The 53,333-nt window shown below is 42.5% G+C and overlaps 1 protein-coding gene across 2 annotated transcripts; it reads right to left on the reverse strand.

Moving 5' to 3' along the window:
• Window positions 1-330: 330 nt before the first annotated feature.
• SLC22A16 (solute carrier family 22 member 16) lies at window positions 331-52,993 on the reverse strand. Of its 2 annotated transcripts, none has more exons than XM_038397707.2 (8): window positions 52,832-52,993; window positions 19,347-19,823; window positions 16,087-16,204; window positions 11,107-11,656; window positions 9,617-9,744; window positions 9,109-9,218; window positions 8,528-8,627; window positions 331-1,620 (listed from the first exon to the last, which is right to left on the reverse strand). In XM_038397707.2, the coding sequence occupies exons 1-8, from the start codon at window positions 52,879-52,881 to the stop codon at window positions 1,438-1,440; spliced, it is 1,716 nt and encodes a 571-aa protein (XP_038253635.1). In that variant the 5' UTR covers window positions 52,882-52,993; the 3' UTR covers window positions 331-1,437. The 2 variants fall into 2 exon arrangements, with proteins under 2 accessions (XP_038253635.1, XP_043366756.1); XM_043510821.1 differs by lacking the exon at window positions 331-1,620 and adding an exon at window positions 5,632-5,891.
• Between the last annotated feature and the right edge of the window lie 340 nt (window positions 52,994-53,333).

Consider the following 53,333-nt stretch of genomic DNA (forward strand, 5'->3'; position numbering starts at 1 on the left):
TGCTATTAGTGTTTTCTACAGTCACATGTGAACTCATGTGTATCAGCACGAGTGATATAACAGGGGGATATTTTCAGCGCCGGCACTAGGCATAAGCAGACTAAGCAATTGCATAGGGCCCCACGCAGCTCAAGGGGGGGCTCCCATTCACTTTTCATCATAAGAACTTGCCTGTTTCAGTGTTGGGGGGGGTGACAAAAATATTTCTGCTTAGGGCTAGTACCAGCTCTAGATGTTTCACAGGCATCTGCAGGAATTAGTGACTGTTGCATCCATTTCTAATGGTTGATAAGTTTCTTCCACCAAAAATAATTTTTTTTTTAGCATTTGGTTCTGTACAGTGTTGAATAAATGGAGCTACAAACCGATGGTTCATGAGAAAAATAACATTTTGATGCTAGCAGTTATACATCACTTATTCACTCAGGTCCAGCTCCTCAAAGGTATTTAGGCACCTAACTCCTATTGGAATCAGGCACCTAAATACTTTTGAGGATCTGAGCCTAAGCGCCCAGCCCTGCATAGGGCCTTTGCACTACTTAAGTTCTACTTAAATCCTATTTTGAGCACTAAAAAGATACATAAGCTTTGTGTGATTGCTTTGCACAGGGGTTGGTTTTACCCTAAGATGATATAAAGAAACTGATGATAGGTCTGAACGGAAATTAATGGGGAAAGGATCATTTAATGTAATAGTCTGGAATGAATAAGGTTTTCAAAAATACCAGATTTTATCTTTATACATAGACTTTACTGATACTGCAACAGAGTCCCAAAGCGTTTTTTTCTCTAAATCAACAACAAAAAATACATTTGACATTAAACAAAATGAATAGTATTCATACTATTTGAACATTCTGCAAATTGAGAATGATTTTTTTTGTCAGAAGCTGTTGCATAGAATATTTTCATTTTTTAGCAATGGCAGTCTCTCCAGAAGAAAGTTTGAAAAACGGAAATCTTTATTTCTGTTCAACCTTTCACAGTAATTAAGAGCCTTTTCTGTTGAATTAGTACTGTGTGCTTGAGCTTACCGTGTTAATAAATCAAAAGTCTGTGTCTGTCAGTTGTAATATGGCAGTTATTGACAGGGGATTTCATGATGAGATTACAAGCACAGCTGTAGAAAATCTAAAGCAGTGAAAGGAAATATTATGTGAATCTGGGAAAACCTGGTATTTTCCAAAAGGAAATGAAACAGATTTTTAAAAGTATGATTAAGTTTGTGAGTGGCTCTAAAATCCTTTCAAATTTTCGACCAGACATTTTTATATTTGCCTTCTAGAAAAGGCAAGATTGCATACAAATTAAAATATGCGTGCATTAAAAACATGATCAGGTTGCTCTAATAAAATGGTCTTATAGAATTAATGAGGATTAAAACTGGTGACAGCAATCTTGACGTTGCTTTATTCTTCAGCGCTGTGTGGCTTTTGGCTAAGCATCTATCTTTTCTAACACTATACCACTCTGTGCTGGGGGTGATTTTCCCAAACAGCTGTTCTTGTTTGTTCCCAGTTCTGCAGCTTCCGCCAAAGTATTAGTCAATGGTTTTCCAAGAGTTTCTGGGAGCATTAATGTTAGCATTCCACTCAGAAAGGCCATGATTCCAACAAGCAACTAGAAGAAATAAACAATTAATGTAAGGGATAAACATGTCTTTGGGTTCATGAAAAACATTGGTCTTGCTTGCAAAGATACTTTTAAAATTTGGGAGCACAGTGAACTTCAATGAAAACCAAAGATCAAAAGTCTTAAATGTTCCCTGCTGCAATTGCTAAAATAAAATAAAACAAAAATAAATACATAAATAAAATGAAAGATTGTCCAGCAAAGTTAACACAGACCAAGTAAAATGTTTTACACGAGCTAAATACAGCCCCAGTGTAATCAGGAACAACTTTGCAGAAGTGAACAGAATGCATGCAACTTCATTGAAAAATTATTCTCTTTAGCAGATAGTAATTTTAAAAGTAATTGTAAGATTGCTTAAATTAATTTTACATTTATTTTTATTGGACTACAGCTTCCCTGCTGTCACACAGAGGGCGGAAAAGAAGCTGTAAACCTGGCTCTTCGTCTACCTACTCTACCCATCATCATAGAATTTGAGCACCTTTCTCCAATGCAAGCTGTAGGTCAGGATTTCTTAACTTTGATCATAAAGATCCTGATTAAAGAAAGCACTTCAGCACATGTTTAAGTCCATTCCTATGCAGGAAGACGCTTAAGTACATACTTGCGTGCTGTTCTGAATAGGTATGATGTCCTGAGTCAGAGAGAGAAAGCTGATGGGGGCCCAGCTTCTAACTGACCCATGCATTGTGTCTATGATCTGGATATGTACACTGTGATTTCAGTGTGTTATAATAATAAATAATAATAATAATAATACTATTATTATTATTATTATTATTACTGTTTTATTTTATTCTGGTAGTAGCCAAATCAGGATCGGGATCCACTGTGCTAGGTGCACACACGCAGGAAGATGCTGTCCCAAAGAACAATAGATGATTTCCCATCAATTTGTTGCTCTGGACCAGTGGTTTTCAACCTTTTTTCATTTGCAGACCCCTAAAACATTCTAAATGGAGGGGTACCCCTATGGAAATTCAACCTGTGGCCTGTAGACCCCTACCATAGAAGTCTTAGACTGAAAACTGGCTGAACAGAATTCAACTATCAATGTTGCAGGTGCTCGGCATGGCATTTGATGCAGTCTGAGAAAGGGTGCTGAACTGTGGGCTTCTATGGTAACAACAATACTTCCAGGTTTTGATCTGTAGGTGGGGGAAATCACATATTGTACTTTTGATCGATCAGAAAAACGGAATTCCTTTTCTTGGATCTGAAACTTTATTTTCATAGTCACCTTTCACAGTCCCCTTAGACACAATCTGCAGACCCCCCAGGGGTCTGTAGACCACAGGTTGAAAACCACTGCTCTGGACAATCGGTACTTTTAAAAATTCTTCCTTGTTTTCTCTTTTCTTTAATTTTTATTGTTTGATAAGAATGATAATACTTAGCAATTAACATCTTCAAAGCATTGTACAGATATTAACACACTAATCTTCAATCTTATCCCATTATGCTCCCTATGCTCCGCTCTACTTCTCTGTAAATACATGTCTTTAATACACCATTTCTGGCAGGCTTCTTTTTCTGTTTTATAACTGTTATTCTGTGCATTTTGATACTGTGATGTCCTCAGCTTGCTCTGTACTGATCCCAAGCTCTGATCCATTTTGTTTAATACTTTCCTTCTAAACATGAGAGAGAACATATGAAATGGCTGTGGTTATGACTTTCATAACACAGCGCTTTCAGACAGATATGGGCACACTGGCAGGCAACCACCCCCTAATTCTAAATGAGAATAGCTCTTTGGAAGTAAGAAAGGAGATTTCAAATTTGAACTCTCAGCTGTAACTTGACAGAGTTATTTTCAGTTAGAAACACCAAGCTGTGTATGATCCCCCAGGGCCAGAGCCACCAATTGTATTAAGCAATCCTCTGCGAGAAGCAGAATTACCTCTGTTTCAAAGGTTTCAGAGTAGCAGCCATGTTCGTCTGTATCCGTAAAAAGAAAAGGATACTTGAGGAACCTTAGAGACTAACAAATTCTGTTACACTCATATTGAGTGCAGAAGCTAAAAGAGTAAAAAACTAAGCAAAATACTGTTGAATGCTACATACTACAATGAAAGTAAAACTGTTACATTCCTACAATGAAGAATTAGAAAAGAGGGCTATCATCATTACTACAGTAGGAATGAATGCCAGACTGGAGGAGGTCTCTGCAGGCAGGTATACAATTATAGGAGGGATTGTTTCAAGGGGAGACTTAATTGTATACACTAACTACTAGATCCCATCTTTAATATTTTTCAATATTTTCCTTGAAAAGAGCTGTCAACTCCCTCATTTTTTCAGCCATTATAATGTTACTGTTATATCACAAATTTTGAGAAAAATAACACGATCTTTAAAAGCATCCAATGGATGCTTTTGTAGTTGGAAATTGTTCACTTATCTGTAGTCAACTCTCCATAGTTAAGAGTCATTCTGACCTGTGCTGCCACATTGATTGTCTGGAAATCTCCCACACTGTCTCTTTTTAGATCTTGCCTTAAAACTGCTAGGTGGAATTTCCAAAAGCACTCAGGTTTGGCCTTTTCCTGGTCACACTGTCGTCAATGGTAAAATTTCTAGGGCCTGATTCTCATCTACACTAAGGCTTCTTTACACAGTGCAGGCTGAAAGTGGATGTAAATGAAATGTACTCCCACTTTAAAGCATCTTTATACTACCACTGTGAGGCAAAAGAGCCTTAGTATAAATGCGAATCAGGCTCCTATCATTTCAGTGGGAACAGGAGTAGGTCAGTGCTGAATGCTTTTGGAAATCCCACCAGTTAGACTAACCAGTTCCAGTTAGTCTCCAATGCATTCTGAATCATACTCACCCTTCCCCCCATTAAGCACATCTATCCAGAGGCAGATTAAGATTTATTGGGGCCCTGGGCACAAGGAACATTGCTCCCTACCCCCACATCCCACCATGGGGCCCCACCCCTGCTCCTCCTCTTTTCCCCCATGGCCCTGCCTCTTGGCCAGGCTGGAAATCAAGCCATGGTAAAAGCTGCCCAGGGAGCCTGGGCTTCTGTGGGAAGCCCTGGACCCTTCACCTGTCCTGGATGGCATGCCCTGGGGGGCAGGGACACAGGCTGTGTGCTGCTCTCGGGCACCCCAGCTCCTCATTGTCATCTTGTCAATAAATTGTTTGGTTTTGAATTAATAACCCCGCTGATACTTGAAACAGTAGTTTTGGAACCTGAGTTTCAGGTGAGTGAGTGCGGACAGCTGCATCTGTCTGCACACATAATACAGCATTATGCCAGAGAACTCTGCCTAAGTGCCAAATATTGTAATAGCTGAGACATGAGGTTTTCTATTAAAACAGTATTGTCTATTGGTAAGAGTTGGAGGCTGGATTTTTGAGTTCTCTAACTAGCAGTGATACTTAATTCACTTTGTGCTTGACTGTAGGCAATTCATTTAACCTGTGTTTCACTATACCCATGTGTAAAATGAGGGGAAGGAGAGTGGTTGTGGGGGACAGCTCCACACAGGAGGGAGGGGGGAAGGAGATGGGCGGGGGGGCAGCTCCACACGGGAGGGAGAGGGGCTGGAAGTGTGGGAGCAGCTCTGCGCAGGAGGGAGAGGGGGAAAGAGTGGGGCTGGGGGCAGGGCCAGCTCCAGGCACCAGCTTTCCAAGCAGGTGCTTGGGGTGACAATTAGAATGGGGTGGCAGTCTGTGTCCCATGGCGGCAATTCAGCAGCATCTCCGCCACTTTTCGCACTGCAGCGGCTTTTGGGCAGCAATTCAGTGGCAACTGCTTGGGGCGGCAAAATTGCTATACCCGCCCTTGGCTGGGGGTAGGCTCCACATGGAAGGGAGGGCTGGGGGGGGGAAGCTCAGCGTGGGGGGAGGGAACATGCTCATCCTAGAACTCCTTTGTCTGGCCTAGCCAGGGGACAGGGCCTCAGGAGGAAGAGGATGAGGAGGAACAGGGCAGTAGGGCCCTATGGGCAGAGAGGAAGAGCAGGGGATGGGGCCAAGTTCCAGCAATCCTGAGGGGGCACCCCAATTGGCCGGGGCCCCTGGACATGGGCCCATACGCTAATCTGCCCCTGCATCTATCTATTCCCCTCCTAACTGTAACTACTCCACAAGCATACTCACTTCCTCTTTACTGTCAGCTATTTACTCTATTCCATCCTCATGTGTCAGTTTCCCCTATTGATATGAGAGCTGCTGTACCCAGAGCTATAAAGCATTCTCTTCCTCTACCTCTCTCTATAAAGTATTTTTGAGAGATATTCCTAGAAAGGATAAAATAGAAAAATAAATTGGATGATACTGGATTAATGAATTGACTTTTAAAATGTCATCTAAATGGCAAGCTGTAGAATTTATTATTTAAACTAGTCAGATTGCATGGTGGGGGGAGATCATAATCTGGCCTTTTGTTATTCATAATAAATATTTTTAAACCTTTTTGCGTATTGTTATTATTCATATAACACAGGGATTGGTGATGTGTCTCATACATATTATATGCCTTAAATTTTTATAATAAATATGGAATAAAATCTATTAGTCATGTCCATAAACACTTTTGCTAACTAAATTCTCTTGATGTTCAAGGCACTAGAGCACATGCTTAAGTGCTTTACTGAACTGGGGCCTTAATTTAAACTTTAAAACCACAAATTCTCTAAAATGTGTGGCATGAACACAACAACTGCGGGTATTATTTCAAGATTTATTGGCATTCTTTGGGATGGTTTGTATTATTCTTGGGAGACAGAGCCACAAATGAGTTATGGTGAAAAGGAGTAGCAATAAAAACTTAACGGAATATAGGATGCGTGGCATAAATAATATACTGTATCAACATAACCTATGTCAGTCTATTTGAAAATATGAATCTATTTTGTTCATAGTTTACCCCAAAATGTGTATGTTAGCTGAGACCTTGCATGATAAGCTTCAGCCCAAGGCAAGTTTTTAGTGAACTTACAAATGCCTGATGGTAGAAGTTTATCATGAAAACACACATTAACAGTCACTATTGTAACAAAGTTTCACACTGCATGTGAGTGTTTTTAGTGTACTGAGAGTTGTCCATATTTGAAATATTTGCAGTGCCACTTGCAGTGTTCTCCAATGTTTAAACTTTCCCCCAGCTGTGTTTTAACTGCAGGAGTTCTGAACAGATAAACCTTATCACTGCTAGTGAAAAGCAAAACTCTGAAGGGAAGAAGAGTCAAAGGAGATTGTTCTCCCATGATTACTGTGCTCTTCAGATCTTGCTTTTCATGTGTTTTCTAGGTGCATTTCTTTGGTGCGATAAAAGTGCTTGCTAGGAACATTATTTATTTATTCCTACTCTGCTTCCCCACCATCATAAATGAATCCTAAAAAACTGGACATTAGTTACTTACATAATGGGCCAAGTTTTCAGACAGTCCCTCAAACCAGCATTCACAAATGTAGATTTTATATTTTTAAAAAATCAAATGGACACGACTCTACCTTTGTAGGAAAACCCAACAGTGTGTGTGCAAAAAGAGACACACAGGAAGAGAGGTTGGGTTGAAAATTCAGACCAATACGCTTTCATCTTCTTTACATCTGTAATTCACATACAAGCTGTGATATTAAAGGTGAGTTATAAAGTTTTTTCAAAGAAGTAAAAGTAAATTAAAAAAAAAAGTTAAATGGATAAAATAAGCTCATTATCAGTTTAACTCCTCAGTATAAGGTTTCTGACCATTTATGTATATGAACCTAAACTTATTCTTCTGAAAAAGCAAGATTGAGCAATTGTAGAATTTCTGAGCAGCACACACAATAGATTTCATAAAGACAATAGAGGATAACTTGTATGCACTGAATATAACTATACAGTTAAAAATATTTTGGACAAAACGAATTTCAAAATCCATGTAATGCTAAGGAAGTGCCCATTTTCTTCTACAAAGAAACTGCCCTATCTCATCTTCATGGGACAGTTAAAGTTACAGATGACTGTTGGATCACATGATGGAATGAGGTTGCAGCCACCCACAAATAAATTTGTTAGTCTCTAAGGTGCCACAAGGACTCCTCATTGTTTTTTCTACAAAAAGAAGATCTCTCTTAAATCCAAGGTTTGTTGACTGTTAGAGTCCTAATGAGCATCACAACAGCATCATTTTCTTCTGTAGTCACCTCTTGAGTTATTTCTCACCTGGTTATGCTCTTACTATCCCATCTATGCCACCTCCTCAACATCTCACTGCCCCACTATTTGGCTGCTTCTGTCCTTATTCTTTTTAGCACTCCATATCATCAGGATGTTTTGATCATAGTTAGGCTGGTGGTCCAATGAGAGCTTAGATTTGCTAGGCTTGTTCTCCATAGAGAGGGCTCCAGTTCATCTCTTGTGATCTAACACGGCATCTATGTTTCACTTGACTGATAGAGACGGAGGATCTTGTCATCATCATCAGGATTTAATGTTTGCTCCCTCCCCCATCATCTGTGTTAGGCTATTCTGTTTCTTCAAAAGGAGATTGATGGCAATGAGAAAAGACGGTTGCTCAATCAAGATCTTGACTAAATATAACACTTTCAATTTAGGAATGAGACACTTACTCCAAATTACAGGAATGATATAGTACAGCTTTGTACAAAAGATAGTTACTATTTTATACCAGTATTCAATGCATACAAGATATGTCTGTCGTCTTTAAAGTGTCTGTAATATCAACTGTTCAGAAGATTTCAGTGCCTGGAGGCTCACTCCTGAGTTCAGATTCATATTCTTAAAAATATACAGCTAAAAACCTGAGAATTTAAATTAAGAATGAGAATATTTAACACTCTTTCCTTTTGAACATATCTGCATTTCAACTTTAAATCTCAGTAAAACGGATAACAATTTTTTTTGACTATCAAAATGAACACGTACCTGTGGCATGAAGATCCAAACACTCGTCAGGTAAACACAAAAAGGAGCAACTATGCTCCCGACACGACACATCATGCTCCCACTTCCTACTGCAAGTGACCTGGAGATAAGACAAGACGACACAAGGCCCAATGAGAATGACATCAGATATAGCAATTAATTAGAAATGCAGAGATGCTTATAAAAATACTGTTATGTTAATCTAAATTTATCTTACTGTGAACTTGGCTGCTTCTATAAATAGAATAAAAAGTATACTCAGCATTCAGTATAAATCATATTCCTAATGACCATGAACATTCAGAAAGAGGGAACTGAATGCTAAGAATACTGAGCATTTTTCCAGTACCTCAGTGGGACCAGTCTACGTAGAAGGGAACAGAAAATAAATGCATTTACTTCAGAGCCAAAACCAGAGAATTCTATAACAAAAAAGAGACTGATCCTACACTAGTGAAGTCACTTGAAGCACTGCCATTGACTTCAGTGGGTGCAGGATTTGGCCCCAAAAGCATAACAAATGAAGGGAAGAAATAGCAAAATAATGAAAAACATATGGCAAATTATTTTAGAGTTCTTACCGTACAACTGTTGGATACAGTTCTGCTGTGTAAAGGTAAATGAGGCCAAATGCAACGCCAATTGCAAACTTTCCAGCCATATTTGCTAAGACAGATAATATACTGAAATCCTATTAAAAGAGAGTACAAATATATAAAGCACCAGAAAACTTCACCATTCCAAATTCAATGCCATTCATTTATTTTGAAAAATTTAGTCCGTAACTGTGATCTTTCTGTAAACAGAGAGCAATACTTATTCCACACTTTCCTGATTATTTCCACCAATAAATAATGGCTGTATGTGGCTTTGTTTACTAAACAGCTTATTTCAAACTCTTTGTTTAATTAAGAGCTAGGAATGCTAGATTCGGACCCCTTAACAGAAATATGGAAAATCTATTGTAAAGAACTCCAGCTTCATTTCTAAACTACATTTAATTAATCTCAGGCCTTAGAAAGAGATGTTGCATTAATATATCTCACATTCCCCACAATATAGGTATATTTTAAATGGTAAGTGACTAACCTGAGGGATCAGCATAATCAAAACACAGATCACTGCACTTGATATAAGAAATGGAGTCAATGTGTTTCTCCTTCCCAGTTTGTCCATCCCAATGCAAGCAACGACATATGCAGGAAGCTCCACGGCACCTGTCATTATGAATTTACCTGGTATTAAACCATGATAATATGACTGCAAATACCCTTTAAAATAATTCTGATTTGCTTTTATGAGCATTCATTTAGTCTAATGATTAAACTGGTTTTAAAAGATATAGGTGTTAGGTGAAAGATGTATTTCACCAACATTTTGGGATAAACCCACTGGTGGCAAAAATGTCAGTGGAGAGCTTACACTGGCACAAATATGGTTGTGGGGAATAAGAAATGCACCAGGGAAAGAGGCTATAAGGCACAAGGCAGCTGCAGCTGCCCTTATGATGAGGAGTTAGGCCTGTATGGATACGTCTACACTGCAATTAAAAACCCGCAGGCTGACTTGAGCTTGGGCTAAGGGGCTGTTTAACTGCAGTACAGATGTTCAGGCTCAGGCTGGAGCCCGGGCTCTTGGACCCTGTGAGGTGGGTCACAGAACACAAAGAAAATAGTATTGAAATTTGCTAACATAGTGATTTATTTACAGTACTGTATGATAACAACTTAGTTATTTTAGCAACATTAGCATCCTATTTTCAACACAACAGTCCAGTTACTAACATGTAATAATACATGGCAACTTAAAATTAATTCACTAGTATTCCAATCCTGCAAAGTGCTTAGAAGTACATGAATAGTCACATTGACTTTATTACTCATATGCTTAAAACTAGCACGTGCTTAAGTCCTTTACAGGACTGGAGCCTGATCCAGAGTCCACCAAACTCAATGGGAATCTTTCCAATGACCTTAAATAGACTTTAGATCAGGCCCTATATGTGCTGACCAATTTTATCATGTCAAGAGAAAATTTGCAACCACATTAAATTAAAGACTAAATTAAAGAAACATTGCCCCTTAGATTTAAAAAACACACTTTGAACAAACTTTAACATTATGAGCTTAATAGTGTTATCAGTATAATCTAATATTATTATGACTACAAAAATTAATGAAGAAAATCTCTATTTTTCTCAGTTTGTTTACTGGGATAGTATTTCATCCATGTAATTGTTTCCCCTGTACTGTTAGTCAATTTTCCCTGTTGTTTGTGTGGTTCTTTCACAGAACAACCGGGCAGAGAGAAACAATTTTAAAAATAGGAAAATGTGGTTTTACAAGCACAAAAATTGGCAGGAGAAGTCAAGGACAATATAGTACCTTAACATACTCTAAGCTTGCTTTTGTAAAATAACTACATTTCAAGTTGACAAGAATTAAATCTGTAATTTTAAATGGGGTTGGTGATGGTACAGGTAATTGGGGGTCAGGAGATTGACTGTCAGATCTTTAAACATTTATAAATTATAAGTTCTAGTTCAGTCATAAGCAGAATAAAATATATCAGATATTTACCTATGAGAAATAGATTTAAATATTCATTGCCTCCTAGATTGACGGAACTCAGGGAGAATACGTAGTATCCTAAACTCCCAGTGAACCAAATCATCCAGACTGTAATGGTCCTTCTTGCAATGTGCCAATTATAAAACAGATCTAAGATGCTGTGCTTCTTTGCTGTAGAAATGTCATTATCACCCGTTCTGCAACTGACTAGATCATCTTGTTGGACTGAACACAGTTCAGAAATTTTACAAGGAGTGCTTACTTTATTCCATCTCACCATTACATCAACTACTTTTTGTGCTTCTTCATATCTTCCCTCTGACAGTAGCCAGAAAGGTGTCTCTGGGAGCATCCAGCAGCACAAGACAAAGGGGAGAGTTGTTATGGAAAGAAATATTTGATAGATCCACCAGGTCCTCACCAAAAATCCCACCAGTGCCACAGCCATGATTCCCACAGCAAAAAAAGCATGGACATGCATGGATGCCCATGTTCGAGCTTTAATGCCAACATATTCTGTCACATAAACAAAAACCACAACCAGATAGCCACTTGAAACCTGAGGGGGAAAAAACAGAGAAAAAACTTATGTCTATTCCCTTTGTGTGACAATACCAAAAACAAATGGCCAATACTTTCATGTTTATTTATGTTGGAAGTCTTAAGAGCCCCCTAGCTTGCCCTGTATTGGAGTATGATACACTCAGAGAGAGCAACAGTAATCCTGAAAAAAACAATCAACATTAGGTAAAACTGATTTCAGACCTGTAAAATATCAGGTTGCAATTTTCAGAAATGGCTAGTGACTTTGAATACCACTATTTGTGGGTAATACCTTTTTAAAAAGCCTTTAAAAATCAGGCCCCTTGAAGGTGAAACAAGTTGGACACTCGAAAAATTGAAGCACCCAAAACCAACAGTCATTCTGAAAATCTTGGCCTTAGTTTTAAGCATAATAACCTGCATACTATAGAAATACATATTTCAAAATAATGATTTTCCACCCCCTGGTAGATTATCCTGTTAAATCATATTTTACGAAGTTGAAAGAAAATCTTCCTTACACTTCTATAGGCTCCCATAAGTTTTCTAACCATACTAATGTTCTGCATTAAAGTATTTATTTAGTGAATGTACTTATTTCTATTTATCTGGCACATATCTAGTGCTTTAGGCATCTGAAAACATTTCAAAACACACAATTAGAAAATCTAAAGATGTTTCCCATATAATATTTTGATTAATCAAATCTCCAGTTATAAAAACTCCAATTAATAAATTCCCATACAAAAGTGAAAAATATATATGCATTATACTCAACCATCTAAATCATCCTTTAAGATCTGATCCTGCACACAGTGGAGGTGATTGGAATGCCCCCATTGTTTTCAATGGTGTAAGATTAGGGTTTTTAAGCCCCAGTCCTGGAAGTGGATTCCTGTGGCCAGATACTTAGGCCTCTGAAGAGCTTCACTGAATTCAGTTTTCATAGTAGCAACCGTGTTAGTCTGTATTCGCAAAAAGAAAAGGAGTACTTGTGGCACCTTAGAGACTAACAAATTTATTAGAGCATAAGCTTTCGTGAGCTACAGCTCACTTCACTTCAAATGCATCCGATGAAGTGAGCTGTAGCTCACGAAAGCTTATGCTCTAATAAATTTGTTAGTCTCTTAAGGTGCCACAAGTACTCCTTTTCTTTTTACTGAATTCAGTGTGGCTCTGTGCCCATGCAGGGTCTACTTGTTTGAGCAGAGTCTTAATCTCCAGCACTTCCATTTATAAACTCCCTCAGCCTTGCTCAAACCTCATCCAATGCCCAATGAAGTCACTAGAGAGATTCCTATTGACATCACTGGCAGTGTTTAATTTGTAGTGAAAGAGTTGCCGGGGCTCAAACAATTTTTTTACATTCAGTAACTGACTAAGCAAGCCCAGAGGCACCAGAGCAATGAACTGCCAAGCCTGGAGGTGCCAGGGCTCAGACATGGCATACCCAGGCACACATTACACACTGATCACTGTGCACTGGACCAGGTTCTTAAGGCCTGCGAGAAAAGATAGGTTTTGCAGCATTCCTGGCAGTGAATAAATCGAAGCTCTGGCAGGCAAAGGAGGGAAGTGAATTCCAGAGTCAAGGACCCCTCTTGTTTTATGCTTTGCCAGCAACAAGTAAAGAGAATAATCTTTGATGCTTTATTCTTGAGTGAATTTTAGTTTCTGATTTCTAAACTATTTTAAATCACTTATTGCATTTTTCTCCCACCATCTTTCTCATTAGTCAAAGCATTCTAAAAGAAAAGCGCACAAAACGTATACCTTTGAATATAGGGTAGCAATTTGAAGTTGATTGCTAAAAAATTAAATATGCTGACATACATACAAGTACAGTAGAAGCTTTTAGAATGTTTACCAAACCTATCTATTTATACATATATCCAGCATTTTAGATGTAGTTTAAAAGACAGAAAAGATGCACATGAGAAAAAACAACAAGGAGTACTTGTGGCATCTTAGAGACTAACAAATTTATTTGAGCATAAGCTTTCGTGGGCTAAAACCCACTTCATCGGATGCATGCAGTGGAAAATACAGTAGGAAGATTATATATATATATATACACACGCTGAGAACATGAAAAAATGGGTGTTGCCATACCCACTATAACGAGAGTGATCAGTTAAGGTGAGCTATTATCAGCAGGAGAAAAAAAAACTTTTGTAGTGTTAATCAGGATGGCCCATTTCCAACAGTTGACAAGAAGGTGTGAGTAACAGTGAGGGAAAAAATAAGCATGGGGAAATAGTTTTACTTTGTGTAATGACACATCCACTCCCAGTCTTTATTCAACCCTAATTTAATGGTGTCCAGTTTGCAAATTAATTCCAATTCAGCAGTTTCACGCTGGAGTCTGTTTTTGAAGTTTTTTTGTTGTAGTATTGCCACTTTTAGGTCTGTAATCAAGTGACCAGGGAGACTGAAGTGTTTTCCGACTGGCTTTTGAATGAAATAATTCTTGACATCTGATTTGTATCCATTTATTCTTTTACGTAGAGAGTGTCCAGTTTGGCCAATGTACATAGCAGAGGGGCATTGCTGGCACATGATGGCATATATCACGTTGCAGGTGAACAAGCCTCTGATAGTGTGGCTGATGTGATTAGGTCTTATGATGGTGTCCCCTGAAGAGATATGTAGACAGAGTTGGCAACGGGCTTCGTTGCAAGGATAGGTTCCGGGTTAGTGTTTTTGTTGTGTGGTTGTGGTTGTTGGTGAGTATTTCCTTCAAGTTGAGGGGGCCTGTCTGTAAAAGGAGTGGCCTGTCTCCCAAGATCTGTGAGAGTGAGGGATCGTCCTTCAGGATAGGTTGTAGATCCTTGATGATGCGCTGGAGAGGTTTTAGTTGGGGGCTGAAGGTGATGGCTAGTGGCGTTCTGTTACTTTCTTTGTTAGACCTGTCCCGTAGTAGGTGACTTCTGGGTACTCTTCTGGCTCTGTCAATCTGTTTCTTCACTTCAGCAGGTGGGGATTGTAGTTGTAAGAATGCTTAATAGAGATCTTGTAGGCATTTGTCTCCGTCTGAGGGGTTGGAGCAAATACAGTTGTATCATAGAGCTTGCTGTAGACAATGGATTGTGTGGTGTGGTCTGGATGAAAGCTGGAGGCATGTAGGTAGGAATAGCAGTCAGTAGGTTTCTGGTATAGGGTGGTGTTTATGTGACCATCCCTTATTAGCACCATAGTGTCCAGGAAGTGGATCTCTTGTGTGGACTGGTCCAGGCTCAGGTTGATGATGGGATGGAAATTGTTGAAATCATTGTGGAATTCCTCAAGGGCTTCTTTTCCATGGGTCCAGATGATGAAGACGTCATCAATGTAGTGCAAGTAGAGTAGGGGCAGCAGGGGATGAGAACTGAGGAAGTATTGTTCTAAGTCAGCCATAAAAATGTTGGCATACTGTGGGGCCATGCGGGTACCCATAGTCGGAGAACACTTCAATCTGCCTGGTCACTCGATTACAGACCTAAAAGTGGCAATACTACAACAAAAAAACTTCAAAAACAGACTCCAGTGAGAAACTGCTGAATTGGAATTAATTTGCAAACTGGACACCATTAAATTAGGGTTGAATAAAGACTGGGAGTGGATGGGTCATTACACAAAGTAAAACTATTTCCCCATGCTTATTTTTCCCCCTACTGTTACTCACACCTTCTTGTCAACTGTTGGAAATGGGCCATTCTGATTATCACTACAAAAGTTTTTTTCCTCCTGCTGATAATAGCTCACCTTAACTGATCACTCTCATTATAGTGGGTATGGCAACACCCATTTTTTCATGTTCTCTGGGAAGTATATATATCTTCCTACTGTATTTTCCACTGCATGCATCCGATGAAGTGGGTTTTAGCCCACGAAAGCTTATGCTCAAATAAATTTGTTAGTCTCTGAGGTGCCACAAGTACTCCTCGTTCTTTTTGCTGATACAGAGTAAGACGGCTACCACTCTGAAACATGAGAAAAAAGGGCAACTATCCCCTATCAATGAACATAGCTGGGGTAAAACCATGACTACATTTTACGAAAAATAAAGTCTATTTCTAGTAATACACCATGAATAACAGTGCAATGCAAGCTGCAATGCAGGAACCAGAATTTGCTACTCAAACTTCGTCTCTCACCTAATTACCAGTCTAGCTGGTGTTGAGACTGTGCTAAAAGAAGCATTGTCAGCCCCTGATGAAGGAAGCACCAAATATTGCTTCATATGCACCCTTTCTGGTTAAAACAAAGAGAAAGGGCACTGAAAGGTGAAGAAAAAGCAGTGTTCGAATTCTCATTCCTTTGCTAAACAGTGTTGTGGCAACACATGGGGCTTTTAAAAACTGGAGAAGGGAAGGAATAGGGAGAAATTATGGAGGGCTTTCCTGAGCCCTGAGGAAGGTTAGGAAACTGCATTTAAAAAGAATTAGGATGAGCATCTATACTTACCATAGCAAGGAGAAAACGTATGATCACAAAGCTGTAGTAGTCAAATGAGAATGCCACTGCCACACCAAATAAAAACTGACCAGTACTTGTGAACCACATTATATACCGTCTTCCCACTCTGCACATTACAATAAAAACATCATCATTATTTATTATTGACCATGTTTATGATGAGAGTTCCTGAGGGCCAACCAAGAACACGGCCCCATTGTGCTAGGCACTGTACAAACACAGAGCTGTCTCTACCCCTAAGAGCTTATAATGGAGATAGATAAAACAGACACAAGGTGAGGGAAGGATAGAACAAACACACAGAGTGAACAATGGGGTGGCATGTGATAAATATTGTACTAAAAAACAACTGCAACTTTGGAAATCTTACCAATAAGAATTATAGTAAATATGAAAAGTATCACTAGTGCTGTATTTAGGGCACTGCACTACCACAGTAGCCCCAGGTTTGATCTTAGCTTTGATATATTGTTCTCTAGGTGAGGGAAAATCTTTTATTTTTTCTGTACCTATCACTGTGACCAGTATAAAAGTAGTACTGATGAAAGGGAGCCCCACCCAACTTTCCATGACTGGAAGGAAGGTCTCCATAGAAAAGGGCACTATGTATGTTCATATTGAGCTTTACGTTTAACTTCCACATCTGTAATCTGCCCTTTTACACAGATTCACTCCATTCTATTTCTCTCTTTCTTGGACATTTTATTTTAAGGAACAGCTACTTAATAAGTTCCAGCACAGGTTAGCATGCAATAACTCATGCTATCTCTTGCCATCTCAAAATATAACATGGATTCCAATGAAAGGTTTTTTACCTTAATTCCTCCCAATTACATTAAGATAAACTATCTAATAAATGGTAATCAGATACTTCCCCAGAGTTCTCTGATTTCACATGTGCACACACAAACTCATTACCAGGAATGCCCACATATGTTAAATGTCACAATACAATAAGTACATTAGCAGGGAAATAAAATTATGTGAAATTTTATCTTCTGATTATAAATATTACAAGTCAGGTCTTAAATTATGTGTCATTCCTCATTCTGAAACAGAGGTCTTTAACATAAAAGGAATCCTAAATTTGTTTGTACGGTTTCCATATCATCTCAGATAGGAAACATGAACATGCTGTATATAAACAAATAACCAGAAGTCAACACCAATAAATTCAACTGAAGAGAAAACAAACTCTAACAGAAATAAAATCTATTTATGAATTAACTCTGTCCTATTTTGTTTAGCAATGTTCATTAATACAGAGTATGTTTCAGGTGTCAACTAAATAATGAACAAGCCCTGTTTCATTTTTGTTCTCTGACGTAGAGATGTATTATTTCTATCTTCAGCAGTAGCAGCTTTTGGAGATTTGGGTTTGGGTTTGTACATGAATTTGGTACCACATTAAAATAATACTGGAATGTGAAGTCTTATAGAACAGATATAGCCCAGACAGCTGCACTGCAAATTTCCCTACAATGCCCTGCCAATGTGCTTCAATCCTGACCTAGGGCACGTCTACACAACAGACTTATGTTAGGTCAATTTAGAGCCACCACAGTAATTACTGCGGTGGTTCATGTCCACACTACCCTCCTTCTGGTGGTGGTGTGCGTCCTCACCAGTATCACTTCCACCGACTGAAGAGGGGCTGGGGTGGGGGGAGCCAGAGCTCTCAGCTCGGCTCATCTTCTCGCTCCCAGCCGGAGCGGGGGAGCCAGGAAAGCATAGCTCGGCTGCGACCAGGGAAACAGGCCTGGCTTTTTGGTCAATTTCAGGGCTCCAGCATGGAGCCATGAAATTGACAAGACAGCCAACAGCTGATGTAAGCATTGCAGTGTCTGCACAGACACCGAGTTTCCCAAACTACACCAACTTAAACCCTATGCCTCTCATGGAGCTGGCATTATGATGTCAATTAGTAGGGCACTTACATAGGTGGGACAAGACTATAATGTGCACACTGACATAATTAGGTCGATGTAAGCTGCCTTACATCCACCTAACTATGTTGTGTAGACCAGGCCTTGGAAGAATGGAGGAGGTAGTTGTCTTCATGCCCATACAATCCTTAATCTCTGCCAAGATTCTCAGCAGAGATGCTAATTAGTGCCAGCTGTGGTCATTCTTGTGCTGGGAACATCTGTTGACTGGAAATTGGACTGAAATTACCAACTTATTTCCCACCAATCAAAAGCTGTCAGATAGTAACTTTCAGATGTAAAACTTCTTGTTGTAACTCCATAAAATACAATGTTTATTCTCTTAAATGGATGTCTAGATCTTGAGCTAATCTAACTGAGAATTATGTGACTATAATGTCATTATCTGTGTCTGCATATTAACTGAAAATATTATAACTGTTTTAAAGAGACAGTGTCAGTTCAATTTATTTCAGTTCAATTCTAAATTCAGGTTTTGTATTAAAGAAAGTTTTACAAAACCTTAGATTAAGAGAACCAATTCCATACTTTTATAAAAATCCAACTGAAAAAATAAGATGTTCTTTATGCATTTACATAATGTGTTTACAACTGAAATATTTCAGCATTATATTACTGCTGGAGGAAGTGAAACTGACAGCAAACTACAGGGAAACTGATTGGTCTATTTTCTTTTCTTCATACAGACAAATGCAAAAAAAAGGTAAACCAATAATGGTGAAAAATACAGTAGATTTTTAGTTTTAGTAATACAGGACTGGATTCAAATCCCGAAGTCTTTGCATCAGTCCCATAAAGTAGTAGTAATGACAGAGGTCAGGAAATTTGTTTTTTAAAAAATATATTTTTTTAACCTTACAGCATAGCTTTAACTATTCATCATATCCATCATAAACATTTCTCTTTTTTATTGTAAGATGAGGAGAATGGGTAGGGGGAAGAGGGAACTATTACCAGGGAAACTCACTATGACCCTGATCCTGCAGAAAGTTCTGCTTAGGTACAAGGTTCCACATATAGGGGGTAGCTTGCAGGATCAAGGCCTACATTTGATATAAAGCAGGGCATTTTAAAAAAAATAAATTTTCTATCAACAGTTTTTTAAATTTTCTGATAGAAAAACACAAATCATCTGTATCAGAGAAAAATAAATGTAAGCTCTGTTGAAGAACACATTTGTTAATACAATGGCAATTAGATTAAACTTCTTTTAAATTAATATCTAATAGAAGAGCAAAGCATTTAGGCACATACAGAGTTATTGCACTCTTAAACTACAGTATTAAGAGGATGGCACTATACCTGTCAGCCATACCACCAAAAATCACTGCTCCAAACAGGACGCCAAACATGAATGTGGGCTGAGTTAATTTTGCAAGCCATTCCCGGTGACAGACCAAATCCCATTCTGTAACAATGGTGCTCTTCCATTTTGTGTGATCATAGATATATCCATCAGAACAAGAAGAAACAGACTTGTTGCCACTATATTCGTATGCAAGATACAAACTGTCCTCCCACTTGGACCTGCTGCACTGATCAAGTTCCCAAATTTCTCCATTTTCCAGCTGGACCACAATGTAATTATTTGTTGATGTCCACAGTGTCCAAATATCCTCTATTCTTGAACTAGAGGAATTGTTGAACAGTATACTAGTCACATTTCCAGGGACATTGCATACAAATTTAGGAGTAACAGCCATGAATACGGAAGCCAAGTAATGGATGCCACATGAGATAGATTGAAAGACAGATGCAAAATAGACACATGCTTGGAATCTGTAATGAGAAAAAAAAAGTTTATAGGGAAAAATACCTGAGATTTCCATAGACAAAAGAAAAGGATAACTAAATAATTTTGGTGGCTAATATGAATCTAGTAATTTTTAAAAAATTTGTAAAAGGGGTCATAATTAGCTATCTAGTGGTTTGTTTTGTAGCGGTTCTTCTAAATTAATTAAACCCTACAAGAGACCAAACACCAGCAGAGTGCCACACAAGTAATGTTCTCAGTTCCCAAGAAATATCAGAGTACACTTTTGTGATGGGTTCCCTCTGGGGTGCCACCTGAAACTGGGGTACCACTGATTCACCAGCCTGGGCTCCCTCTTACATGGTACTGCTGTGACAAGCTAACAAGCCCTCCAGGCTTCAGCCTGCACTTTCATCAGCATACATACAGGTAGGGACACACCCAGCTGCAGTTACATGCAGGCAGGCTATTTGACCGCCCCTGCATGGGATGGCTTCAGCTAGGGCACCTCCCAGCTCCTCAGGCACACCTCCCCTCTGGAGTATAAACCCAAAATTATACCGTCTTGAGCTGCACAGGGAACAGTACAGCTTAAGATCATAAAATTCGCTCCCTCCCCTCAATGTGGAGAGGAATATGCAACAGTTTCCTGCCCCTAGGTTATAATTTTCACACATTGGTTTAGATAAAGCAAAACAAATTTATTAACTACAAAAGCCACAGAGAGAGAGAGAGAGAGAGAGAGAGAGAGAGAGAGTCTGTCTCTCTCTCTTTCTCACACACACACACACACACACACACACACACACACACAGTCTCTTTCACACTCCCCTCCCAGCATATACTTGTATTATTGTTGTTGTTACTTCTTGGTATGTCCTGCAATGCACATATATTCTCTGTAATTTCTTTCTTTCAAAGTGTTATTTTAGTGTTTTGACTAGTCTACGCATTTCATAATTTTTATTTCTCTTACACTTAAATGTAATTCTCTGAGTAGTGAGTTCTAAAATGCTGAACCTGTCCTGGCTGGAGTAATTATCCCTATGGTAACTTTTAAAAAAATATATATTATATCTAGGTTTTTTGTCTCTATTCATGGCACACATAGGCACATACCTCAGTGCACATAACAAAATTTATTCCACACATGGATGGAAAAAATTAGAGGGAACATTGCCGATCACCTGCCCAGGATGGTGATAGTGACTGTGAAATGCTCAGGGAGATTAGAGAGGCTATAAAAATAAAAAACTCAATAAAATGGGGGATTTCAACCATCCCCATATTGACTGGGTATACATCACTTCAGGACGGGATGCAGAGATAAAGTTTCTTGATATCTTAAATGACTGCTTCTTAGAGAAGCTAGTCCTGGAACCCACAAGAGGAGAGGCAATTCTTGATTTAGGCCTAAGTGGAGCACAGGATCTGGTCCAAGAGGTGAATATAGTTGGATCGCTTGGTAATAGTGACCATAACATAATTAAATTTAACCTCCCTGTTGTGGGGAAAACACCACAGCAGCCCAACACTGTAGCATTTAATTTCAGAAAGGGGGACTACATAAAAATGAGGAAGTTAGTTAAACAAAAATTAAAAAGTACAGTGCCAAAAGTGAAATCCCTGCAAGCTGCATGGAAACTTTTTAAAAATACCACAATAGAGGTTCAACTTAAATTTACACCCCAAATTAAAAAACATAGAGAAATCAAAAAAGTGCCACTGTGGCTAAACAACAAATTAAAAAAGGCAAATTGAGACAAAAAGGCATCCTTTAAAAAGTGGAAGTTAAATTTGAGAGAGAAAATTAGAAATAAGCATAAATTCTGTAAGTGACTAAAAATATAATTAGGAAGGACAAAAAGGAATTTGAAGAAGAGCTAGACAAAGACGCAAAAAGTAATAGCAATTTTTTTTTAGTACATCAGAAGAAGGAAGCCTGCTAAACAATCAGTGGGGCCACTGGACAATTGAGATGCTAAAGGAGCACTCAAGGATGATAAGGCCATTGTGGAGAAACTACATGAATTCTTTTCATTGGTCTTCACAGCTGAGGACGTGAGGGAATTTCCCAAACCTGAGCCACTCTTTTTAGGTGACAAATCTGAAAAACTGTCACAGATTGAGGTGTCATTAGAGGAGGTTTGGGAAAAAATTGATAAACTAAACAGTAATAAGTCACCAGGACCAGATGGTATTCACCCAAGAGTTCTGAAGGAATTCCAATGTGAAATTGCAGAACTACTTACTGTAGTCTATAACCTATCATTTAAATCAACATCTGTACCAAATGACAGAGGATAGCTAATGTGACGCCAATTTTTGAAAAAGTCTCCAGAGGTGATCCCAGCAATTATAGGCCAGTAAGCCTGACTTCAGTACCAGGCAAACTGGTTGAAACTATAGTAAAGAACAAAATTGTCAGACACATAGGTGAATATAATTTGTTGGGGAAGAGTCAACATGGTTTCGTAAAGGGAAATCATGCCTTACCAATCTACTAGAATTCTTTGACGGGGTCAACAAGCATGTGGACAAGGGGAATTCAGTGGATATAGTGTACTTAGATTTTCAGAAAGCTTTTGATAAGATTCCTCACCAAAGGCTCTTAAACAAAGTAAGCTATCATGGAATAAGTGGGAAGGTCCTCTCATGGATTGATAACTGGATCGATAACTGGTTAAAAGATAGGAAACAATGGGTAAGAATAAATGGTCAGGTTTCAGAATTGAGAAAGGTAAATAGTGGTGTCCCCAGCAGTCTGTGCCGGGATCAGTCCTATTCAACATATTCATAAATGATCTGGAAAAAAGGGGTAAACAGTGAGGTGGCAAAATTTGCAGATGATACAAAACTACTCAAGATAGTTAAGTCCAAAGCAGACTGTGAAGAGCTACAAAAGGATCTCACAAAACTGGGTGACTGGGCAACAAAATGGCAGATGACATTCAATGCTGATAAATGCAAAGTAATGCACATTGGAAAACATAATCCCTATACATATAAAATGATGGGGTCTAAATTAGCTGTTACCACTCAAAAAAGAGATCTTGGAGTCATTGTGGATAGTTCTCTGAAAACATCCACTCAATGTGCAGCAGCAGTGAAAAAAGTTAATGGAATGTTGGGAATCATTAAGAAAGGGCTATATAATAAGACATATAATATAATATTGCCTCTATATAAATCCATGGCATGCGCACATCTTGAATACTGCATGCAAATGTGGTCACCCCATCTCAAAAAAGATATATTGGAATTGGAAACAGAAACTGGCAAGAAAAATGATTAGGAGGGTATGGAACAGCTTCCGTATGAGGAGAGATAAATAAGACTGGGATTTTTCAGCTTGGAAAAGAGATGACTAAGGGAGGATATGATAGAGGTCTATAAAATCATGACTGGTGTGGAGAAAGTTAATAAAATTGTTATTTACTCCTTCTCATAACACAAGAACTAGGGGTCACCAAATGAAATTAATAGGCAGCAGATTTAAAAGAAACAAGAGGAAGTATTTTTTCACACAACGCACAGTCAACTTGTGGAACTCCTTGCCAGAGGATGTTGTGAAGGCCAAGACTATAACAGGGTTCAAAAAAGAACTAGATAAGTTCATGGAGGATAGGTCCATCAATGGCTATTAGCCAAGATGAGCAGGGATAGTGTCTCTAGCCTCTCTTTGCCAGAAGCTGGGAATGGGTGACGCGGGATGGATTACTTGATGATTACCTGTTCTGTTCATTTCCCCTGGTCACCGTAGGGGAGAAGGAGCAGTGCAAGCTCAGATGAGAAATAATCACAGTAATAAAGATGTATATTTGGACATTGCAGAAGGCATGCAACAACTCATCGGGTATGACCCAGATAAGCAGCAAAGCAAAGTGAAGGGGAAGGAACTCTGGCAGCCCTTTCAAAAAATAAGGGAGGCCAATAGAAAATCTGGAGCTGCCCCCACACCTGCTGCTTTTATGTTGTACTGGATGCTGTATTTAGTGAGGATCCCACCACCATCCTGCACGTGAGAGTGGACACCTCATAAGACCCAGAGGAGGGAACCTGGCAGTAGTCACTGATTACCCAATAACAGCTTTTTAGGAAGTAATCCTGAAAGCTGCTGAGCTTCCCCAACTCTCACTGAGCATGACGGGGCCTTAATGCGTCACAGGAAGTACTTAGCATTTCACAGAATTGGGCCCTTAAATTGTATATCTTTAGTGTTAATTTCATAACATTGTATTGCAGCCATCAATGCCTCTTTGTCTTCACTGAAATAAAAGTTTCTTTTTACATTATAACTAGTAAAATTTTAGTGGAGACAAGACACAAGTAGTTTTCACCTCGATATAGCTAGTTGAGATCAACCCTGTTTCCTCTTCCTGGGGTTGACCTTGACTAGCTTGACATTAAAAACTGGAATGCCTTGTCTCCTCTAGAATTTTACACTGAGATAGTTATCTTGATGTAAAAACACCTTTTTTTGCCATGAAGACATAGCTTATCTACATTACATATACTTCCTTATGGTCTACATTTCATTTGACTTTTTGCTAAGACTGCCAAAAAGGTTGTAAAAATGTTGGTATTATTTTGTATTCTGGGCACTCGTGCATCAGGAAATACATTGGGGGCCACCAATTCTTACTATAAAGGCCTCTAAACCAATGGTTCTCAATCAGGGGTATGTGTACTCCTGGGTACACAGATCTTCCAGGGGGTAACTCATCTAGATATTTGCCTAGTTTTACAACAGGCTACATAAAAAGAACTAGCGAAGTCAGTACAAACTAAAATTTCATATAGATAATGACTTTAAAGTGCTCTATATACTATACATTGAAATATAAGTAAATTATTTATATGCCAATCAATTTATAATATGGTAAAAATGAGAAAGTAAGCAATTTTTCAATAATAATGTGCTGTAACACTTGTATTTCTATATCTGATTTTGTAAGCAAATAGTTCTTAAGTGAGGTGAAACCTGGGGGTATGCAAGAAAATTCAGACTCCTGAAAGGGGTACAGTAATTTGGAAAAGTTGAGAGCCACTTCTCTTAACAACCATTAGATGATAAAAATGTTGGTTGTTACCAATTTGGGATAAATATAGACCAGCTGCCCAAATCTTAAAGTCTCTGGATCCCAACCTTACCAATCTCCTGATCTATCCACTATCCTGACTATGCAGACTCCACATTTGGGTTCTGCAAATAGATGATGATGATGATGATGATTATAAAAAGGATATGATAGCAGAGTTGTTTTTATTAAAACTGAAGTGGCTTAGATAATACATTGTGAAAACTCCCTTTCCCTTACAAGAATCAGTTGTATCCAGTTCCAATTTAAACTCTCAAAAGATTGAGGGAATGAAAAATGACACAAATTTCTATTTCAAGTAAATTTTTTATTGCTTTTTAAAGAGATGGGTGCTGTTTTACAGGATAAAAAGAAGACTGTGGAAAGGTTAAGAAACTGTAATTTATACAGTTTAAAGAAATAAGCAGAGGGGGAAATTTAATAGCACCATACACGGAAATGATAGCGAGGGAAGATTTATTCAAGGTTGCCCAAGGATGTATTACAAGAAGTTAATGGCGTCAAACTAAAGAAGGGGACATAAAGATTCTATATAATAAATCATTTTTAACGAGCAAGTTGACATTGGAACGGTCTTTCAAGAAAGGTCATTGAAGTGCCATCACTGGAAATGTTCAGAATCTGATTAGATAACACTCTCAAAGGAATAGTTAGGGCAGAGATGAGTTATTGTTGGGATGATCTGGGGATGTGGGTGTGACAATGTATCTCTGTGTTCACTCCTTTTTTAAGACAATGATAAATTGTGTACAAAGTAGACCTTCTAAGGTATCATCTGAAAACTCATGATTTCCTGATATTTATTGTCCTGGTAAAATGTGTGTGGCAACATTGTATGTAAAGTTATAAGGTACTACTGCATGATGTTACTAAGACATAGTCCATATCTGGGGAAGCAGCCACAAACCATTTCCTCAGAGACAAAGGCAAACCTCAGCCAGGTGTCAACAAAATCAAAAGGACTATTACCTGTTTAAGTGGCCGTTCTTTGGCAAGAAAAAGGTGTGAGTGAGAAATTTACATCTTGGCAAAGAAACAGCTGGAGGTTCCCATCCCCACATACTTTCTGTGATGTCTCCTGAACCCCAGCTGGAGATGATTCTCAAAGAAGTAGAAAATGTATAAGAATGGGGAACGGATCAACCCCAAGATATCTCTCCCCTCATCTCTACCCACAGCACTTGAAGGAAAAAGGAAGCATCATTGGACTGGGGAGAGATCCTGGCAGAAAGGAATTCAGCCAGTAAGAACATGCTAGAACAGTGGTCTCCAACCTTTTTACGCCCAAGATCACTTTTTGAATCTAAGGGCAATCCAGGATCTAACTCACCCCTTCCTCGAGGCCCTGGCCCTTCCCCAAAGCTCCAACCACTCCATCCCCCACTCTCTCCGTCGCTTCCTCTCCCCCACCCTCACTCACTTTCACCAGGGTGGGCAGGGGTTTGGGGTTCAGTAGGGGGTGCGGGCTCTGGGCTGGGGCCAAGGGGTTTGCAGTGTGGGAAGGAGCCTGGTCTGAGCCTGGGGCAATGGGTCGGGATGCAGGAAGGGAAGAGGGGCGTAAGCTCTAGGAGAGACTTTGTGTGCAGGAGGGAGTTAAAGATGTTGGCTTTGGGGAGGTGGGTCAGGGCTGGGGCTTGGGGTGCAGGAGAAGGTTCAGGGTGTAAGAAGGGGCATGGGGTGCTGGCTCTTGGAGGGAGCTCAGGATGAGGTTTGGAGTGCAGAAGGGGGTATGGGGTGCTGGCTCTGGGAAGGGATCAGGGCTGAGGCAGGAGGTTGGGGTGCAGGAGGCAGTACAGGGTGCTCACTCTGAGAGGGGGCTCAGGGTGCAGGCTCTGGGAGAGGCCTCAGGCATGGGGGTTGGGGTGCGGCCTCCTGCCGAGCAGCACTTATGTCCAGTGGCTCCTGGTTGGCAGTGCAGCGAGACAAAGGCAGGCTCCCTGCCTACCCCAGCCCCACATGGCTCCCGGAAGGGGCCAACGCACCCCTGGGAGAGTCTGAGGTCTCTGTAAGCACCACTCCCACAGCTCTCCCGACCAATGGGAGCTGCGGGGGCGGTGCTTGTAGGCAGGAGCAGCACACGGAGGGAGACCCCTGCCCCCCCCGGCTGCGCTGGCCGCTTCTGGAGCAGCATGGGGCTGGGGTAGGCAGGGAGTCTGCCTTAGCAGCAGCCACACTTCACTGACAGAGATAGCAAACGATGGGGAGATCCTCTAGGATCGACCAGTCTATTGAGATCAACCAATTGGTGACCACTATGCTAGAACATGTGGTGAGAGAGGCTTTTGCTTTGAATTCACTTAGCTTGTTAAGTTAGGTATTAGCTGCATTTATTTTCTTTTAACCATTTCTGACTTTTATGCCTCATTACTTGTAATCACTTAAAATCTATCTTTCTGTAGTTAATAAACTTGTTTTATCTAAATTGGTGTGCTTGGAATGAAGTGTTTGAGAAACTCCTTTTGATATAAAAGGATTTGTGCATATCATAAGAACGGTCATACTGGGTCACACCAAATGTTCATCTAGGCCAGTATCTGTCTTCTGACAGTGGCCAATGCCAAAGGGAATGCCTGGGGTCAAACTTTCTACAGTAGACATTTTTGGGTCCATCCACCACTTTAATGACAACAGATGGAATGTGAACCAGCATACCCAGATGAGGTTTGCATGGCTGATGTAAAGGTTTCAAGGTTTCACCCTTTTCTCATGCAGCACAGGTGAAATCTGGCATGCTGAGTCATGAAGAGGTGAGATGCCTATGGCTCTGAAGTCTGAGACATGTTCTTTCCGATGTTCAGGCATAAGCCTGGAAATGGGTGTATAAGTTGAGTATGATTTGGAATCTTTCTGGAGGCAGATAAATCATCAGTGCTACAGAGTCCAGAATACCCAATGAATTCTATTTTTGTTGTTGTGGGATCAGTATTGGCATGTCCATGTTTACTTTAAGACCTAATTGGGTAAACAGAAATAGAATTTGCTGTATGAAGTCTGCTACTTGTTCACAGGTTTCAGAGTAGCAGCCATTTTAGTCTGTATTCACAAAAAGAAAAGGAGTACTTGTGGCACCTTAGAGACTAACAAATAAATTTATTTGTTAGTCTCTAAGGTGCCACAAGTACTCCTTTTCTTTTTACTTGTTCACAGAATTCCTACAATTCAGCCTAGCATGGCCGAATACAAAGCTACGGGGTTCAAGAAAGTTTGCATTCAGCATGGCTAAGCCATGCCACCACTACCCATCTTACCATGGCTATGCTTACTATTTCTAGCAATAGCTCTCATTGAGTCAGCATGAGTATGTGTACATGAGCTGGGAATCACACCCCTATTTCCTAGGTGTAGCCTAAATATCCAACTATCTGTTTAAACAAATATGAAAGTGACAGTAATTTCAAGCTCCAACTTACAGCAATGGATGGTGAGCAGGAACTGAGAGGGGCCACTGGAGTTGTCCCAACCTTTACGCTCTCAGTTAGAAGCACAAGGACACTCAGGATACAGCACTACCCCAATGGACACTGTTGCCAAAAGAATCTGTCTTGAATATACTGGGTACACGGGCACCAACAATGGAATATATATGTGGACAAGCACTTGAAGAATTTGATCTTTAACATCTAACTCAAGGTAGAAATAAGTCTCCAGGTAGCCAGGATTGTAGAAGTAGTCCACATCATAATGCTCTGCATCTAGGTTACTGTTTTTAAATGTTTGCATGACTCATTTGTCATGCACTTTGCAGACTCTCCAGAAAAAAGGCTAATGCAAGTAGTTGTGTGCAATCCTGGAGTCTTAAATGGGGGCTTCCTGCTCTGCAAGGTGAATTCCACTGAAAAACATTGAATTCCTGTAAAAATAATTCTGTCCCTTTCTACAGGAGAGGTGAAATTTTAAACTAATAGGACCATATGCATTTGTCCTTAAACCAATACATTAATGTTTTACATAAACATTTGCTTAATACTAGGAATAATTTAAATATATTTTAAAAATCAATGTTATCAAGAAATGTCCTGGCACAAACAAAACAGCCCTGCTCCAGAACGACTGACTACTTATTTTCTACCTGAGAAAGCCCAAAATTAGTCAGAGCTAATCAAAAATCCTTAAAAGGGCCCTGTATATGAGTCTGTATTAATGAAGATCTTTTCTTTGTATTGCCAAAGTGAAGTGCTAGGTGTCTAACTTTACACATCATGTACTTATCTCTACTGCGTCAATAGCAGCCTGTCCTACTGACTAGAGTGCTCTGTCAAAAGGTGATTTAAGATACACAATGTCCCAGTGAAATGTAACACCAAGGAAGTTAATGCTGGGTACACGTCCTTGGCTGAAAATCATGTATGTGTTGATGAAGTGGGTTGCAGATAAACTTAATAAAAAAAAAAAAACTTATCAAGACTGGGTAAAGAGTCAGCTACTGATGCTGTACTCATAGCTCATGAAACAACCTGGTATAAGTTTTGCGATAATAAGAAGCAAGCAAGTCAGTCAGCCTCTGATCATTAACTTGCTAACAGAATTCATTAGAACAGCTGAAGTTCTCACTCACAATGACCAACCATATTTCTGAGACAGATATGGCAATTTTCTGCAGTACCTTTAGGAGATGGTATTATATAAAGTTTACATATCATTGTGGGCCAAGCCCTCCAGGAATTAAGAACAATGGAGCGTGATTAGGCAAATTTATTCAGGTTGTGACTCCTCCAGAGAGGCTCACAAATACTAGTTCAAACTGGATTCTCCAGAGATCAACAGACAAAGAAAGGACTTCTGGAAAAACAGCCTCACTTTAAACTGATTCAGGGCCTTCCTTCTGATCCAGAAAACAGACAGGACATTCTGTCCAAGGGGGATCTCAATCCTTAAAAGTTTTGAAGGACTGATCCTCTACCAGAACCCCTTCTGGAGTTGAAGGGTTGGGGCGATCACTGGTAAGCTTATTAGCATGCATGTAGGTTCTTTTATTGTTTTTAAAATGTTTTCCCTGTAATGTTTTCACCTTAAGAATAAACATGCTTGTTTAGAAAGAGGTGAGTGGAAACTTGTAACTGGGGGCAATTACACAGTTTATAATCTCTTAAGAGAAAGCAAAGCAGGCTTGCTTAGGCAGTCTGACCTGCTAGGGAACTCACAGTATAGACAGGGAACTGTGCATCCTGGAAAAACCCAGGTCAGGAGGGAGAAAGAGTCAGGTCTCCACCCAAGAGAGGGGGTAGCTGAGGAACTGCAAGCCTAAAGTGGATGCCTTTGCTTGACCACAGGGTAGAAATACAGGTGCAGTTGCCCTGAACTGTGACACTATGTTGTCAATGTCCTAGGCAGCACCTGACCCCAAGTCAGCTTCCAGTCCTCACAATGGACTGGCCAGTCTTTGAAACAGAAAAGCAGATTAGCACTGATAAGGCCTCAACTGGAGTACTGTGTCCAGTTCTGGGTGCCACATTTCAGGAATGATGTGAACAAATTCGAGAAAGTCCAGAGGAGAGCAACAAAAATGATTAAAGATCTAGAAAATATGACCTAGGAGCAAAGATTGAAAAAAAACTGGGTTTGTTCAGTCTGGAGAAGAGAAGACTGAGACTGTGCCTACACTGCACTTTCGTCAGTAAAATTCTGTCAGTCAGGGGTGTGAAAAAACCCACACCCCGACCGACAAAAGTTTTACCAATGAAAAGTGCCAGTGTGGACAGTGCTTTGTCGGCGGGAGACGCTTTCCCGCCAACAAAGCTACCGCCCCTTGTTGACGGTGGTTTTATTTTGTTGGCAGAAGAGCTCTCTCCTGTTGACAAAGAGTGGCTACCCTGCTTACCTTACAGCTGCACTGCTGTGCCACTGTAAGATGCGCAGTGTAGACAAAGCTTTAGGGTGGACGTGATAACAGCTGACAGGCACAGAAAAGGTTGTTACAAGGAGGAGGGTGAAAAATTTGTTCTCCTTAACCTCTAAGGCAAGGACAAGAAGCAATGGGCTTAAATTGCAGCAAGCGAGGTTTAGGTTGGACATTATGAAAAACTTCCTACCAGTAACGGTAGTTAAGCACTGAAACAAATTGGCTAGGGAGACTGTAGGATCTCCATCTTTGGAGATTTTTAAGAACAGGTTAGACAAATTCCTGTCAGGGATGGTCTAGTTATTATTTAGTCCTGCCTTGAGTGCAGGAGACTGAACTAGAAGACCTACTGAAGGCCCCTTCCAGTCCTACACTTCTATGATTCATTGGTCATCAGACAGCTGCAGCGGCACAGGAGCTAGCAAACAGAGCTCTAAACTGGGGAGTTTGAGTGGGAGTTCTGTTGGAGGAGAAGGTAGTTGTACTTGGTTTTGTATTTTTAGTATTTGTGTGTGTGTGTAGGGGTTTTGTGCTGGGAGAGCAGCTGAGCCTGATTAGGGGGCGGGGCTTTGTGCTGGGAGAGCAGCTGAGCCCTGATTAGGGGGTGGGGCTTCTGACTAGGGGTCCTATAAAGGTAGCCAGCCAGTCAGGCAGCGGCACAGACAGCTGCAGCGGCACAGGAGCTAGCAAAGAGAGCTCTAAACAGGGGAGTTTGAGTGGGAGTTTGCAAGGGGAGTTTGGATTGTGGTGCTTGTTTGGGGTTTGCTTTTGCTGGGGGGGTGGTCTTTTTGGTGTGCCTTGTGTTTCCCAGATTAACAGGATTTAGGTGGGAAGGTGATGACAGATATGGAGGCAGCTGTGGGAGTGACTCCTGTAGTGGAAGACACATTGAGGATGACTGGATGTGGAAACTGTGGTATGTACGTGATCCTGGAGGGAGGAACCGGTAAGAGTTTTTTCTGCATGAAATGTCGTCTGATAGAGCTAATGGAGGAAAAGATCCGAGGTTTGGAGATACAGGTGGAAAGTCTGGTTGAGTTTAGGAAGGGGTTTGAGCAGATGATGGAGCAAAGATATGAGGTATCTGAAGGGAAAAGCTCAGACTCACGGATGGAAGCAGGGCTGGGGAATTTTGAGGGGAGACTTGGTGAGGAAAGTGGTCAGTGGAAACATGTGACTCAAAGAACCAGGCAGAGGAAAAGACGGGCTAGTGAAGGAGAAACAAAGCTTAGGAACAGGTTTGCAGAGTTGGAAAATGAAGAAGGGGCTCAGCAGGTACTTGAAGGTGGAAGGGTAAGAAAGAAGAGAAGAGAGGCTAGTCCTATAGAAAAGCGGAAGAGTCAAGGGAGACTACACCAAATATGAGCCCCAGGAGGATACAGGATGGGTTGAAGAAGATTATAAGGGAAAATAGGAATGGAAAGAACTTGCAGCCAGAGGGAACAGGGGAGAGACTGGAGAATAGCACCGTCACCAGGAAAAGGCAGGTCTATGTGATCGGGGACTCTTTATTGAGAAGACTAGACAGGCCTGTAACTAGAGCTGATCCAGAGAATAGAAGGGTGTGCTGTCTTCCGGGTGCTAAGATACGGGATGTAGACCTGAGGTTGAAAAGGATCCTAAAGGGAGCGGGAAAGAATCCCCTAATTATCCTTCATGTGGGAACAAATGATACGGCTAGATTCTCGCTGGAAAGTATTAAGGGAGACTATGCTAAGCTGGGGAAGACGCTTAAGGAAATTGAGGCTCAGGTGATCTTTAGCGGGATCCTTCCTGTTCCTAGAGAAGGGCAACAAAGGTGTGACAAGGTTATGACTGTCAACAGATGGCTTAGACAGTGGTGCTATAAGGAGGGCTTTGGGATGTATGGCCACTGGGAGGCATTCACGGACAGAGGACAGTTCTCTTGGGATGGACTTCATCTGAGTAGGGAAGGAAATAGATTTCTAGGATCGAGGTTGGCACAACTGATAAAGAGAGCTTTAAACTAGGAATTAGGGGGAGATGGATGGGAGATGTCCAGGAAATCTCCATGCCAGATTTTAGCATTGAGAGGGAAGATGACGAAGTAAGAAAGGATACAGCCGTGGGTAGGAGAATGTATATAAGGAGCGAGGGCGGTGTGGATACTAGTCTAATAGGTTACACTGGCTGTAGAATGACTGTGCCTAATAGGGTACAAAATGTGAGCGAGGCCAAACAGCAAAAATTAAGATGTTTATACACCAATGCGAGGAGCCTAGGTAACAAAATGGAGGAACCAGAGCTACTGGTGCAGGAAGTGAAACCAGATATTATAGGGATAACAGAAACATGGTGGAATAGTAGTCATGACTGGACTACAGGTATTGAAGGGTATGTGCTGTTTAGGAAAGACAGAAATAAAGGTAAAGGTGGTGGAGTAGCATTGTATATCAATGATGAGGTAGAATGTAAAAAAATAAGAAGCGATGCAATGGATAAGACAGAGTCCGTGTGGGCAAAAATTACATTGGGGAAGAAAACTAGAAAACTATCGCCTCTCCTACGATAGTGCTTGGGGTGTGCTATAGACCTCCGGGATCTAATTTGGATATGGATAGAGCCCTTTTTAATGTCTTTAATAAAGTAAATACTAATGGAAACTGCGTGATCATGGGAGACTTTAACTTCCCAGACATAGACTGGAGGACCAATGCTAGTAATAATAATAGGGCTCAGATTTTCCTAGATGCGATAGCTGATGGATTCCTTCATCAAGTAGTTGCTGAACCGACTAGAGGGGATGCCATTTTAGATTTAATTTTGGTGAGTAGCGAGGACCTCGTAGAAGAAATGGTTGTAGGGGACAATCTTGGCTCAAGTGATCATGAGGTAATTCAGTTCAAACTGAACGGAAGGATTAACAAAAATAAATCTGCAACTAAGGTTTTTGATTTCAAAAGGGCTGACTTTCAAAAATTAAGGAAATTAGTTAGGGAAGTGAATTGGACTGAAGAATTTATGGATCTAAAGGTAGAGGAGGCCTGGGATTACTTTAAATCAAAGCTGCAGAAGCTATCGGAAGCCTGTATCCGAAGAAAGGGGAAAAAATTCATAAGAAGGAGTTGTAGACCAAGCTGGATGAACAAGCATCTTAGAGAGGTGATTAAGAAGAAGCAGAAAGCATACAGGGAGTGGAAGATGGGAGGGATCAGCAAGGAAAGCTACCTAATTGAGGTCAGAACATGTAGGGATAAAGTGAGACGGGCTAAAAGTCGAGTAGAGTTGGACCTTGCAAAGGGAATTAAAACCAATAGTAAAAGGTTCTATAGCCATATAAATAAGAAGAAAACTAAGAAAGAAGAAGTGGGGCCGCTTAACACTGAGGATGGAGTGGAGGTTAAAGATAATCTAGGCATGGCCCAGTATCTAAACAAATACTTTGCCTCAGTCTTTAATAAGGCTAAAGAGATCTTAGGGATAATGGTAGCATGACAAATGGGAATGAGGATATAGAGGTAGATATTACCATATCTGAGGTAGAAGCGAAACTGAAACAGCTTAATGGGACTAAATCGGGGGGCCCAGATAATCTTCATCCAAGAATATTAAAGGAATTGGCACCTGAAATTGCAAGCCCATTAGCAGGAATTTTTAATGAATCTGTAAACTCAGGAGTAGTACCGAATAATTGGAGAATTGCTAATATAGTTCCTATTTTTAAGAAAGGAAAAAAATGTGATCCGGGTAACTACAGGCCAGTTAGTTTGACATCTGTAGTATGCAAGGTCCTGGAAAAAATTTTGAAGGAGAAATTAGGTAAGGACATTGAAGTCAATGGTAAATGGGACAAAATACAACATGGTTTTACAAAAGGTAGATCGTGCCAAACCAACCTAATCTCCTTTTTTGAAAAGGTAACAGATTTTTTAGATAAAGGAAATGCAGTGGATCTAATTTACCTAGATTTCAGTCAGGCATTTGACACCTTGCCACATGGGGAATTATTAGTTAAATTGGAGAAGATGGGGATCAATATGAACATCAAAAGGTGGATAAGGAATTGGTTAAAGGGGAGACTGCAACGGGTCCTACTGAAAGGCGAACTGTCAGGTTGGAGGGAGGTTACCAGTGGAGTTCCTCAGGGATCGGTTTTGGGACCAATCTTATTTAATCTTTTTATTACTGACCTTGGCACAAAAAGTGGGAGTGTGCTAATAAAATTTGCAGATGATACAAAGCTGGGAGGTATTGCCAATTCGGAGAAGGATCGGGATATTATACAGGAGGTTCTGGATGACCTTGTAAACTGGAGTAATAGTAATAGGATGAAATTTAATAGTGAGAAGTGTAAGGTTATGCATTTAGGGATTAATAACAAGAATTTTAGTTATAAGTTGGGGACGCATCAATTAGAAGTAACGGAAGAGGAGAAGGACCTTGGAGTATTGGTTGATCATAGGATGACTATGAGCTGCCAATGTGATATGGCTGTGAAAAAAGCTAATGCGGTTTTGGGATGCATCAGGAGAGGCATTTCCATGAGGGATAAGGAGGTTTTAGTACCATTATACAAGGCACTGGTGAGACCTCACCTAGAATACTGTGTGCAGTTCTGGTCTCCCATGTTTAAAAAGGATGAATTCAAGCTGGAGCAGGTACAGAGAAGGGCTACTAGGATGATCCGAGGAATGGAAAACTTGTCTTATGAAAGGAGACTTAAGGAGCTTGGCTTGTTTAGCCTAACTAAAAGAAGGTTGAGGGGAGATATGATTGCTCTCTATAAATATATCAGAGGGATAAATACAGGAGAGGGAGAGGAATTATTTCAGCTCAGCACCAATGTGGACACAAGAACAAATGGGTATAAACTGGCCACCAGGAAGTTTAGACTTGAAATCAGACGAAGGTTTTTAACCATCAGAGGAGTGAAGTTTTGGAATAGCCTTCCAAAGGAAGCAGTGGGGGCAAAAGATCTATCTGGTTTTAAGATTCTACTTGATAAGTTTATGGAGGAGATGGTATGATGGGATAATGGGATTTTGGTAAGTAATTGATCTTTAAATATTCAGGGTAAATAGGCCAAATCCCCTGAGATGAGATATTAGATGGATGGGATCTGAGTTACCCAGGAAAGAATTTTCTGTAGTATCTGGCTGGTGAATCTTGCCCATATGCTCAGGGTTTAGCTGATTGCCATATTTGGGGTTGGGAAGGAATTTTCCTCCAGGGCAGATTGGAGAGGCCCTGGAGGTTTTTCGCCTTCCTCTGTAGCATGGGGCATGGTTGACTTGAGGGAGGCTTCTCTGCTCCTTGAAGTCTTTAAACCATGATTTAAGGACTTCAATAGCTCAGACATGGGTGAGGTTTTTCATAGGAGTGGGTGGGTGAGATTCTGTGGCCTGCACTGTGCAGGAGATCAGACTAGATGATCAGAATGGTCCCTTCTGACCTTAGTATCTATGAATCTATGGTCAATTAAGTCAATGGGAGCTTTGCATGAGTGAGGATTTAGTATTTGGCCATGCAAAGGCCCTTGGGATTCTGTTCGACAGCCTGCATTAAGAGATGGCAACATTCAAGACTCTTGGTGGCTGACCAAAAGATAGTGGCTGCATAGCTCCATAGTTTAAGCTGACAAAGCAACAGGCACAATGGACTTCTTCCTTCAAACACCTCCTCTTATTTGAACATCCTACATATTTATTGTCAATGCTAGTTTGTACATTCTTCAACAGATTCATGCCAAGTATTTAGATGCTACAAAGAAAGATGATCAGGTCACTGATTGGTATCTCATGAGAGTTTTGTTACTGGATAATCTTTCCTTTAACAAAGTTAATGGACAACCTTGCCTTTAATTATGTTATACATTTTCCAGTTTGTGCATTCACTGCATGAAGCAATCTTTACCTATACACCAGGGGTGGGCAAACTTTTTGGCCCAAGGGCCACAATGGTGTTGCGAAACTGTATGGAGGGGCCGGGTAGGGAAGGTTGTGCCTCCCCACACAGCCTGGCTCCTGCCCCCTATCCGCCCCCTCCCACTTCCCGCCCCGACTGCCCCCCTCAGAGCCCCCAACCCCCCCATTCCTTGTCCCCTGACCGTCCCCTCCTGAGACCCCCTGCCCCGAACCGCCCCCCAGGACCCCACTTCCTATCCAACCCCCCATTCCCCGCCCCCCCAAATCTCTGCCCATCCAACTTCCCCCTGCTCCCTGTCCCCTGACTGATCCCCAGGACCCCCTGCCCCATATCCAACCTCCCGGCCCCCTTACCATGCCGCTCAGAGCAGCATGTCTGGAGCCCCGCCGCCCAAAGCACTGCCCATGCAGCAGCGTGGCTGCGTGGGAGGGGGACAGCAGGGGAGAGGCCAGCGCTAGCCTCCCAGGCCAGGAGCTCAGGTGCCAGGCAGGATGGTCCCGCGGGCCGCATGTGGCCCACGGGCCATAGTTTGCCCACCTCTGCTATAGACATATATCAATTGACTTTTATAATTGATGACACAGTTATTTGTACTAGGCCACCCAAATTATGCAGACTGAGATCACCACTCAGCAGATCAGGGTTACAAATCTTTAGTAAGGAAAAACACCAAAGCAAGCAATGATCACTTACTTACACATGGGAAGCTCACTGGACCACCACCACATACACTTCCAGGACCAGTCAGCTTTAGCTTTAGCTACCCTTTGTTAGGCTGAGTGTGATGAGGCATATCTCCATCCCAATCAGAAGGCTAATGAGCTCCTCTGGGCTCAGTCTCTACCAAACAAACATACCTGCAGAGCCTGCTCCAGCTGGATGAAGAAAGCTGAAAAGGAGATATTGTCACAGGAAGGGGCAGCAACCAGGAGGAAAGCTGCTGTGCCTTAGAAGGAGCTGACTCTTGTGACAGAGTAGCCACCTACAAAGACTTACCAAAACCCAACAAGACCTTTGAAAAGGGGAAAGGCTCAGAAGCTGCATGAGTGTGACCCCCAAGAAAGGCTCTGCATATCATGACTATTTATTTATAATTTTTGTTATCTTTTCTTATGAATATGTATAATTTCCCACCCCATCAGGTCTTTTCCAGCTCTCTAATCGCTTGTATCTTCTGTTGTCCTCACAAACATGATTACTCTAGGTCTCTCCTACACCTACACAACAGTAATCATGATTACTCTGCAATTTCTTAAACATGTGCAACACTGCTTATGCTGAGCTGTTACATATTACCAGAATAGACTCAGGCCTGAATATGCCTTCACTCCCAATGCTGTCCTGCAACACCTGCAACATGATAATCTAACTGATAAGCATTTTTATGTCCGTCAGCTGTTCCATTACAGAGCTTCAGTTGCACACAAGACACTACCTTACTTCTCTGCCCATACCCCTTGGTAAGGCACATGAACAGATTGATAGGTTTTATTAAGGTAGCTCTTTAGTAAAGTCTTATCAATATGTCAAACATGCTGTTAATAAGCATATTTAAAAGCATCTTAAATATGTTCTCTCTCTCTCTCATTACATATAATGACTGAACTTCACCTTTTATTTCTTTATAACTTGGCTTGGCAAGAATAATTTTTTTTGTAGTTTTGACAGAGAACAATTTTTTATTTTTAAGCATTATTTTTCAATTTTTATCTATTTTAACAAAGTTCCTCCTCTACTTTGGTGGGTCTTCCACTTATTGGCGGATTTGCTCGCCTTGGAGCTTCACAGCAGCCCTCAGTTTGGCCATTTTCAGGAACCACAGTCCAGGTCAGCTCCTCCTGTGTCTGACCAGGAGTTGGGAGGATTTGGGGGGAACCCGGGCCCGCCCTCTACTGCGGGTTCCAGCCCAGGGCCCTGTGGAATACAGCTGTCTAGAGTGCCTCCTGGAACAGCTGTGCGACAGCTACAATTCCCTGGGCTACTTCCCCATGGCCTCCTCCCAACACCTTCTTTATCCTCACCATAGGACCTTCCTCCTGGTGTCTGATAATGCTTGTACTCCTCAGTCCTCCAACAGTATGCGCTCTCACCCTCAGCTCTTAGCGCCTCTTGCTCCCAGCTCCTTACACGTGCACCACAAACTGAAGTGAGCTCCTTTTTAACCCAGGTGCCCTGATTAGCCTGCCTTAATTGACTCTAGCAGCTTCTTGATTGGCTGCAGGTGTTCTAATCTGCCTGTCTGTCTTAATTGTCTCCAGAAGGTTCCTGATTGTTCTTCCCTTTTACCTTACCCAGGGAAAAGGGACCTACTTAACCTGGGGCTAATATAGCTGCCTTCTATTACTCTCCTGTAGCCATCTGGCCTGACCCCATCACATATCCCGCCCCCCCCCCCACTCAACACTACAGGGTTGGGCAACTTGGGATGTCAGTCAGTGTACTCGTGACAAGCCATCTGCATTGCCGTGGTGGCTTCCAGCCCGGTGTTGTATGGTCAATTGGAAAGGTTGTAGGGACAGGAACCATCTGGTCACCCTTGCGTTCTTCTCTTTATTTCGCTGCATCCACTGGAGGGGTGCATAGAATCATAGAATATCAGGGTTGGAAGGGACCCCAGAAGGTCATCTAGTCCAACCCCCTGCTCAAAGCAGGACCAAGTCCCAGTTAAATCATCCTAGCCAGGGCTTGGTCAAGCCTGACCTTAAAAACCTCTAAGGTAGGAGATTCTACCACCTCCCTAGGTAACGCATTCCAGTGTTTCACCACCCTCTTAGTGAAAAAGTTTTTCCTAATATCCAATCTAAACCTCCCCCATTGCAACTTGAGACCATTACTCCTCGTTCTGTCATCTGCTACCATTGAGAACAGTCTAGAGCCATCCTCTTTGAAACCCCCTTTCAGGTAGTTGAAAGCAGCTATCAAATCCCCCCTCATTCTTCTCTTCTGCAGACTAAACAATCCCAGCTCCCTCAGCCTCTCCTCATAAGTCATGTGCTCTAGACCCCTAATCATTTTTGTTGCCCTTCGCTGTACTCTTTCCAATTTATCCACATCCTTCTTGTAGTGTGGGGCCCAAAACTGGACACAGTACTCCAGATGAGGCCTCACCAGTGTCGAATAGAGGGGAACGATCACGTCCCTCGATCTGCTCGCTATGCCCCTACTTATACATCCCAAAATGCCATTGGCCTTCTTGGCAACAAGGGCACACTGCTGACTCATATCCAGCTTCTCGTCCACTGTCACCCCTAGGTCCTTTTCCGCAGAACTGCTGCCGAGCCATTCGGTCCCTAGTCTGTAGCGGTGCATTGGATTCTTCCATCCTAAGTGCAGGACCCTGCACTTATCCTTATTGAACCTCATTAGATTTCTTTTGGCCCAATCTTCCAATTTGTCTAGGTCCTTCTGTATCCTATCCCTCCCCTCCAGCGTATCTACCACTCCTCCCAGTTTAGTATCATCCGCAAATTTGCTGAGAGTGCAATCCACACCATCCTCCAGATCATTTATGAAGATATTGAACAAAACGGGCCCCAGGACCGACCCCTGGGGCACTCCACTTGACACCGGCTGCCAACTAGACATGGAGCCATTGATCACTACCCGTTGAGCCCGACAATCTAGCCAGCTTTCTACCCACCTTATAGTGCATTCATCCAGCCCATACTTCCTTAACTTGCTGACAAGAATGCTGTGGGAGACCGTGTCAAAAGCTTTGCTAAAGTCAAGAAACAATACATCCACTGCTTTCCCTTCATCCACAGAACCAGTAATCTCATCATAAAAGGCGATTAGATTAGTCAGGCATGACCTTCCCTTGGTGAATCCATGCTGACTGTTCCTGATCACTTTCCTCTCCTCTAAGTGCTTCATGGTCAGTCACAAGAGTAAACCGTCGTCCCAGAAGGTAATAACGTAGTGTTTCCATGGCCCATTTCACAGCTAGGCACTCTCTTTCAACCACAGCATATTTCTGCTCTCTCGGGAGGAGTTTCCTGCTGAGGTAGGGGATTGGGTGTTCTTCATCTCCGACCATCTGTGATAGGACAGCTCCCAATCCTACTTCAGATGCATCTGTTTGTAAAATGAATTCTTTGTTGAAGTCTGGGGCTATAAGGACAGGGTTACTGCAGAGGGCTGCCTGGAGATCCATGAATGCTTTCTCTGCGGCATCTGTCCACTTCATCATGTCTGGACCCGGGCTTTTATCAGGTCTGTCAGGGGACTCGCTCTGGTAGCAAAATGGGGAATAAATCGTCGGTAGTACCCCACCACACCCAGGAATGCTCGGACTTGCTTTTTCCGATTCGGCCAGGGCCAATTTTGGATAGCCTCTAGTTTGTTTAGTTGGGGCTTGAGCATGCCCCTTCCTACAATGTAGCCAAGGTATTTAGCCTCGGCTAGCCCTATAGCACACTTGGCTGGGTTGGCTGTGAGGCCAGCCTGTCTTAGCATATCCAGAACTGCTTCCACCTTTCCTAAGTGGGTTCCCAGTTGGGGGTGCGAATAATCACATCATCCAAGTATGCCACTGTATAACTGGTATGGGGCCGTAGGAGCTTGTCCATAAGATGCTGGAAGGTGGAAAGTGCCCCATGCAGTCCAAAAAGAAGAACAATATATTGAAACAGACCCTCTGGTATAGAGAATGCCGTCTTTTCTTTCGCATCTTTGGCAAGCGGAATCTGCCAGTATCCCTATATGCCAGGTGGTCAACTAACTCATCCATCTGCGGATGATAAATTGAAGTTCTCAGGGTATGTATATGAAGCAGCGTACAGAGGTCCTTCATTATCTTAGACATAAATGGGGTACCTTGGTCTATTAATATCTCCTTTGGTAGCCCCACTTGGCAAAGATCCCCACCAACTCGTTAGCTATCGTTTTAGAAGCCATGTTCCGTAGGGGGACGGCTTCTGGGTAGCGAGTGGCATAATCCAGAATGACAAGTATATATTGGTGGCCCCGGGCTGTCTTCTCCAGGGGTCCCACTAGATTGATGGCTATTCGCTCGAAGGGGACCTCTATGATGGGAAGGGGTACTAAAGGTGCCCTCAAGTGGGGACGGGGACTGTGCAGCTGACACTCCGGGCAGGACGCATAGTACATCCGCACTTCTTCATGTACTCCGGGCCAGAAGAATCGTCGCAGGACCCGTGCCAAGGTCTTCTCTACCCCCAAATGCCCCCCAAAAAGATGACAATGGGCCAGACTTAATACAGCATTCTGGTGTTTTTGAGGTACTAGGATCTGCTTTACCTTCTGCCCCTGTACTGGTGCAACACAGTATAAGAAAGATTCTTTTTCATTATGAAGTAGGGTCCTGGTCCCTGGGTTTTCTCTTCCACAGGAACCCCATCTATTTCGGTCGCCTCCTTCCTAATGTTGTCATATCTTGGGTCTTCAGCCTGGTCCCATCCAAAATTTCCTCTCCTGGTGCTAATCTGCCCGAGATCTAGGGGGCCAGTCTCTGTTGCCTCTACTGGTTCAGAGGTGTTACGGTGTGGGTCAGACTCAGGTGCTTCTCCCTCCTTTTCAGCTGCTCGGGTCCGCCTACCTACGAGAGCGACCCTCTGACTTTGGGCCAGTATTCGGGCTCCCAAGGCCTTAGCTGCCCTTCTTTCCCTTTTCGTCTTTCTACCCTGTCTGGGAGTGGAGAACAAATCTGGGGCTATTTCAGAGAAAGTTGGGGATTAACAGTCTACTGTGGATGCCTCACGAAGCCTTCAGGACTTCCCCCTTTCTCCAATTCCCCTACTGGGAGTAAGTCTTCAAACACTAGAAAGTCCCCCACTATGAGCACCGGGTATGGGAGTTTAGGGACTACACCTGCTGATACCTCAGTATTGTTCCCCTGAATCTCTATTTTTACTGGGATGGTGGGATAATAACCAACTGTCCCATGGACGCATGTTATCCCCATACGCTTAGCCCACAGCAGCTGACTATGCTTCATGAGCTTCCCCAAGACAAGCGAGATAGCACTCCCTGAATCAACCAGTGCTGTGGTCTCTACCCCATTTAGCTTCACTGGTCTGGTGTACATATGTAGGGTTAGTGAGACCCCCACAAGGTGGATTAGGGAGCATGGGTCTGCCCAGTTCCCCAGGTTACAATGCATAGGCTCCTCAGCATTGGGACACTGTGCAACAATGTGTCCCCACTCCCCGCAGGTGTAACATCTATATGGAGCCCTAAGTGTTCCCCAGTCTCTTGGTTTGGGTAGTCTAACATCACGATCCTCTTCCCCCTCAGTGCTCCGACTCTTTGTGGCTTCTGGTGGGCCTTCAGCCCCTCTCTTTTTCCACCTGGGTTCTCCTGGTGGCCCAGTCACCCGAGCTCTAGGGCTTGGTGCTGCTAGTTTAACCCAGGGTGCTTCTTCCTTAACTGGTCAGGTCAGCTCCCTCGCCATCCTTCACCTTTCTACCAGCATGACAACCTCATCGTAGGTGGAGGGTTCATTCTGGCTTACCCAAGCACGAAGGTCTGGCGGTAGTCCTCTCCTGTACCGGTCGATGACCAGAACCTCTAGTATCTCCTCCGGACTCTGGGACTCAGTTCGTAACCACTTTCGTACGAGATGGATGAGGTCATATAATTGGGACCACGGGGTTTTGTTTTCCTGGTACCTCCACTCATGATATTGCTGGGCCTGCACTGCGGTCGTTACCCCAGATCTGGCCAGGATCTCTGCTTTCAGCTGGGGGTAGTCTGCCGCAGCCTCTTCAGGCAAATCATAGTAGGCCTTCTGGGCCTCCCCACACAGGAATGGAGCAAGGATGCCAGACCACTGTTCTCGGGCCCAAGCCTCCCGCAAAGCAGTCCTCTCAAAGGCCAGGAGGTATGCCTCTACATCATCCTCCTGCATCATTTTCTGCAGCCAATTGCTGGCCCGCATGATCTGCGTCCCACCATGGCCACGGTTCAGCTCTGTAAGGGCCTTCACCTGGTTCACCAGTTCACACAACATAGCCCAGTCTTGAGCAGCGTGGTCCATCAGCAGGTGATTAGTCTCTTGCTGCAGCCACACTGCCTCCTGTTGGGCGGCTTCCTGGACACGGGTAGCCTCCTGCTGGGCAGCCATGGCTTGTATCAGTGCCCGCACTACCTCCTCCATTGTGGTGAAAAAAAATAGACCCTCTCCCTCCCCCCCGCCAAACACCCTTCTTCTTCCGCTGTGCTGTGCACACCAGATCCCACTTCTGACACCAGCTGTGACAAAGTTCCTCCTCTACCTTGGTGGGTCTTGCGCTTATTGGCGGATTTGCTCACCTTGGAGCTTCACAGCAGCTCTCAGTTTGGCCGTTTTTGTGAACCCACAGTCCAGGTCAACTCCTCCTGTGTCTGACCAGGAGTTGGGAGGTTTGGGGGGAACCCGGGCCCGCCCTCTACTGCGGGTTCCAGCCCAGGGCCCTGTGGAATACAGCTGTCTAGAGTGCCTCCTGGAACAGCTGTGCGACAGCTACAATTCCCTGGGCTACTTCCCCATGGCCTCCTCCCAACACCTTCTTTATCCTCACCATAGGATCTTCCTCCTGGTGTCTGATAATGCTTGTACTCCTCAGTCCTCCAACAGTATGCGTTCTCACCCTTAGCTCCTAGTGCCTCTTGCTCCCAGCTCCATACACAGGCACCACAAAATGAAGTGAGCTCCTTTTTAAACCCAGGTGCCCTGATTAGCCTGCCTTAATTGATTCTAGCAGCTTCTTGATTGGCTGCAGGTGTTCTAATCTGCCTGTCTGTCTTAATTGTCTCCAGAAGGTTCCTGATTGTTCTGGAACCTTCCCTGTTACCTTATCCAGGGAAAAGGGACCTACTTAACCTGGGGCTAATATAGCTGCCTTCTATTACTCTTCTGTAGCCATCTGGCCCGACCCTGTCACGTTATTTTAATTTTCTCAGTTGTGCAAAATTATGGGTTTTAAGCATTTTTTCCTAATTTTATCTATTTCAAATTTCACAGTTATGGGAAAATAAGGGAGGATGGGCTTAGGGCAGTGCTGAAAGTGAGACTACAGGGGGCTCCCAGTGTGGTCAAGGGGCCCAAGACACCTGGGTGCAAGTGTGGGGTAGACTGTAGTGCTGGCCCAGTGGTGCAGAGACCCCCAGCCAGGGCTGCAGTGCGGAGGACCAGCCACTGGCCACATCACTGCTGAATGGCTCATGCCCAGAGACAGACCTTTTACTCCTGGCCAGTGGGTGAATGAGGGCAATGACAGCAGGGCTGCAGAGGGCTCACTGTGCAGCCGGTGACATTGGATTCTGGGGGGGGGGCACTATACGCGAGGGAGGCTGTACATATTGACTGTTATCGATGCATTTGTTTTTGTCTATTTCTGTGTGTCTGGTGAAAGTGACATTTACAGATGTCTAACGATTTCACTCAAATCCTGCCAAGACTATTTATAACACACCTGCTCTGTAACTGTTAGAGCTAAAACAAAATAAAAAAGGGGAAAAATATCAAACATAAAACCAAAAGCCAAATATTCAATGGCACACATTAAATATCTAACATGCACTTGATAAACTTGAAAATCATTATGAAATAATTTTATATCTTACACTACTAATATGCAAGCAACCACAAAAGACTCTAATACTTCACAAAGGCAGAGCTGGAATCAGTCCCGTTTCATCATAAATTGTTAATTTGTCCACTTCTCTCTCTTCTAGGGATAACACATCTTGAGAATATTTGTATGTAATTTAATAAAGGAAACTGCACAGCTTTAAAGTTCTTCCATTTGTTTTTAAATTAATAGAACCAGTGCTCTATTTCCAACATCCACTATGCACAAGAACTACATTTTCACAACCATTTGCTACTTCTGTATTATCTATTTCTAGATATTATTTCTTGCAGGGAGAACTACTACTACTTTTGGTAACACTATTTTCTATCATTATGTTTGTATTTTGGAGCACATCCCAATTCCACATTTTCTGTTCCCTTTACATTGTACTAGTTTCACCAACACAGTGTATGAGGCAATCATGCCCATAAACTGAAAGGAGTCTAACAGAATAGGAGTTTATATTGTGTTTCCATCAAATTACAGGCATAAGGAACTCTTTTAGGTGTACAATATTATTTAGTTTCATTCTTCTTTTCTATTTGGTTAGCATAATGCTTTTTCTATTTATCTTTATGGCTTATTTTATTATTTTTGTTCAAACTATGTAAGCTTTAATAAATTCTCTTTGCAACTTTTTTCCACTGAGAACCCTGAAACAGAACTAAGTCCATGATGCCTTGAGTTATTTTTTTTTTCTATTGGAAATCTATGCATCTGGAAATATAGGCATAAAGGAAAATTATGAAGACTCCCAACTCCCTTCTGTTTGATATTGGACAGTGATATAAATTCTCTATTCTAAAATAAGTTATAATATAGCAATCCATTTTCTGTAAGAACATTTTCCCAATTACTTATGCCTTAGTATTGCCATAATTAAAGACTGCCCCTTAAGAATACGCTCCTTATTCTTTGTCCATAGTATAGCAAAAGGGAGATTTGGTTTTAGTCAAATCAATCTCCATTTGGATCTAGGGTAAATTATTTTTATTTTTATTTCAGTCTGCTATTCTGAACTTTGTCCAATAATACTGTTTATAGTTTGGAAATCCAGTTCCTCCCTGCATGGAAGAGAACTGTAAAATTTTCCTTTTGACTTGAGGGTTCTTAAAGGTCCATAAAACCCTACTTCAATTTTTTTTCTAATTTTTCCAAGATTATCTTTGGTATTTTTACTAGGAACATGTAAAAATAGTTCTGATGGATTGGGTCACAGAGATCCCCTTGGGACTGCCATCTGATACTGCTGAGACTATCTCTGAGCCTGTTTTCCCTGCCAACTTGGGACTTCAGTGCCCTGTCTTTTGGAGCCAGATATGCTAATCTGCTGCAACACAGACCCAGGGTCTGACTCACGCCCCCAAAGCTACAGACTTAACTGAAAACAGCTTAGAAAGGACTCCTGTCTCTAGCACCCAGATACGTAGTTCCCAATGGTATCCAAACCCCAAATAAATCTGTTTTACTCTGTATAAAGCTTATACAGGGTAAACTCAAATTGTCCGCCCTCTATAACACTGATAGAGATATACACAGCTGTTTGCTCCCCCAGGTATTAATCACTTACTCTGGGTTTATCAATAAACAAAAGTGATTTTATTAAGTATAAAAAGTAGGATTTAAGTGGTTTCAAGTAATAACAGACAGAACAAAGAAAGTTACCAAGCAAAATAAAACAAAACACGCAAGTCTAAGCTTAATACTTTAAGAAACTGATTACAGATAAAAATCTTACCCTCAGAGATGTTCCAATAAGCTTCTTTCACAGACTGGACTCCTTCCTCATTTGGCCCAATCCTCTCCTCTCGTACAGTCCTGTTCCAGCTCAGGTGGTAGCTAGGGGATTTCCCATGACTGCAGCCTCCTTTGTTCTGTTCCACCCCCTTTTATAGCTTTGGCACAAGGTGGGAATCTTTTGTCTCTCTGGGTTCCCACCCCTCCTTCTAAGTGGAAAAGCACCAAGTTTAAGATGAATTCCAGTACCAGGTGACATGGTCACATGTCCTGTGAGACCCCAAGCCTTCTTTCTTCCTGGCCTGACTCACAGATAGGCTTGCAAGAAAATGGAGCCATTTACACAAGTTGTCCTAGTTGATGGGAGCCATCAAGATTCCAAACACCATTAATGGCCCATACTTTGCATAATATACAGAGTTATATTTCATATTTCTAGTTTCAGATACAAGAATGATACATTTATACAAATAGGATGACCAAACTCAGATTATAAGCTTGTAATGATACCTTACAAGAGACCTTTTGGATGAAACATATTCCAGTTACATTACATATTTCTTTATTAAAGGAGCCCTTTATTATAATAATATATTATATTTTGGGGTAAGTATAAAATATTTGTTTTCTAACTGTCAAACCAAATCAATATATAGTTCAAGAAAGCCCTCAGAAAAGGCCACTCAGAGCAAATTTCCATTTCTTTATGCAGGCTGAGGGGATGGAATTTAATGCACATGGTAGATTGTCCAAGTACTATTTTCCAGGGATTAAATATGTCTGGTCTTTCTGAATCTATAAATTGTTTAACTACTGCCTCTAATATTGTTGGCAATACATTGGCAACATTTGTTATATGTACATTGAGAAGGGAAATTGGCCCTTAGACAACTGTTGTTTTTTCCTTCTTGTGTAATGGTGTGGTGATAGCATGCTGCACAAAGAAAAAGAGTACCGGTGGCACCTTAGAGACTAACAAATTTATTAGAGCATAAGCTTTCGTGAGCTACAGCTCACTTCATCGGATGCATTTGCTGCACAGTTTCTGGGAATGTACCCTTCCCTTGTATTTTTGTACAGACCCTGCCCAATAAAATGATTGAGTTATTCTAAAAAGTTTTGTTTTTGCTTTTTTATTAGCAGTCTCGTTCCGGATTTTTTGTTTCAAGCTCCAGACACTGGTTCCTCTAAACTAACTCTATCTTCTTCCAAAAATAAAGGTGTTTTTGTTTTTCTCTAGCTCTTCTGAGCGATTTACAAATTGTGATGCATATAAATTAGTATTCAAATCCTGAAAACTGATATAATAGCTATTGGATTTTTTGTCATACCTTCCTTGGTTTTTAATTAGACAGTAGCTTTCCCATGAACTCTCCTAAGAGGATGAGACAAAATATTATCAGGTTTATTGACCTTTCTAAAGCAGGATCTTTTGATTAGCTTTATTGTGACTTTGTCTCTTTAGTCAGCAGAAAATTGAATTTTCCCCTTACATTTATTAATATTCTGTATTGCTCTTGGCTTTTTGTATCCTTATGTAGAGCAGACATTCTTTTTGTTTCTTCTCTTTCAAGGAAGCCAAGTCACAATTTTTTCTTTATTGCTAGATATTTAAAGCCATCTCCCTAAATTACAGCCTGTTTTCTATCTTCAGATTGTACTGTATCATCTCATTTTACATAGTCCAGAATTTCTCTTTTACTCAATATCACTACCTATGTGTTCTGCACTAGGATATCATATAATATCGAGTTCTTTCCTTGTTTTTTCTCGTTTTTAGTGGATTGTACAATAGCCCCCCTCTAGGGGCATGATCTGAAATAATACTATTGTCTATTCCACCAATACTATAATACTACGGTCTATCCCAAGGTTGTAGCCCTTGGGAGGTCGGCAAGTTTTCCCATGTATGATCCTGCAGTCCATCACAATTTCATCTTGTTTTTATTCAACATTAGATATACTTCCCTGGCTCTTTCTGGAAGGCAGATGAGGTTGATCTCATGATTTGTTCAATTGCAGGCATTTGTACTGAGCTCTTTTTAGTGCTCTATTTCAGTTGCTTGGGTCTATGCAAAAGCAAAGCTTGCATGACTCCTCAATAGCTACCATGCTGTTCATTTAATTTGTGGGTTCAGTGACTTCAGCAATTGTGACAGAGTGCTGGCCAACTGCAGCTGTACCAGCACTCTGATCATTAAATCATCAATTACATTGCTCAGGAGTCATCGCTAAGGCAGGAAAGCTGTGCCTAATTTATAGATTGGAATGGTCTGAGGAGAGCCCCCAAAAGCTAATTATCCCATTACCAAAGAGGGGGGCACAAAGGAGAGAGATTGGCAGGCTCTTCAGTGTCGAAGCCAGGAAAGATCTCAAAGGGGGAAAGACACTTTCAGTCTCTCCCGCTCCTTGGCTAAGTGTGTGCCATTGTAAATACAGAGCTGCACAAGTCTCTAAGGGTGGTGGAAAGGACACTGAAAATAAATTGCATGAGGTGTTTGACCAGAAGGTCTCCGAGCAGTTTGTGGCTAGAAAAGAGACAGGAGCTGGATGATGTCCTGACAGACAAGGGGGGGTTGTCTGGGGTCATAGCCAGCAGGAGGGTTCAGTGGTCTCGACACTGGAGAAGACCCTGCAAAGATTACTGAAACAGCAAGAGGAGAGGCAGAAGACTCTGTAAGGTTTCCAGCACCACCTGGAGAGGCCGACATTGCTTGCTTGGTAGGCAAAGCAGCAAAAGAGTCTGCAGAGCGTCATCAAAGAGCAAGAGAATTGCAGCAACAGTTATTGCAAAGGATAGTGAGTCCCTTGGTAGGGAATGGCAGTTGGGCACAAGGACTGGACCCTGGAAGATGGGCTGCTATGGATGACCCCAATATATTCCTGGGTATCTTTGAGAGGGTGGCTCTGGGTGCAGGGTGCGACAGAGGAGCCTGGGCCCTGCGGCTAGGGAAGGCCAAGTGGCCTAGATGGCACTAAGGGTATGTCTATGCTGCAATGCAAGGCCAAGATTAGTGGGACTTGAGTCACCTGAGCCTGGTTAGCGAACCCAGGGCTTGGGCATCTACACTGATTGTTCACCCTACAGTAAGAATTTTCTAAACCAGGCTCAAGCCTGGGGCTCTGCCATCAATGCTGTAGCACACAGATCTGAGTCAAATCAGACTCCCTAGAGCCTTCCTGAAATGTGGCCGCTCTAGCGCTTTGACTGTGGTGCACTGTGGGAAAACTTGACAGTTCACCTGCCCACTACAGAAAGTTTGAACAGCCTGACAACACATCCTGCTGAGCTGACTTTTTGGTCTGTGTGCTCCCAGCTACCAGAGCCAGCAACGTGGAGGAGGAACTTTTTGAAGAGCTTCTCTTGCTTGCTCTTTCACTCCCATGTCAGGAAATGGGCAGAGCTTCCATGAGGCACTGGTGGACATTGCAGTGGCATTTCCTGACTCACTAAAGGCACCTGACAGAGCTTATGATTAAGCAGGAAAAGGAGGAGAAAGAGGTAGGCGATGACAGAGATGTGGCAGACTTGAACTGGCTGGTGCTGCTCATGACACTCAGTTTAGCTGCTGATGCCCCCCTACTTAGACTGGCGCTTCTGTCACAGGGCCACAAGCACAGATCAGTGGGATCACATGGTCCTGCAGACCTGGGATGACAAGCAGTGGGTCCAGAACTTTCACATGAAGAAAGCTACATTTCTGGACCTTTGTGAGCAACTTGACTCAACCCTCCAGGGTAAAGATACATGCATCAGAGAGGCCCTGCTGGTCCAGAAGCAGGTTGCTATAACAATCTGGAAGCTGTCTACCTCAGACTGCTATTGGTCCATTGCCAACCAGGTTGGGTTTGGAAAATCAACTGGGGGTGAAGTGCTGGTGGAAGTTTCTGAGGCAATCAGGGGTGTGGTTTACCCCACGGTGGCAGACATAAAAATCCATGATGCCAGAGTTTTTCACTGGTCACATACATTCACAGACAGGCTGGGATACTATTCCCACCAAATGATATTGTCATAGATTCATAGATACTAAGGTCAGAAGGGACCATTCTGATCATCTAGTCTGACCTCCTGCACAGCGCAGGCCACAGAATCTAACCCACACACTCCTTCGAAAAATCTCACCTATGTCTGAGCTATTGAAGTCCTCAAATCGTGGTTTAAAGACTTCAAGGAGCAGAGAAGCCTCCCTCAAGTGACATACCCTAAATGGCAGGGGAAGAGAGCAATGGGCGCAGGCAGATATGCCCTGGCTACTGCCTCTGCCTCTCCAGGCAGGGAGAGAGAGAGGACCTGGTACTCTCATGGGGTACCGATTCCTTTTTGCTGCTCTTGGGGGGGAGGAGGAGGATGGGGAGCAGACTCCCCCGCTCCAATCACTGCTCCTGACACCTGCCTCTTCAGGTGGGGATGGGGCCATGGCGCAGGGATGGCCCATGCGTTAGGGCCCCGGATTGCATGAACCTAGTCCTGCACTGTCTTACTCTGTGTTTGCAAACACAACAGGGACCTGAGCCCAGCTGGCCCCACAGGCGCTACTGTAATACTAAGAGTCAGTGAACACTTGGCTGTTCTAGGGGCTTAGGAACCTGTTGGTTTAAAAGGGAGATTCGGGTGCGAGGGACCCACAGGACAAAACCTCAGGCCGGGCTGGTTTTCCAGCACTGCAAAGCCAGATGACCACAGGCAAGCCTCTCTGCCCCCTCTGCAAACAGGGGCTTGGGTACCAGTCAGGTGACTTCCATGACTGCCAGCTTGCAGTACTCATGGCAGGGACGATGCGGCCGCACAGGAGAATCCAGCCCCTTTTGTGCTGGCTCCTGCACCCAAGCAATTTTTCCAAGGGGCCGCAGTAGCGCTGCCCCCCTTGTGCAAAGTGCTTTGAGATCCTCGGCTATTGTGTAATTATCCTAGTGAGCTGGCCCTGGCTCCACTCTGCCAAACCAAAGCCACCCATTCCCTGCAGCAGGGATGAAGGATGAGGAGATTGCCTGAGCCACCAGCCATAAACAGAGTTACTGTCCCCTTTGATATTCTGGGAGACCTCGTGTACCCTCTTTTACTTTTGGCTTATGAAACTGTACCCTCATGTCAGAGGACCTGGCAAAAGAAAGTTTAATTACACTCTCAGCAGATGTAGAATGGTTGTTGAATGTGCTTTTTGTCCTCACCCATAACTATTTCACATTTGGGGACAATGTGTACCTTCAAATCAGCGGCACTGCTATGGGTCCCCACATGGCCCCACAGTATGCCAACATTTTTATGGCTGACTTAGAACAACACTTCCTCAGCTCTTGTCCCCTAATGCCCCTACTCTACTTGTGATATATTGATGACATCTTCATCATCTGGACCCATGGAAAAGAAGCTCTTGAGGAATTCCACCATGATTTCAACAATTTCCATCCCACTATCAACCTCAGCCTGGACCAGTCCACACAAGAGATCCATTTCCTGGACACTACGGTGCTAATAAGCAATGGTCACATAAACACCACCCTATACCGGAAACCTACTGACCGCTATTCCTATGTACGTGCCTCCAGCTTTCATCCAGACCACATCACACGATCCATTGTCTACAGCCAGGTTCTACAATACCACCACATTTGCTCCAACCCCTCAGACAGAGACAAAAAACACCTACAAGCTCTCTATCAAGCATTCGTACAACTACAATACCCACCTGCTGAAGTGACTTGGCATTTCGAAGTGCGCCAGCCCCCAGGGGGGCCAGCAGAGCAGGGACCCGCCACGCTCCCCGTCGCCTGTGGGTCCGGCAGCCGCTGCTTCCTAGGAGCTCCTCCGCTGCCTGGGAGCAGGTTCAGGAAGACTCAGTTTCCCTTGGAAAACACCCGCCCGGCCCCGCAATGGGGTTCCGCCCCACTACCTGCCAAAGTGTCCCACGGAGTCGAAGAGGCGCTCCCACTGCGGAGCCATGGCTGGGGCAGAGAGGCCGCGCTGCTGGACTGACTGCGGGCGCGGGGACACTCATTCTCCCCCCCTGGCCGGCCCCCACCGCTCCTCCGCCCACCAGAGCCTCGTGTCCCGCCCGCCGCTGACTCCTCCCCCTGGTCTGCACCGTCACGCCCGAGACACCCCCGAGCCTGGCCGGACACCAGGAGCTGCCACAGAATTGTATCACTGCCTTCCAGCTGCCCGCTCAAATAATCTCCACAGCCCTGGCCAGATACCCCCGGGGATGGGCGCCCTCTCCACCCCTGAGCTCCATGAGGGGGCCATTGGAGCCCTTGCCAGGCTGTGAGCAACGGTGGGCAGGGACTTTCCATAGTGTGCACAAGGAGGACTTGTGGCACCTTAGAGACTAACCAATTTATTTTGGCATAAGCTTTAGTGGGCTAAAACCCACTTCATGGGATGCATGCAGTGGG

Source organism: Dermochelys coriacea, chromosome 3 (genome assembly GCF_009764565.3).
Source record: "Dermochelys coriacea isolate rDerCor1 chromosome 3, rDerCor1.pri.v4, whole genome shotgun sequence".
Lineage (NCBI taxonomy): Eukaryota > Metazoa > Chordata > Testudines > Dermochelyidae > Dermochelys > Dermochelys coriacea.

What these genes read in the sequence shown, in the direction of transcription:
- SLC22A16 (XM_038397707.2), bottom strand. Translation starts at nt 52,881, where the DNA reads ATGGCTCCGCAGTGGGAGCGCCTCTTCGACTCCGTGGGACACTTTGGC. An exon ending in TTTGGTGGTATGGCTGACAG is followed by an intron (nt 16,205 to 19,346) that starts GTATAGTGCCAT and finishes TGTAATGTGCAG; the next exon opens with AGTGGGAAGACGGTATATAA. An exon ending in TACGTTTTCTCCTTGCTATG is followed by an intron (nt 11,657 to 16,086) that starts GTAAGTATAGAT and finishes TTTCCCCCTCAG; the next exon opens with GTTTCAAGTGGCTATCTGGT.